Raw genomic sequence first — 69079 nt, 5'->3', positions numbered from 1 at the left:
CAGCTTCGTGCATTATGAAATTGACTAGCGTCATACATTTAGGTGGACCATTATATAACTCGGTGAATGCATTAGGAAAAGCTTGTCTGCTGAATATGCATGATCCATGTATTCTTTCTAATATATACTGGTGGATCTAATTTAACGTCAAATTTATGTTAGGTGTGTACTTCAAATTTTTCTTTGTGATAAATTGTCATCGTATACAAACATTTCTGGCAAATTTTTTAAAAATGTTTCATTTTGATGTGAAGAAAGGAAATTTAACCTTATTAAAAAAATATTATATTACCAAATTTTTAAAAAGTGAGTCACTCTTACGTTACTTGTGATTTTGTGTAAAGTGTAGACTGTTAGTTTGTGACGGTTCTCACTATTCGTTAATTCTTGTTAAAATAATAAAAATATGGAACAAAAAAAAAATCGAGTTAGTTCTTAAATAGCTTTGATCTTTATTAAATATCCCTCAAATTGAATTAATATCTATATGAATTAGTTGCAAAAATGTTACTGAAAGTAAGAACGATGTTATTTGTAGATTAAATACACGTATTAAATAATTAGAGATTTGGTATGGAAAAGCTATAATTTTGATTTGGAATTAATTATAAAATTCACTATGGAATGACTAGGAATATTGTTGAAAATTATATGCAAATAAGTTACGAATACTATTGAAAATTATACACAGATTAGTTATGAATACATATGTTTTAGTAGCATATATAGTTATGAATTGAAATGTTCTTAATTAACTACTTTGTCATTAAATTTATTATGATGTAAACGATATTTAATTCAATTAGATAGTTTTGCTGGTTCTTAGTTAATAACAACTTTCACTTGAAGACTTTTGTATATGTACTCTTCTGTACAACTTGCGCTGAAAGTAGATTAAATGATATTCACTTCTTCTTGGGAGAGATTACGTTTAATAAAATGTGGTAGTTTTTTTTTTTAAAAAAAAAAAACAAATTGGGTATAGATTAACAACAAATGGCTGTAAAATCATAAAATTAGTTGGTGAAGAGATATTCCAAAATAATAGCAAATTTTATTTAATTAAAAAAATGAAGACTGGATATCAAATTATTTTAAAATTAACTTTGATAGAAGTTATTTCGCTTAATAACTTTTTATAAATGTTGAATTTTATTAATTTAATTATTAAGTTAAAAGTTTTTTTAAAACAGATGAAATATAAAAAAAAAAACATACAAATTAAAAGTATTTAATAATTTATTAAATAGTTTTATTATATTTTTAAAATATAAATAAATATTAAATATCTGCACACGTTTGATTTATTTAAAACTCAACATACATAATTAATATAAATATATAGTTGAATTGAAAACAATGTTTATAAAGTTGTTAAAGTTTTTCTTTAAATAATTTCATCTCCGTTGAAAATTTAAACTTGCCGATTACATAATTAACACATACACTAAGGAAATAACTTTGACAAGCGAATATCTTGTTATTGACCTTGTTGATGAAAGAGTAAATAGGCTAAATGTCGCAACCGGGCGGTCACAACGGTACAGCGAAAAACGTTTTTAAATATATCAGGGAGTTGCTACCAAAATTTATTTTAAGAAAAACTTTGGAAAAACTTAAATATAATACGATCTTTGAAACTAAAAATGAGTTCGGGAGTCATTTACGTGTAGGGAAGGTATTAGCACCCTACAACATCCGTTTAAAAAAAGGTTACCTAAAATTAATTGTGCAAATTCATTCTAATTTTGAAAAATATTTATTTAACACCTAAACATTAATTATTTTATTTTAGAAGAAGAAATATTATTTATTGAAATATTATTTGGGTTATTTTAAAAATTATTTTGACTTGACGGGTTCGGTTCCCGCTCCTACGTATCTCCAGATGCAATGGAGAACTCAAAGTCATGTAGTTCTATCTAAAAATTATGAAATTAGTTGATTATAATCAAGTTTGATAAAATAAAATTTATTTTTAAATTAAAATTATTTCATAAGATTATAATGTTTAAGATACAAGATAACGCGGTTATACATGTACCCTACGAGAAACAATACAGAAGGTGAAGGAAAATCACACAACTATATATCGTTAAAAATATTTTATTCGTAAATGAAGTATTTGAATTTGAATTTTGATTATAATTAACGTTGAAAGAGAATTTAAGATATCGTAAGCTATACATAAATCTTTTATAATTTATTGAATAATCGAAGGTAATGTAAATTACACATCGATGATGTAAAAAAAAAATTATAAATAAGTAAAGAGATGTTTAGTTATTTAATTGATCGAAATTAGAAATATGACTTAAGAAATTTTAAAATATGAAATTAATCTTATTTAATGAAAGGAGTAAATATATATTTGAATTGATTAAAAAATATTTAATAAGAAATAAATAAAATTTTGTTTGATAAATTTATATTGTATAGAATCTAAAGAAACGTAGGTACACATAGGTTCTAACAATTTACGGTGCATGAAGGTAGAATAGCTACACATTAGCATTATAAATTATTTTATTAATAAAACAATTTAGATTTAAATTAGTTGATTGATTCGTAAGTAAGTTAGTAATTAGAAAGAAAATATACTTTGATTTATTATTAAAGTGGTTAACTAATTAATTTAAGACAATACATGATAAACTAATATTACATAAAGTCTTGGTAACGTAGGCACACATAGACTTTATCAATTTATAATACATGACAATAAAGAAGTTATACGTTATTATTATAAATTGATGCAATTATATTATTATTTAAATTATTGATTATACAACAAAAAGATAAAAATAAGAAACATAAGTTATTCATCAAAACAAATAGAAACAAGACATGTATATCAAATTACATTCTAAATCTACACAAAATAACAAAGAAGAATAATGGTACAATAATAATGAATAAATAATGAAATAGATTTTAAAAAAATCTAAAAATTATAAAAAGTAATTTGTTGTATTTATTTTTTATTTAATTTTTTTATGAAGAGAAACACCTTTTATAAGTGGAAATAGAAATCAAATAAAATATTAAAATAAATGCTAATATTATAAAAGTAACATAAAATAAAGTAAATTGAATTTAAAGGTATATATATAAAAAAAGATAATAGACTAATTTTACTGAAATAAGTTAAAACAAAAATAATAATCAAAATAAAAATATATATATATATATGTATATAAAAAATAAGCTAAAAAAAAAAGAGCCTAAAATGAATTTTTTTTTTTTTAAGTGTGAGCTATCGAGCCCAAAACCCAAATAAATAAAAAGCAATAACATATTTAACATAATATAATGATGGAAAAAAAAAGCGCCGAATATTGCAGTGGAATTCAATTTTGAATAGTGCAGTGGTACACGCACTCATTCCTCTCGACATTCAATGCGTCGAGAGGTCCTTTCAACTTTATTTTAATTATAATATATATAAAAGATAACCATGAGATATAAAACATTATGAAGCGGTTCGGAATGAATAGCTTTATGTTTATATCATTTAGTTCCTATTCCTAAGTTCATTTTTATAAGAGTCTACCAGAGTTTCGACTAGAGCAAGATAACTTTCGTATGCAAAGCAAAAAGAAAGAAGAAAAGAAGGAGAAAAATACCTTAAATACAGTTAGCAAACATTCTCGATCTAAACCAAAATGAAGAGAATGAGGTTAATGATTGGTTTCTTCTTTTATCTCTTTCTTCTCCTTGGTATATTTTCAAGAGTTTGTTGTTTCCTTTCTTAAAATTTTTTTTTTCTCTTTCTAAAATTTTTTTTGCTTTCTTCCTCCGAAAAAATTTCCCTCACCGCATCTCTTGCTTGAGATTTTATATTGGGTTCATTTAGAGTTTTTACAAAATGCCAAAAATCTGAGTTTTTTCCTTTTTCATGCTTAAATCAGTTTTTGATGCTGGGTATGAGCCTGTATACTACAGATTTCCGTTTCCGTGAGCCAAACTTGTTTTTTCCAAAAATTTTCATTTTTCTGTAAAACAATTTTATTTTATTTTTTAAATTTTTTTAAATTTTTTGAGGTAATCCTGGGAGATAAAAAAAATGGTATTCCCACTAAAGAAATGGTTGATTATAGTAATTAAAAGATGATATTGATTATATATAATGTAAACACATTAAATATATTTTACTAATAAAATTTTAAACGTTTGATTTTAAAATTTTAAAAGTGATTTTTATATAAAAAAAACTTATTTACATGTTTATTTTTTTATTATAATAAATATTTTTAATTAAACATTTCAAAATAATTAAAAATAAAAAACGACATATCCAACTTTAAATTATTTTTTTGTCGACAACTTTAAATTATTTTAAACAGTAAGTAATGCATTAAAAAGAAGCAAGTTTTGTTTTTACTAAAAAAACATAAAATTTCTTTGCTATTCACTTGCTTTGGACACGACCGGTGTAATATTGACAATATTTGTGGGTACATAGTACAGTAGGCCAGGCCTGTTATAATGGGCCAAGACTGTTTTAATTAAGGTCCCAACATCATTTTTAAAAGAAAATTAATTGAGGAACACTACAAAGTGTTGGATGGAGAAATATAGAAAACATTTAAAAATATTTATGTAAAATTAGTTTAAATAATTTTTTTTCTTAAGTGAATTTTACATCTTCTCTCTTAATTTTTTTTTCATACTTAATATTATTTTCTCAACTTCTATATTCAACGTTCTTTAACTTTTATATTTAACCGTCTCCCTTATCTGATACCCAACTTTCATCTTTTTTTCTTACCTTTCTTTTCACTCCACCCTATGTCTAACTTCTCTCTTCTTCTTTCCATTCTTATCCTACCTCATACCTATCTCTCACTCATTTTTCCATATCCAACTCTCTATCTTCCACTGTTTATATATTACTGCTTTCCTTATTTCTGTCTATCTTCAGTTCTTTCTTTTCCTACACCTAGCTTTCATCTCTTCAAATATACAAATTTTGCTTGTATCAAAATAATTTGCTTAAGTGAATCTACAAAATTTACTTAAACTAATTTTGCATGAAAATCTTTTATCATTTTCTATATTTTTGCTTAAGCAAGTTTATTTTCACTTAAGCAAAAATAAAACTGGACATTCAGTTCCTGTATTAACTGGAGTGAATCCGCATTCCAAAGTGTTTATAGAGGGGCATATTTTAGAGTTATATATTTTTATTAATCAATATTTATAGATTTTAAAATAGAAAAATTAAAATAAACAGATCAGTATATGTTTTGTTCAAGTTATACACTGATATATAACTGTATTTGAAGTATTATCCACTTTAATGCTCGTGGTCTCGCAATTTTATTTTTGAAAAGCGTTTTAATGGGTTCAAGGAGGTAGACATTTATAATTTATCTTTCAATATGAGCTTTGAGGTACGAAACAAAAGCCCCATATGAGTGTTTATTATCAATATTTTGTTCAACTTTCATTAGTTTACCGCATCTAAAGTATTTTTCGCTTTGACACTCATAAGCCACGACTTTAAATTTTCCTTTAAAAGACATATTGGTAGGTTAAAGAAGGTGAGTGTTTATAAATTTAGTATATTGTCATATATTATACTTTTAATCGATGTTCTTTTAATTTATTTTTTACTATTAAAATAATTATTACAACGATATCATATTTAACAACTTTGTCAAATAAATACATTATAAAACACCATATTTAAGTTAGCTAAAATACAAGTAATGAATGTATCCTGCTGATAATATGATTGGTTATTGCAATTAATAAATCATTACTTGTGCATATGAGTCCGAATACAAATATATGTCTTTATAATACAAATAAGGATTTGGATTACATAATGCCATATACAAATTTTATCCACTGTGATTCTAAATTTCGTGGGTGTTATAAGAATTTTCTTTCCATTTTAAATCATAGCATCCTATTTCGCTTCGCTACACACTAAAGAAAAATTATTCCAAATTTACAAATGAGGGTGCATTTTTTATTAATTTAAATTAAATTCTTTATAAATTTAATTACTCCTTTCAACTTAAGGATAAATACATTTTATCATTTTTATTAAGGATATATAATTTTTATTATATATATGGGTTCTAAACTTGAACGAAACCTTGTAATTAAATTGAGGAATGGGATTCTGAATGAAACGAGAGACAGTGCGCACAATGCACACATTCAGGAAAACGTACGAAGCGCGCAGCTGTAAATCTCTTGGATATGGTTTTTACTAAGCCCACGACAACAAAAGGAGACAAGGATCTAAGACCACCTCGTATTATGGAGTTTGGAGGCTTATCATTGTGACCACTTCCACCATAGCGATGACAAGTGCCAATTCTCTTTCTTCTGTCTCGGAATTCATGTGACTTTGGGCAGGGATGAGGGTTCCACGACTTTAATTGCCCCTGCATCTGCATGTATGCAGCTCCCGCAAGACAATTCAACCAAAGCAACTTGTACCAAAACTCTCTCCTGCAAGATTCTCACGTTGCATTAATTACGTATACCAAAATGCTTCGTGCACAACGTTTTATGTACGTTACTTTTACAGCAGTAAATTTGTTTATTAACGGCTAAATCATTAGTATTTAAGAGTGTCCACAACTAGGTTGATTAATGGGCTAATAGTCAATTTTAAAGCATAAAAAAAACATTGGCTTGTAACTTTTAATTAATTATATCAAAGATAAAATTTTAATAAAATAATACAGTACCAAAACTCTGTCCATTATTCAAAAAACTATACCTAATAAAGTTTGTCCACTAACAGTGGTTCCGTATGCGTGGATCTCAGTTAACCAATGGATTTGTAACTTTTCTTTCGTGCGTACAACCCCGTGGACCTTAACTTAATTATTTATTTTCATGCAGCTTATCTTTCTGATCTCTGTCTCGCTTATCGTTGCATATTGTTGGTTGGTCCATGACACCCAAATTTATTAGTCCAGCCTGTCTACAAACTAGTTTGGTAGTGTTGCAAAATTGGACGTACTTAGTGAGATATCTTCCTATGTACTATTTTCTTTAATATATTGTGTATCTGTGAGTGTGCACTATCCAGAAATAATGAACAAGGATTGGTAATCGTTTTCATGTTTTGTCCTTTTACGTAGGAAATGAGTGAATCAGCTCTAGCTATTATTGCACATTGTTGCCGATGTTTCGCCTGTTTCCGCGTCTGTATCTCAAGCAGTAACTAGAGTATGTCTTGTATGTCCTCATTTCCATTGAATTTAATTATGTTCGCTATACCCTGAATATAAAAACATATATATAACACTCGATGTACGTTTAGTTACTTTACGTGTCGGGGGTACAGTTTCAAACTCTCTTCGCAGACCTTTATTCTTTATTTATATTATGTTTAATTTTGTTACACTATAAATGTAAATTTTTTTACACTCTCACATAATTAGAATACATAAAAAATATAATTTTTATATTACTTATTTTAGAAAATAACAATTCTTATTGATATCAGTGATATGTTAACACTGTCATTATATTTAAATTAAACTCTTTGTATTAATGGTCTATACGATGATTTATGAGTTGGAAACTTTAGGAACAGTTTATACGCATGGTATTACATTGTTTTATACACAAACTGAAGGTTGAAATAACTACATGTTGTGAGGGAAATTCAACTACCGAACCATAGTATAAACAAGGTTTTGAGATTAAAAGTGCATATAACAAAGTTAAACGATATACCAAACTCTTGACTATTTTACTATGGCAAGTAGGGAGAAAGTATGCAACAGTGTGATCCGAACCCTCGCTACACATGCTCTATGTAAAACTTTATCTCGAGGCAAACAACAATTTCAACAAACGGCGCTTTCATGTTAGGAATCTGACAGCACATTCAAAAGTAAAGAAAGCACGGCATTATCAAACTTTTCTATGGCAGGGCACCTAATTAAGTAACAGGTAAGAAATTTTATTACTCTTGAACAGCAACAGTCTTCAGCAGCAGCTTTAGTTTTAAATGCTTATCATTTGAATTGAAAATGCTACTATATATGTGACCATCTGGGACTGAAAACGCCACTCATGTCGCCATTATAATAAAGATGAAATACACTAGAGCTGAAAAAGAAGGAGAAAAAAAAAACAGAATAAAACTTTAGCAAAGGGTAAGAATTCTTATTATTTTAAAAAGAAAACAAGCCATTGTGGTCCCGATTCCCTCTGTGAAGTTGCAATCACTCCCAGGTACAAAAACAGAGATCTCAAAATGGGTCCGAAAAATATCTTTGATAAAGAAGTTTGAGTCATTGGGACCTTTCAACGTTTCAAATATTTTACAATATCACCAAATTTTCACAATTCAAATGCTCACTAACTTGTGGTGAAAATTAAAGAACTTGACACATTGATGAAAGAAGAAAACATACCCAAAAAAAAAAAGCAAAGGAAGAATGGTGCATGCAGGGATATAATACCGGGATTTCGCTATTCTTGCTTGCGCTGACCTGAACTCAGTTAAGAAAGAAAGAACATAAACAATGTATATAGGTGTCTAGTGATAATATATAAAAGTACTACATTTTATTTTCCAATAAAATTAGTTGCTTCACTATTACTATTATTATTCCTTTGCCATAAGCTAAGAGACAGAACCACACTTAACTACAAAACAGACACAAAAAAATTCAACCCTACAATTCAAAGTTACGTTTTGTCTTTTTGTTTGCTCTCTTAGGAAATTAAAAAAAAAATAAAAAATCCCATCTTATCTTCCATGCTTCCTTTTCACATCCAGCAGATTTAATGAAGGCCGTACCAAATTCACGTTACAGTGATTTGTCCATTAACTATGGATCTAACTCCTTTCTTTTCATTCTGACTCCATCACTATCTTTTCCTATTATTGTGTTCTCCACTTCTCCAAATTTTCACAATTCAAACGCTCTTGGATGGACCAGAGGATTAAATGTTATCTTCTTCAGTTTTGGTACTTCAGCATTGGTGAAAATGAGAAAACTGGACCGTGCAATTGTTGCCATAATCGGTGACTTTCCTTCTCTTCAAGTCCTGCTTTTGTATCATAGTGGAAGCAACGTTGATTCCGTTGGTTTTTTCACTTTCCATGCTCAGAAAATGCTCGTCTAACACATTAACCGGTGTATCTGAACTTGAATTCACATTGAACACAGATTCGTACTCCTCTCTTACTATGTCTTGTATGACATTATAACCCTGCATCACACTTTCCTGCAGTAATGATCATGCCCTCTATTATCAATAATAATAACCACTCATTTATCCGAGACAATTTATTAGGCTTGCATAAAAGGAAAAAAATGAAATATAATGAAAAGAATGAAAGAATGTATACTTTATTAACATAGGAACAATTGGATATTGCTCTTAAGAAGCATGGATATTGGAAGGGAAACAACTCATGTGAAGCATAAAGAAGGGATGAAGCAGCAACTATTGATGGCTTGAAATCCAAAACCTTTATCTCTGAAAAACAAAATGAAAGAAATATTATTTAAGTATAATTCAAGATTAATTAGCAATCAAATTAACTCATTTTGGTCATGTTGTTCAAGTCAACTAGGCATTGACTATACCTCTTTGTGACTTCAATATAATCTCAGATGTTCTATCTTTCAGAACCTTCTTCAATGTTGGGTCTTTGAGGCCGAACAGATTGATGAAAAAAGGAATGAAAGAGAAGGGGGTGATCGAACGCATTCGCCACTGAAGAGTCCCCAAGACGAGGGCTTCCATTCTTTGTATTGTTTGTGTCTCAAAAATGACAGTATCACCATGGTTTAGAAGAGCCTAGCAATAAGTAACATGAACTTCAGTGAATATTGAACACCAAACTCTCATAAATCATATTACTAAGAAGACGAAACACCTTACTTGGACATCAGTGGCAGAGTACTCTGTTTTCAACATCTTGGCAGCTAGAGAAAAGCAAGAGATTGCAAGGAGCTTGTTCGCCCATGGCTTTGGTTGCTGTTACATATATCCAATATGAGTTAGATCTTGAGGAATCATAATCTAATTGATAATATTCAATCTTGGTTAATATTCTTCAGATAACAACACTACTAATCATAGTCATCATTAATCAAACAGCGTAAAGTAAAATTCATTACCAAAATTCCTTGGTTAGCTAGGAAGCGATCTAAATAGTTGATAGCTAGGTAAGGAAGAACTGGATCGAAGGTGCAGGACAACTGCACAGAACAAACCAATTCAACCCACGTTAATTCAGACACAAACATCATTATTTCTAAACAATAACGTCGAAGGTTTTTCTTACCTGCGAGATAAAAGAGACGACATCTCTTCTAACAGAAATGTCAAAGTCTGTGGCTTTAAGAGACTGACAGTAATTCGGAGGTGGGATGTGGTCAGATTCAATGAGAAAGAGGGAAGGGACAGCGTCACAGGGCAGGTCGTGGAAGTTTCCAAGAGGGTTTTCAAGGTCAAACTCCATGGACAAGTGTTTTGTGATGTTGTTCTTAGTGGTGTTGAGAAGCAAGAAGAAGTAGAAGCATTGTAAAAGAGACTGTGGTGTGTGATAAGGTAAAGCCACAGAGAGTTTTCAGCTATCTTCAAATGAAAGCTACGAAGGAGTTTCAGTTCTTTTGGTTTTTCTAGCTCTATACCCTCTCTTTATTAGTGTTTTTGCGTGCGCGCACACACATCTCTCTCTCCTCCTTCTCTGTCTCTGATTGGCAAATAAAATATGGGAAATAGGGTTGGTTTGGTCCCTCACCTGTGCAGTGCTCGGGGTTGCATGAAATGAGAAAATGGCGCTACGCTAGTAGCTTATGCTGTGCCACAACACAACACTTAGTTGAGAAGGGTTAATAACCAAAAGTTCTGGTCAGCTCTGTTTTCCAGGTAGCTTGAGACTAAAATTTACCCCTTCCCTTCGTTTTTACCAGAATTAAATAACTAATTTATTAAAATTTAAAAATATATGTCGTAAATATATAATATATTTTCAAAATATTTATAATACTAAATAATTAAATTTTATAATTTATAAATTTAGTAAATGAATATATTACTTCCGTTCTTATTTATAAAAAATAAATATTTAATTCATTAAAATATATAAAATAATTATTTCTTATAAATAATTTTAAAACCAGTGTTTACTTATATAGGTTAAATTCATGATTTTTATATTTTATTTTAGTAAATTTTATTATCATGTCATAAATTTTTACAAACAAATATTAAATAAATATTTTTAGTCAACGAAAATTTTCAATAATACTCACCATTTTGGTAGAAGGCGTGCCTTCTGTCAGAGTAATAGCTAGCAATATTAAATAAAATGAGATTGCCTTGTATAGCTCTCGTGATAAATCCAGTAACACTACCGTGTAATAGAATAATATTTTACGAGTGCGTTTAAAGATACAATTTTTTAACGTGTGTCTAATTAATAAATTTTTATTAAAAATTATAAAATTTAATATTTGAAATTTATTAATAAAAATTTACCTATTGTGTTTTAAAACACATGCTAAAAAACAGTTAAAGATATAATAAATTTGTTTTAAAAATTATAAAATGTTAATTATATATTTTTTATTGTAAATCTTCCAATTATTACAAGTAACGGAGCATTGCGTTTCTTGTGATGCGAGTGATCAGTATTTCGAAAATCGTCGAATCAGAATTTTGAACAGAAAAACAAGTCGAATTCTTATGATAGGGACACGTTGGGCTTCGGTTTGGCATAGTTTATACGTGGACCATCATCATTACTAAATTCCACTTCATCCGAAGCCAATGCCTCTATTTGTTGAGAGAGTGAAGTGAGGCATAGAATGTCAATTTTTACCATTTCGGAAAGTAAAGAGGGATCACAATTGCATTTATTTAGACTCAACAGAAATTTGTAGAAAATATTTATAATTGGTGAAAGAATTAGTTATTAAATGAATATGAATTTCAGTGTAATTATTTTTAAAAATTACTCAAAATGAGTATCGGTTTATATTTTACTATTTGTCTCATCTCGAATTCATGTATTTTGAAATATGTTAAAGTCAAAGTAAATTTAATAAAATTACACAATTTGATATTTTTATTGTTATTTTAATTTTACAAATTATATATAATCAGTATTAATGTATAGTTTTACAAATGCTAGTTGTGAAAGTTAGGATTAAAATTAATTTTACAATATTAAAAAAGTTAAATTAATTAATACTTATAAAGTAAAAAGACTAATTTGATGTATTATTCCCCTTTTCAACTTCAGACAGTTGTAGAATTGTATGACAACTTATATCATAATTAAGATTTAAAGAATAGCTCAATGCTAATCTGTATGATGCGATAAAGAAAAACTCGGTTCTAATTAATTGAAGAAAGGGATTGGTGTTGCTGATTTAATTATTGATTCTTAACTAAATTTTATGAAATTGAACAGACAAGATTAATTGAAGGAATTTAATGGAAAATTAAGGTTAAAAAGTATTATTCAAATCAAGCTTAAATTAACATCTACCTATTTACATAAACTAGAAGCCTATCATAAATATAAAACAAATTTCATTTTGTGCTGAAATTCCGAATGTAGCTATAGCATTTCGCATGACATAACTCTCCACTTTCCTCAAGCTGAACCTTCAATTTTGTAATTATACATGTCTCCAAACTTAGTTCACCAATTACATGTTAGAGCAAGGAGTGCCATATGTGCTTAGTTTGAAAATTTGCAATTTACATCATTTTGCTTTCATCATGAACTGTGTCATAATATAGCAGGATAGATAATGTTTGAAATCCTTCCTTGCACGTTTTGAACCACAAAGTGTGTGAAACTGAGAAAAAAATAGGTAAGCTATTGAAAGAGATCATGTTTCTTATCCTAGGTTCATAACAGGCATATGTACCCACACCATTAAATAACCATTAAATAGTCGGGTAGATTTCTATAAATAAGTGCAACTGCTACAGTGGCGTGATGCTTCTCTTACAGCTGTGCAAACTTTAAATTACAAACCCTATTTTAACCCAAACATGAAACACGGGACCATCCTGTAAGAGCCTTAACCTACTTGTCCAACGTATACGACGTACATGTCTCTTTATGTACCTACCACTCAGTGTAATGCATACTAACTTAATTACTCTAATCCATGCATCCACATACAAATTATATACCTCCACACACGGACACACACACCCACACATATTTGGTGGTCACTAACTATAAGCATAACTTGCACTCATTATGAGAAAGGACACAATGCAACTTTAAAAACTTTCCTGTTAAAAAGAAGTGTCAAATAATTTCTGATAAGTACTTTTGTGTGTGTGTGTGTTGTGTCTTACTATATCTTTCTATGCGCTATTTTTCAATAATCGTCCTACTATTTTAAAAACGTATTAAATAAAAATGTGTTTATTTCTTATTTTTAAAAAACATTAGAGTTACTTAATATTCTTTGCTTAGTAATTAGAGGTAAAAAATTAAAAAATTATTTGTGTGTTTAAACTCTAATTTTGTGGGGTCCGTATTGGTGCTTCTCCCTTTTCAACAGGTTGTGGAGAAAGGGGTTGAAAGCAAACATCAAGTCCCACTCTGAACCCTGGAGCGCGAAAACGATCATATAGTCTAGTCATTGTTAAAGGGGAAAATGGCACAACCTACTACGGTTCTCAAATCAATAGCACCAACTTTTGAAACAATGAAACCGATTCATTTAAAACTTTGCCCCATCGCTTTGGGGACCTGACCTGAAACCACATGGAGGCACGCAGTTCCTTTTATTCACCCTTTTGCAAGGGACAACAATATAATACAAAAATAAAACTAATAAAACTTTATTCCTAGCTAGATCTTCAGCAACAAGAGACAATATTGAAACATCCTTGCCATAACGAAAGTCACGAGGACTTCATCTGATGGTTGGGAATTAAAATCTTTAGCTCTTCACTTTTTGCCCTTGAGTTATCGATCTAAGCAAAACTAGGGGCTCCTGAATTGTAAGCATAGACACCTGTCTCTGGGTCTGCCTTATCACCCTTATATTGGTCAAAGGACGAATATATCATCAATTTTTTGTTAGTATGATCGGGGGACATGTGCCATTAAGATGCAGGAAAACTTAGTTAGGGAGACTTCGGGATCTTGACTAACTTAATTTATAGGAATAATCTAAATTATCACACAAGATAAATAATTTTATGTTAAGTAAATTAACGAAATTAAGGTATTATATTGTTTTTCCATAAATGCCGTTTTATTAATCTATGTAAAATAGAATAACTTATAAATAATATTAATAAAGGAGATTAGATACCGGTGCTCTAGTCAAGTTAAATTTGTTATCTAACATTTCACAAATTCATTGAGCTTAGTGCTACAGTGTATAAGCATAGCATATCTCTAATGACAAGTAATTCATGTGATCTTTTCTAATATCCGGCGCAGTGATTTAAAAAGATAGTAATATTACAAAAAAGATGTTTTCCTCTCATCCTTTGATTTTTGGAAAATTAATTGTATCATTAAAATAGTGTTTCTTGAAAAATATTGAGCTGTTATGTTGGTATATAAAAATATTGAGCAGCTATATTTAAATCAAATATTGGGAAATTAAATAATAATTAAAACAATCAAATATACTGGGGGTGGAAAAAATGTTTTTAACAAAAATAAATAATTATCTTTCTAATATAAATTAAATTAAACTTGCTTAAATGTTTTAACTTACTTTTAGAAAAAGTATTGAACACTTTTATTTTTAGTAAGGTAAATATTGTTTTCAACAAATTTTTATAATTTAACTTCTTCTTCTTGTGTGTTTGCGCGCACAAAAAAAAAACTCTAAATAATTGTATTATTTTAATATTGACCACAGAAAAAATCACTTTATTCTATCTATCATTTCTTTCATTTGATGAAAGTTATTTTAAGTTAAGTAATTATTTTATATTTAAATTATTGATAATATTCAGACCACGTGACATCTGAATATCGATGGCCTTAGACAAAAAGATATTATTTTTTATTTAAAATAATTTTATGTATAAAAAATTACTAGCTAAATTAACTTGAACTAAAGATCTCGATAAACATACAAATAAAATAAATTAAACTTATTACATAAGTTAAAATTATTTTATATATCTCAATTTTTTAGAAGCTTATCTAACTTATCTATACGAACATATAAACTTGTCATGATTTTTTTTTCGTCTTAAAGCAGTTTAACAATTGAGTTTTATAATTGATAAACTTCCATACATAAAAGCTAATATAAAAGGGAGCTTATGAGAAAATATTAATAATTAAAAGAGACCAAAATATATTAAAATATTATTTTTAATTACAAATAGAAAAAAATAATTAACCCATCACAGGAAAATTTATTATATCTTTCATAAATTTGTGAAGCTTTATGCACGCATGCACAATTTTTTTTAAAGAATGTGACATTGTTATAATTTTTAAATAATTTTGTTGATATACTTCTTTTGGATTAATTTTAAATAATTAAGAGTAAATATTTCTAATTAAAAATAAAAAATCACTAAAATTTAATTTTAAAGAGCTGTTTTAACATCTCGTTTTAAAATGAGAAAGAAAAAAGTTGCAGTTGTACACAAACCTATTATTTTATTCGTATTTAAAAAGTATGAGTAAAAATATACGTACAAAGAACTACTTAGCATCAATAAATCTCAATCAAATTAAGCATAGAAATACAGAGGAAAAGTAGGCAGGACCTCATTGTCCATGAAGGGTTCACTGGCTCTCCAAAGTTTTCTTAAAATTTGAAACTTTGCATGTTAAATGAAATAAAATACTTAGATTTTAATTTTGATTTGGCCATAACCATGTGTATAGCCTTTCCATTTGGTCCCTCCAACAAACTTGGCCTATCTCCACCACTCCAGATAAGTTTTAATTAATGTGATAAGATAATTGAGTTGTGAGACAAAAAGCTTTGGTACATTGCAAAATGCAAAATGGCTTTTCAAGTGTTTCATCACTTCGAAACCACTTTGAAGAACGTTCTATGTGTTTGGGGTTGCTTCAAGTTTGCTCTATCTCTCTGCTACAAATATACATATTTTTGCGGAGTACTCCTTTTGCTTTCCTTGTTGGGTGTTATCTTCTTTGACGAAAACCACAGATTCTCTTTCGCTGCCTTGATGCAAGAGAAAGTGTAAAGAGACCCATCATTTTTTTTCCTTGTTGAAAGACTAGTACTTGTTTCTTTTCTCTTTTCCTTTCTTTCACTGTCTTTGAATTATAAATACATGTTTAAGAGTAATCAATAAAAATTTTAATAATTTTAAAATTTTAATTCTTTATATTTAAAAATTATTTTAATTATTAAATAAAAATAAATATTTTTAAAATGATATTGATACATACTTTTTTATTTAGTGCTTACTTTATAAAGCAATTTTTTTTAAAAAAGTTAGTTAAAAGGTATTACAAAACTTTAAAAATATATACCTCTTTTGATATATTTAACAAATTTTTAATCAAATTATACAGATCAAAATAATTGTTAAAATTAGTTAATGAATTGTTTTTTTTAAATAATTATAATTTCAAGTTTAAGTTAATGAAAGTTAAATTTTATATTAGAATAATTATAAAAATAAAAAAAAATCTATAATCAAAACTAAATATGTGAAAAAATTAATAAATATTTCTAAAATTTTGTAAATAATCTTATATAAAAATTTATAATATTTAATATAATTTTTAAAAGTTTTTAGAGATACATTAAAAAATTATATATATATATATATATATATAGAGAGAGAGAGAGAGAGAGAGAGAGGTTGATAAATTTTGGAGAAGTGCTGTAATTTAACCGGGGAAAGATTGCATTTGCAAGCTTAAAACCAAAGTACTTTATTATCCTAAAAATGAAGCAGAAAACAAAAACAGACATGGGTAGTGAGAGAGCGCCGAGAGATGGAGAAGCGTATGATGAGTAGATGAGCGCATGTGGCACGCCATACCTCCCATGCAGATAACAGCATCATTCTATGCTTTGCGTTTGCAATAGACAAGGAAGTGGGGCCATTACCTATCTACTTGGGACAAACTATAAAATATACACAAGGAAGGGCATTGGCATCGTAATCTACCTGCGAGAGAAAGCATTATGTAGGCATAGGTTATGAGGTTTCATCATTTCATTTTCTTTCACCATTTTTCACTCAAAACTGTAGCCTAAAGTTAGGCAAGTTCCAGTAGTTTTGCGTTCTTGCCTCCCCTCACGTCAAGATGAAGTAAGAAAAGACCCACTCTTATTTTTGGTGTGCATTGCCTACTCGGTAATTGTATCCAGATATTATCTAAAGTGTAACTAATTAAATTCTTTTTTTATATTTAATTAAAGTGTAAATCAAAATTATAATTGATGATATAACGATTCTGAAAAATCTTATATTCAGCGTTGGATTAACCATCATTAATGTAAAATATATCTAACGAAAATTGTTATTAAATATAGAGTTAAAACAAGTGTTTGTATATTATAATACATCATTTGAAAAAGGTTTATATATTGATAATTTTTTTATAGATAAAAATTAACAAAGATAATCTTAGTATTTGAAAAATTGGCCGTTAATAAACAAGTTTTTATTATATAATTTATAAATTATTGTTTAGTTGCTTAGAATAGTGAGACTTAAATGAGTGTCTGCCTGCCTGTCAGGCACATAAAAATGAAAATCAGTCAAAAGTTGGTATGAAAGTTTTTTTATAAAACACCTAACTCTTTTATTTTTGTCAATTAAATACCAAAGTCTTAAAATCTATTCATATAATATTTGAAGTGGATTTAGACAAACGAGTCCACTTTCTGCGTGGTATTGTGAGTCTTACCCAAAGACTTTCCTTTTTGGTCAAACCCGAAGAGATTGTTTGATTATGGCCTAAAAGTCCTTTGGGCCCTCTCAGTATTCTTTTGTTCAAATTGCAGCAAAAACCATTAACTCCCAAGTACTTGAGATAAGGCCAGGAACCCAAATAGGGACTAAGTCCATGTCCAGGAGAAGAAGAAAAAGGCCTTAATCCTAAACAAGAAGAAATTTCAAGCGGGCCCGTAATGACCCAAAAACAGAAGAAAAGGTTGTTGATTGGCTAAAGAACTTGTGGCTATGTGGCACCTACGTGGCCTTGGCACCTTATCCAGCATTTGTTGTGTTGACAGTTGTGGTGGCCGTTCAACTGGACACCATCATTTACATCTCTCTATCCACTCATTCTCAAACTCACAATTTTCATCATCAACAAGTGTTTGTATAATCATGGCATCCTCAACTCTATCCCCTGCAACCCCTTCCCAGGTATTCAAAAACATGTTTTTAACTCTTTCTTTTCTCTATAATGCCTAGCTACTTTTGAGTTTTGAGTGAACTGTGTTTTGTCATTTCAGCTATGCTCCGGAAAGAGTGCGATTTTCTGTCCCTCACAGGCACTTGCTGTGAAACCAATAAGGACCCAAACGATGGGTAAGGCCAAGGGAATGAGAATTGCATGCCAAGCCACTAGCATTCCTGCTGATCGAGTCCCAGACATGGGGAAAAGACAGACCATGAATTTGCTTCTTCTTGGAGCTATTTCACTCCCTACTGCTGCAATGCTTGTTCCCTATGCCTCCTTCTTTGTCCCTCCTGGGTTGGTGTCTTCTTTCTCCCATTCTTCTTCTTCTCCATTCTTGTTTTGGGAATTGAACTAGTATTTTAACCTGTTTGTGAATTGGGTTTTGTTTAGAAGCTCGTGTGTAAGTATTAAACAACATTAATTCACTTGTTTTTTTCTTTTGGGGTAGGGTGGTGGCGGGAGTGAATTATTATTGTTGATCCTATATTGACTTGTTCAATTGTGGGAATTGGCTTATATTTTTAATCAAATCCAGTATAGGTTTAGGATCTTCTCTATTTTTAGTAGACCTCTTGTCCTTCGATGTTTTCATTTATATACTAACATTTCAATAAACAAAAGGATATAATCAGCTTTACCTTATAACAAGGGTTTCCTAACAGAAGCTGGAAATTTTATTTGTAATGATAAGAATATTTTAGATTAAAATCACTAAAATAAAAGTGACAATAAACATATGAGAGTGACACTAAACACTCCCATACTTCAGGCTAATTCTTATATCTTAATTTTGGTTATAACTATAATGATTTTTATAGTGAGAGGGAAAGAAACCATACATTTTTAAATTTGCACATTCCTAGTAGCATCGGGGGAGGAGTATCGAATTGATTGTTTCTTACTGTTAGGAAATTGGCCTTAATTCTGAAGTTTTGCTTCTTCGTCACATTAGCTTAAAGCTATGCTTTGCACACAAACTATCAGTATCGGTTGATTCAAAGGTGTACATAGAATGTATTAGAAAAAAGGTGTACATATAAAATTGCTACAAGGGCAATAAAATCTATCATATTGCTCATTTCCTACACCATTTACTTTTAGCATCCAAAAATTTGATAATTAACTGTTGACCTGCCAATGTGCTGTTTATTATGATTATTCAATTCCAGATTCTTCTTCTACCCATATCATTAACCTGAATAGGAAAAACATTTCAGGTCAGGTTCTACAACTGGTGGTACCGTTGCCAAGGATGCCGTGGGAAATGATGTAGTTGCAGAGGAATGGCTCAAGACTCATGGGCCCGGGGACCGGACTCTTGCACAAGGATTGAAGGTAAGTGTACATCTGTTTAGTGTTAGTGTTCTCATAGATATATTCAACAAGTTGCAAATGCTTTGCATTTAATATTGAAAGCAATAGCATCCTGGACTCGGCTTCAATAAGGCTTTGTTTTCCAATTCTTATACCAATTTTATTTTACTACACTAAACCATTTCATTCAGTGACGTATAAACAGAAATTTAAATTGTAATTCTAGCTGTAGAAACCTAAGGTTTGGCCTTGTAGAAGTGAAAATGATTTCCTTCTCATCTTCTAACCAAAATGATTACTTTTAGTTTTCATAGTTCCATAATTTGAATCCCACCCTCCTTTCTTACAGGGAGATCCTACCTACCTTGTGGTGGAGAAAGACCGAACACTTGCAACATATGCGATTAACGCCGTGTGCACCCACCTCGGCTGCGTTGTGCCGTGGAATCAAGCCGAGAACAAGTTCATTTGCCCTTGCCACGGATCTCAGTACAATGACCAGGGAAGAGTTGTGAGAGGACCTGCCCCATTGGTAAGCAAATTGGAAAACCTCGTCTTTTGAGAAATTTGTTTAGCTGCAGGTATTTTGACTTAGAAGGATTGTATGATTAGTTTCTTTACGACCCTATAGAGTTTAAATTTCAATCTTTGCTTCATTTATCTGTTGCTCGCATAGTAATGAATATTTTTATTCTTGTTGGGCAGTCTCTGGCATTGGCACATTGTGATATAGATGATGGGAAGGTAGTGTTTGTTCCTTGGGTTGAAACAGACTTCAGAACAGGTGATGCTCCATGGTGGGCTTAGACTTCCGAAAGCCGTCCTTCTACTGTCATATATATATATATTTAAATCTGAACTTCAAACAATCTGTTTTGTATCAATGCATAAACACTTAATGGATATTTTTTTAGTAGTAATCAAATTAATATTTTGTGAATCGAATTTGGTATAACATGAAAAGGAATCTGATCAGGTTACTTGTTTTCCTTGTAATTTTTCACTATCACCTTAGCTTTATTGCTTTTTTTTTTTCTTCATTTAATGCAAGAGATAGTATTGGCAAGCATACTAACCTTTCATTTTAATAATAAAGAGGGAGATTGTCGTATCCGCGTGGATTGATAAATAAATTGATAATTTTTATTATCTTAATTAAAATACTTACTAACAATCATTAACAATTATAAAGATGTTTGTAGATAATAATTTTGTGAAATTTAGATTATGAAATTGATTAAAATACAAAAATAAACATTAGGGTTTAAATTACAAGAATTTAAAATTGAGATTAAACTTCATCACTCATCTTCCTTTATATTTTAATGATAAAATATATAGAAAATATTTTATAGAAGCATATGTAATTTCTCAATATTTATATATATTAATTCTTCAAATAAAAGATTTTTAAAAGAATTTTTTGAATAATAATTTTTCATTTATTCAATAAATAATTTAGCATTAAAGACAAGAGTTAAAAAATAATCGATATATTAAAATATATTCTTAATATTACAACATATTTAGTGAATTTTATTTAATTCGATTTTAATTATTATTTTTCAATTAAATATTATATCTTAAATTAAAATATTACCAATTAAAATAAAAATAGAATCAATCATTAAAATAGAATGAAATTAACCACAAACTTTTATAGAAATGAATATATATATATACATATATATATATATATATATATATAATTTAATATTTTATAGTATCTATTACAACTAAAGAAAAAAAAAACAGTTTCTCAATATCTTTTTGTTTGATTTTTTTTAAAAAAAATTAATGAATTCTCGTTCAAACAAAAAAGTCTTACTTAAGTTAAAAAGATATTATCGTTCAAATATATTTTTTGCTAAAACAAAAGTTTTACTTGAGTGAAAATGGATAATAGTCATTACTTTTAATCTCATTTACCTTTCATTTTTATTAAATTCTTATAAATTAAGAAATTTAATAAAAAGAAATTAAGAAAAATTCAAAATTTGCTAAGTAAAAAAATTTAAAATTTAAATAAAATTTATATTATAATTTGTTGTTGACAAAAGGCTCTGGTCTCAAAGCTGTTGTAATTCAAAATTATGTATTGAGAGAACCACTTTGTCAAAGCACTCCATGAATGCTCTAAGTGTTTTTCTTTTTTTCTAACAAATGTTAACCAATGCTAGAGATGTTAAAGGATGGAGGCGGCTTGTAGCGAATTGTAAACTGAATCGCTTGGTAAACGTCGCAAACGAATCAATAAACGAGGAGGGTAATTTAGTAAACCAGCTGAGGGCTGGCCCTCGAAGTGAAGTAGAAAATATTATGCATAATAAAGCGTCATCCTCTGTGTACAAACCAACTTGGATTGTAAAGATATCTAAGTGTTCCCTGGGGTCAGATGTTCTATCATACTTCTCTAGTGTTAGACCTCTCCAGTTTTTGAGTAATTTGGCTTCCAGAATAAGCTGGATAAAAAGGCTTCAACTTGAAGTATTGTCCCGTTCAATAGGGTTTTATCTTGTTGGCATACTCTTGGTTTTTCCTGTAGGGCCGAGGACTCTCCCTGCTCTTGAGCAAAGGGCGAAGTTTGAGAAGGTATGTAAATTCTGATTTCCTCCCTCAAATTGGCATTCTTCTTTCTTAATAACGACAGCTCGATAGCACCTCTTTCTCTCAACCTTTACATTTTCATCATTTCAGGGATCGGTTAGTTAAGTGTAACATCCTCTTGCTATCGAGAGGTTCCTCTTTGCTGATTTTGTCATTCCTTGAGAATATCCTTCTTCTGCAAGATGGGATGATGTCCTCCTAGATACTGTGAATCTTCCTTTTTCTAGTGTAGGAGGTTTTGGGAGAACGAAATGTTGGAAGTAATATGAAGTGTGAAGAAGAAGTTTCACATTGAATGAGAATTGACAAATGAACATCTAAATTCACTTACATAATACATTTTATAAGATTTCGAATTTGATTTGGTGAAAATCCATTTGCTTGATTCTTGCTTGGTCTATTGTTAAAGATATCCTCAATGTTTCCAACTCCTTTCATAACCCAACAGTAATCCATAAAAATCCTAGAATTTGGAGGTGGGGGATGATGTGTTCTATCATGCACTATGCTAAGTTTGGTGAATTGATGCTTATTATTATTATTATTAGGTTTCCAATTTGAGAAATTTGTGTTTAATTATACTTAGACTTCATAATTTTATTAATTATATCAACAAATACTGAGACAAATTAAGTTTTTAACACTTACTCCAACTCACTCCATGTTAAACTTTAAAAGCACAATCTAAAAGTATATTTGATTACTGTTTTGAAAATAATTTTATATTATAAAAAATATATTCTAGTACAAATTTGTATTAAAATTTATTTTTAAAATTAAAAAACTGTTTTCAAAACAGTAATCAAACACACACTAATTCCTTTTTTTTTTGTCCTTTTTAACCTTACTTTTATTACCATTTGAGAGTTATAAAATAAAAATTATAACTTGATACTTTTAAATATATTTTGCTTCTCTGTACTTATTTATCTATTTATATATGATATAAAATTTCTTATGAAAATTGTTACATGATGTTTTAAATCTTTTTATTCTATTCAAATTATTTCAATCTGTTACCTCATTTTACTTTCTTTGGCTTGATTGTTCTACTAATTTTTATATTTTAATTTATATATAAGTTTAGCTTCTCTAATTTTAAGTATTTATATTTGTTTTTTTATAGTTTTTGAATTATTAAAATTAAATTTTCATTCTAAAATAAATTCAATAAGTAATAAAAATGTATGATTCATTGATTTATATAGATTAATAAAAAATATTAAAAGTTTAAATAAACATAAAAACAAAAACAAAAAAAGTGGCTTTGGATTGCACATTTTGGGCTTTTTTTTTTTTCTATTAATTACCATTGTTTAATAATTATTTTTATACACCTTCATTAATATAGTAGAATGCTTAAATCCAATCAATAATTAGTTTTATTTAGAATTGTTAAAATGCGACAATCAAGTTGGGCTGACTTGTTTAAGTTTGCTAAATGATAGAGTTTAAGATTTAAATATTAGGTTCTAATTAGTTTAAGAATTTTTGCCTTGACAAATTCATTTTTTTTTTATTATGATTGTCAAATTCCATTAACTCAGTATGAAATCGAAGTTCAAGCTGGACTTGAATTTTTATTTCAAAACTTGAATTAAAAATATACTTTTTTTACCTTAACTGATCAGACTCAAAGTAAGAAATGGACGACTCGGATATATATATTATATTAAAATAAAAAATAATTTGATATTTTTATGTTAATAAATTAAAAGCATTAAATGAAAAATATTAAAAAAATCTTATTCACTTTTATAGAAACTATTTATAATTTTAAATTATTTTAATAAATTATATGAATAAGATGATAAAGAGGTTTTTATTGAATAAGAACTCATTAAATAAATATTTAATAAAATTATTTGCCTAAATATTTAATTATTTTTTTCTGTGTCACTTTAAAATTTTGACTAAAGAACGAAAATGAGTTTAATGTTCTCGTTTTTTTAATTTAAATTACCATATGATTTATTGTTCGGTATTTTTTTTATCTTTTTATTAATTAATTATTTTTTATTTTAACTTAAGAATATGTTTAATAAAAAATATTATATTAAATATAAAAAATGAAAGATAAGAAAAAAAATCTTAAGAAAAATGATAGATAAATACAAATACCTTGCATGTTTGATGAGTTTATTTTGAAAGTACGGGGACCAATCCATTTGCCCATATAATTTCAAAAAATAAATAAATTATTTTAAGGGATAAAAATAATAATTTTGGGTCACTCGTCAACTGTCCTTTTTGTTATAAAATAGGAATAAAACAATTTATATGTATAAATCTATGATATATATGTTTATGAGTAGTTGATATATAATATTATTATTATTAATCACGGCGTAGACACGCTAGCACCAGCAAATCCGTTGGTAGATATAGAGATATATAGACGGAACGAAAGAGTAGCTGCCTCTCTGACGGCGGATTCAACGCAAATCGTGTGAACACACACAAATCACCAACGGTTGGATTCATATTGTGTGAAAGGACAATTTGTTATGATTATCCACGTAAGGATAATATACAAAGCACAACCGTAGAAACATATTTTTTGTTTATTATTAAAAATTTAAATAAAAATTATTAAGTAAAAAATAAAATTTACCCAATCCTTATAATTTTAATTGATAATAATAAAAAAAATTTGAAAGTGTGGCGCTATCAGTCATTTCACTTTTATCTGTTTCATCTTTGACTACAGCTTTCCACTAGCAACGCCAACGGCCACGCGATTAATAAATCTAAGATTCTGGTTCCCCCTTCCTTTCAGCCATTTTCCCCCTTCTTCTTCTCTGCTCCGCTTGGCCACCTTGCAGTAATATACTCCTAAATCCTAATATAGTAAGTTCTCCCTCACTTCAATATTTTCTTCTTCCTCCACTCAATTCAGTTTTGAATGCTATGCTGCGTCCCTTCATTTTTCCTTAACAAATGCATATTTATATTTTTGTGTTGTGAACATTCCAACAATATTAAGAATCATTTAACATTCTTTATTTTTTTTATCTCTCTTTTCGGGCTGTTACCTTGCATAAAGAATTTTTGTATGTTGGCTTATTCATCGATCATCGCTTAAGTTGGAACAGTAGCATTAGCTGTAAATTGCCAAATGCCAACGCTTGAGAAGATTATTTATTGTTAGTTTCAACGACTGCCCTGTGCAGAAATTATAATATACTGATGAATATTGAGAAATGGTGTGCGGTGGTCTTATTCTTAAACCTTAATGATCTCATAAAAGAAACACATGCTTTGACTTTAACTACTACAATTTGTAGATCAGTAGATGTTATTCCTTACAGTGTTGCTACTATTACAAAGGCTTCGTAATTTTGTTAAATAATATTTATTCAAATGAATAAGATTTTATTATTGGTTAAAAAACAGACATTATATTTTTTAACATCTTTAATATATTAAATACCCAATATTTTATTTTTAATTTTTTAATCATTATTGCAAAGATAAATTCCCAACTTTTATAAATGCAGGCAATTTTTTTTTTCTTTCGGGGGTGATTAGAATTATTTGAGTGGCACACGGCACGAAAAGGATTTAAAAAATAATAGAAGTGCCCAAGTGTGGCTTCGTATGGTTACAAATCGTTAAATAGATTATGTATAGTTGTACACATTGAAGCCTTCTATATGTTGCTCTGTTATCTACTTTCTTGTAGAATTTGATTAAAAAGAAGCATCCACCGTAAGCATGTTCAACAGTGAGCTTCCACGAGTTGAGGTTTGTGCCAGGATCTATTACTACTCTAGCTTAGAAAAATAAACTAAATTATACTTAAATTTTCATTTTTTTGGAATTGAATAGGGAAAATATGCTGCAGTTGTGGTCTGCTGGCTTCTTGGCATAGGATGTCTTTTGTCATGGAACAGTATGTTGACAATAGAAGATTACTACATGGAATTGTTTCCGGTAAGTCATGTATATTTTTCATGCACTTTTCTATTTGACCTCATTCAAATGGTGTGGTTGTTTGAGACCCTTTTTTCAATCTATTATCTTATTCTTAGATGTTGTAATTGCTTTATAATAGAATTCACTTGGTATAAAAATAGTCTTAATTTATTTTCTCCTTGTGCAGAAATACCACCCCTCTAGGGTGCTCACTCTTGTATATCAGCCATTTGCTGTTGGAACACTTGCAATACTGGCTTATAATGAGGCAAAACTCAATACAAGAATGAGGATTCTGTTTGGATATATTCTTTTTTTCATAAGCACTTTGTTGGTGTTAATTGTAAGTCCAATCTGCTTGTTTGTGAACACTGAATCCTGTAGGATGGTTTTGATTTTATTTTTCCTACCATTCAGTTGAATTTAGCAACATCTGGTAAAGGAGGACTTGGACTTTTCATTGGTATATGTGCAATTAGTGGTGCTTTTGGAGTTGCAGATGCTCATGCTCAAGCAGGATTGGTAGGAGACCTGTCCTACATGCAACCAGAATTCATTCAGGTCAGCATCAGTGACATAATCAGCATGAAATTATTAAGGATACATTCAGCTTATGAATTTATTCAATGTGTTTTTTGTTTTGTTGTAGTCTTTCCTTACTGGTTTGGCAGCATCCGGTGCATTAACCTCTGCTTTGAGGTTAATCACAAAGGCAGCATTTGAGAATTCTAAGGATGGTCTTCGCAAGGGAGCAAGTAGGTTCAACAACTTCTTGTTTGTTTTTCTTATTTCTAAATTGATTATGCTTATGTGGTTTATTGAAGATCAATAGTTGTTATACAATTGCTTCCTCTATCATTGCTTACGTTTCCCTCACTCCCAATACTATTTTGTTATTGATCACTTGCTATTCTGTACTGTCTTTGCAGTTCTATTCTTTGCCATATCAACATTTTTTGAGCTTCTTTGTGTTCTTCTCTATGCATATATTTTTCCTAAACTACCAATTGTGAAGTACTACCGCTCAAAGGCAGCATCAGAAGGATCCAAAACTGTTTCAGCTGACCTTGCAGCTGGTGGCATTCGGACACTACCTGGAGGAGTACTGTTTCTTTGGTCTCTTTTACTTTCCATTGATTCCCAAAACTTTTTCGTTGTTCAAGATTCAGCTCATGGGATAAGGATTTTTTTTCAGGACAGTGAATATACAAAGGAACCTGAGAGAAAAGGAAACAAGCAATTGTTATTGGAAAACATCGATTATGCACTTGATATGTCCCTAATCTATGTGTTAACACTCTCTATTTTCCCCGGTTTCCTGTCAGAAGATACTGGATCACATAGTTTGGGCACTTGGTATGTTCATTATAACACAACTTGTTTTCTTTCCATGTTCTAGCTTCTCTACATGCACAAGCTCATCCATCCAATTTCCTATTCCATTATGACTAGACACAAAACTATAGGCCAAGATATGTATTTTGTGATTATTAGATGCACCACTGTAATGTAACGGTTGATATGTCCAATAATTGTTTCAGGTATGCTCTCGTTTTAATTGCAATGTATAATGTGTGGGATCTGATAGGAAGATACATTCCAGTCTTGAAATTCTTGAAGTTGGAGTCCCGAAAGTTGATCACAGTAGCAATTCTTAGTCGTTTTTTACTTGTTCCAGCATTTTATTTCACTGCAAAGTATGGTGATCAAGGTTGGATGATAATGTTAACGTCCTTCTTGGGACTATCCAATGGTTACCTCACTGTGTGTGTTCTAACAGCTGCACCAAAAGGTTACAAGGTGAGTCTATTAAGTGATAAATATAGCCAGAAGACTTCAGTGTCTTAGTGTCTTAGAATTCAAGTTGAGAAACACATTAATTTTGTGTTTGACTTTTTGTAGGGTCCAGAACAAAATGCCTTGGGAAACCTATTGGTTTTGTTTCTTGTTGGAGGGATTTTTGCTGGGGTCACACTTGATTGGCTGTGGTTAATTGGTAAAGGGTGGTGAGATCTCACTTGGGCAGAGTAAAGGTTCTGAGGCAAAAGAATGAAGTGTTACATGGTTTAAAGAATGTTCTTTTGCTACTTCAAAATAATGAATGGTTAATTAATGAAAACTTGTGAACTTCAGCGTTTAAAATTGAATTTAAACTTTTAAAATAATAAATTTATATATTTTTTTGGAAAAATTTACTATTTTTAAACCTTTTAACTTGGTTCTAAAATTCCTAGTTAATTTTAGTTTATCGTTTGTTGTAATCTAACATTTGATAAAAAGTAGTTTTCTCATAGGGAGCCCCCGCATCCAACATCTGATGAAATGACATTCTCTCTGTTCTTTTGGCATATTTAAATTTGATCTACATTTTGGGCCGGATATATAGCCTCAAATCTATTTTTCGTCGATAAGTATAATTTCCAGCGTTTGCAAACCAATTCATTCCACAAAAAAAAAAAAAAGGAAAAATAAAACTTAATAAGTGAAATATAAGAAAATATCTCTTATTGTTAACTTATAAAAAAAATATGGAAGTTACAACAATATACCAATTTTTGGAATTGCCATTTTTGTTCTATCAAAGATGAATTGTTTTTTGGACCAAGAAAAATGATGAATTTTTTTCGTTTATGTTAATGATATCCATCATTGATTGCTTACAATTGATTTTTGAAAAGATAAAGTGAAAGTCAAAAAAATTTAGGACTTGTTTGTTCTGTTTTTTAATTTTTAAAAATTATATTTTAAAAAATTATTTTTTGAAAAACTAAAAAAAAAACTTATGTAGACTTTTTTATTTAAATAATACCTTTTTAAAAATAGAATTTTTTAAAACTAATTTTGTGTTTTTTTTAAGTCAACGACAATATTGTCTATGTATAAATGATAATAAATTATTATTATTATTTTAATATATTATCGTTCTAGTATATTTAATATTATACCAAAAATTACATATATTAAAATTATATATATATATATCAAAATGAAACGATAATAAATTATTATTTTAATATATTATCGTGATATATTATATAATAATCGTATTTTTTATTATTATTTTAAAAATCTATCTCTCAAACCATCTTATACTTATTTTTTATTTTAACAAGATAACCATAACTACTGTCTTGGGATGGAAACAGTGTGATTAGTTCGGCGAAAAAAATGGGATATTTGAAATCTGGATCAATTCTAATACGAATTGAGCAAATACTAGAATTTATAACATGAATTAAGGTGGGCCAATTAGCATTTAAATAACTTAGAAACAAATAGTACCGGTTATATCCCCAATCATCATGGTAATAATCCTAAGTAAAAACATGAAATAAGGTAATAGAAAAAATGTAACTTATTTCCTTCACCTGCACAATTTCGACGTTCGGGAATTTGAGGATAGATTTTTAAAATATGAGTATGGATAGTTGAGACGATAGGTTTTTAAAATAATAATAAAAATAAGTATTAATGATTTAAATTTGATCTAAATTTCAGCTCCCTCTCACTTATAAGGTCTATTATTAGATTAAAAACAAAAAGCCAGTTTCAATGTAAACAGTCACTCCAAATCGATGCCAATATATGCATAATGCATCACCGTTATAAAGACACACCATCCGATTCGGCCCGTTTGTACTGTGCATTTTGTTCCAATATTTATAGGTCGAAGTGTAAAAATTTGTGGGCAATTACTGCAATACACAACCTTTAAACCCAATTCTAGTTGGATAACATTTCCATTTGGGTTTTGTTCAGTTTATGTCTAATCCATTTGGTTTCACTAACTGGGCTTAAATGAATGCTTCTAGATACTATTTCTCTTATGTTCCGCCTTCACCTTCTTATGCATCTTGTATAAGCAACAATTGTTCATTGATTATATAAATTAGACCACTCTTACAGGATAACTCGAGTGGTGAGAGCTTGGAAGATGAATGCAAAATATCATATTTAGATTCCTGACACTTGAAAATTCCCCCATCCCCCTCTCCCCTAATGGCAAAAAATAAATTATATATATATAAAAGTTATTGACTGATAGAAATTTTTTTAAATTATTTTTAGAGAGGAAAAAAAAAGAATTTGAAAAATCAACAAAGATATATATAAAAAAAATGAATCGTTGATAATAAAATTTCAAATTAGAAAAACTAAAAAATATGAACCTAAAAAAATTTATAAAATTTGTTCCTCTTATTTAAAAAATTTCAAAAAAAATAATAATCATCACATAAGTCTTTTCTTATATCTCATTTCTTTCAAAATTTAACTCTCAAACAAAGTTTAAATCTATTATCATTTTAATAATAATAATTTATTTTTTAATATTTGTTTTACGTGGAATTTTGTTACAGTACTTTCAAAATATTAGCTAAAAAAAAAACTAAATAATTTTTTATTAAAAATCATATTAAATTTCATTAAAAAAATTAATAACTATGTATCTAAGATAAACTCTAAAAGCTGATGCATTTTTCATCTTTTAGATACGATTCATCACATCACATTCATTCCATTCCATGCATCTTTCACTTCTTTTTCTCAGTAAACGTGTACAGCTTGAAGGGACGGTAAGAAAATATTCTTCCCCAAAACAAAAGGAATGACGAACAAGACTAAACGAAGGGAAAAGGGACACATGAGAAAGGAATTGCAAAATCGAATTTCATTCCTGGGGGCACTTGCAGCATGTGCGGACAAAAAGGTTATTGTGGTCCAAAATTTACATTGGGAAAAGACAAAAAAGACTTGCTTACATGTTTTTGTCCAATAGCATCACGTGATACCCAACGGTTACACGTTCCTAAGGAACCGAGGCAAACACGCAGCAAAGAGTGCAACAAGTGGGACCCCCTTCACTTAGAAGCATAAAGAATCAGAATGATCACAAGCGCAGTCCAAAACAACGTCAACGGCGAAGATGAAGCCTGGCTAAGGCTCTTCTCGAACTGCAGCGAATTAACGGCCAAGGGCATGTTCTCCTGATCCGGACTACACTTCGATTCGTGAGGATGAGCACTGTACATTACTGCTCGCAACACCGCCGAAACGGTTGGTATGTACGCCGTTTTGTTCCTTCCTAAAAGCCACGTCAGCGCCATTAGCTGGCAGTCCCGGTTGAATATCTTCCTAGCCCTGTCACTCTCATCCTCCTTCTTGTGCCCTTTTATCTGTGTATTCAAAACAGCAAATTATCAAAAACCAAAATTGCCTTAGACCCAACTGTAGCCAATGTAAATGTAAAAGTTAATTTAATGCATAATCCCATTGCTACTTGCTAGACTAGACCTAGGTTCTACATGTACGCGCCCACCATAACTGGCAATGCCACACGCACATGGCAGTGTCATTTTCGCATGTCAATCCATTATTAAGAAGAATTGGTTGGCTTTGGAAAAAAAAAACACACTAGCATACTTCCGGCCAATTAATTAGACCCACATTGGTATATCCTTAACTTTAATTTCGATATTTTTAATGTAGTTCGAGCATGTGTCAAAAAGTTAAAAATTAAAATATTTATTATTTAATAAATGATTTTGTAAAATAATTTTAAATATTAAATATAATATACTTAATGTGCCTTACGCACTTTAGAAAAATGGTTTTAATTTTAACATTAGATGAAAATGGGTAACCTTTTGTAGGGCGCCAAGGCATTGGGTGCAACCAGCATAAGAAGCGTTACGGCAATTCTTCTCCAAGTTTCGAACAGCAGCGGTAGGGGTAGCGTTGTGAGCGCCAGAAGCGTTTCGAAACGCGGTGTCGTTAAACGCGTTAGGGCAACTGAGGGAGCTTAATTGGTGGAGCCTGATGCCGCAGAAACAGAGTATGGCGTCGCAGCTCGCGTTCGGCTGCGGGATTCGAATGCTCCGATTCCGAAGCGAGTCAAGGAGCGAGTTCACGCACTTCTGCGAATCGTCCGGCATCATGGGAAGGTCGGCGGAGGCTGGCGGCGCCTCAGCGGAGACTTGGAGAGCCGTTCGCGCGTGAGCCGCGAAGAGCCATGCGGCGAGGACGGGACAGCAGCGGCTTCGGTCGAGGGTGTTGGAGCAGGCGGTGTTGACTCCGCCGAAGAGTTCGTTGGAGAGGTCGAGGCGACAGATTTGGGTTTGGGTTGGGGTGGGATATGAAGGGACGGTGGAGTCGCTGGGTTGTAGGAGTTGCGGAACAGTGTTTGATATTGATGCAAAGAGAAGGACGAACGCGAGAATGGGAGTGAATGGTTGCATTTTGAGTGTGTTGAAGAAATGTTGAGGAAAGGGAAGAGATTGTGTGAGGAAAAAGAGATAAGAAAAATAGTATTTGAGGGAGGATAGTGAGATTAGGGCAGAAAGGGTAGGAGACTGGTTACTGGATATGGTGCAAAAGTGCTGAAGAAAAAGTATTTCATAGAACTTGGCAGCTTGTGTTGTCCTTTTCACTTTTTCGTTCTGCTTTTTTTTTCTTCTCTGTTACTGTTACTGTTCCTTTTTTTTTTTTTTTTCCTTTCTCATCATATTTTATTGAATTCTATTATTTTGGCAGGCGTGGGATTTACGATCTGATTAAGTGATTAACCAGTTTGCAGGCTAAGAATTTTAAAGTTAAAATTGTTTGTTAAAAAATTTAACTAATATATCATTTTGTGATTAAAGAAAAACTATCCTCGCTTCCCTTATCCTAACAATCTTTAAAGGAAATGACGTCATGTTAATCTCTAAACCCCAATTATTCTTTCATTTCTTTATTCATCTTCTTAGAGGTGGAGGAATCTTGAAGAAGTACTCTGGAGAGACTGGATTCTGATTTGTAAACAGTGGTGTTCGCACATTGGAATTTTTTTTTGATGTTTTAAAGTATATTTTTAAGATGTATAAAAGATAATTATATAATATTAAATTTGAAAGATTTAAATAAGGAGGCTCTTTTTTTTTTTTTTTGATAGGCAAATAAGGAGGCTCTTTATGTATAAAACGATGAATAGGTGGGTTTATCCTATCATCACGTTATCATTACAAGAACAGAATCTATTACATTGGTCAGAGAAATGATACACAGAAGAAGCCTCCCACTCCCTGGTCTCTTGAAATCATTTTGCAATGAAGGGACCGGAGTCGTAGGTTGGTGGGACACTCAAATTTTGTTTGGGTTAAAAATTCAGATGTACCCCACTTTGGATTTTCACCTTTTAACAGAGCAACTATGGCTCTACCTATCACGCAACTCCTTAGATATCTCCTATTACTTCTCATCCTTTTTTTGTATTTTCCTTTTAATTCTTAAATTCCAGATATGGTTGCAAGTACCCTCCCCTACACCGAAAAAAAAAAAGAAGGATTATATATAGATATACACGAAAAATTAAATTATTAGACTTGTTTTCATCGATATATACATTTTATCTAATTTAAATTTAAAACTTATATACTATCGATGTGCCATATTAATTATTTTTTATTATAATAAATATATAAAATTAATATTATTTATTTGAATTTTATTAAAAAAATTTATATAAATTATAAGTAGCTCAGTATTATTTAAACAAATTTTTAAATTTAAGTTTTTATGTGATTCAAGTCAAATTTAGATTAAATTATATGAAAAAAAATTATACTAATTGAATCGAATTTAAATTAAACTAGATAAAAAAAAAAATTCTACACCAACAGAATAAGTCTGAGGATTAATATTTCCTTTTCGGTTAATATACATATCAAAGAAGAGAAAAAAATGAGTAAGATATTATATTTCCGATATTGTAGATTTGCATCCTTTCTTTTCATTTCTTTGGCTGAGTTGCATCTTTCCTTTTGTTTATAACACTGAAACAATTATATTTTTATATACCGATTAAGTTTTTATATATTTAAAATTCTATTTTACAAGATAATTAGCTTTTTTTTTTGGATAGATGTAGGCGTAGTCTTTTTCCAGTATACTTTTTGGTCGTGACAACTCTTTTTTTTTTTTCATTGTTGCATATGAACAATGAACAAGTTCATTGGGCCTAACAATATTATTTCTACGGATAAAGGAAACATTTCCTACTGCTCCCACTTTTTCTTTTTTTCTGTTCACTGAATGCTAATTCCCAGATCCGTTTGAAAGACTTTAACTCTTTGACCAAAAAATAGTAAACTAGCATATCTATTTAACCAGGGATTAGTAAAAACATCATTAGTATATACTACTAGTGAGTTTTTCTTATATACTGTGAGTCTGTAAGGATATTTTTAAACTTTTTTTAAAATATTATAAAATTATTTTTAAATTTAACAATTTTTAAAAAATAAATATTTTAATCAGTAATAATAAATGTTATTATATTCAATAAGACTAAATTAAGAAAATAAAAATTTAAAATTTAAACTAAGATTAAATTTTAAAAATTAAATACTTAATATAGAAGAAATCATATGTCATAATGAAAAAAAGCTCTTCAAAATATTTTTTGTTTAAGAATGATAATTCATACTTTATATATAAAGGTTACAGGTAGATTAACATTATTACTTTATAAATTTTAACCTTAAATTATCTATTATGCAAATATTACACCAAAGCTTTTAATAATATCTTGGTGCATCCCACCTAAGAATGAAAATAAATTAAGTTAAGTTTCACAAAGTTTAAGACTTATTTATTTTTCAAAATTAAAGGAAGGGCGGTCCATTCAATGACATAAACCTTTTTTATAAACCTATATTTTTTAAAATAATTAAATTAACCTAAAAACTCATTTAATAATAGACTAATCAATATGTAATTTTAAAATATAATAGTACAAATTCAATATAATTATTAGCAGCATTTGCTTAAATAAACTAAGTTGTTAAGTTTTTTAATGGCTTAAAATATAACTTTTCTAATTATTTAAACATATAAAATATTTTTTTATAGTGTTGGTATTTCTTTTATAGGAACTAATCTAATTCAAGACACACAAGAATATTATATGTTTAGCAATCAATTAAGAAATTAATAATTGAAATATTATTAACTTTATAATTTATTTTACTAGGACATATTTTATTACAATCCTAATCATTAATTTTCAAATTAATGACATTACTGTACTCAAATTCCTTACTTTCCAAGTCAAGTTATATAAAATTGTAATACAACAGTGGTGTAGTGTTTATTTTCCCACAACGTTTTCATCAATTTCGATCCATCAGCTGATGATAATTCTACAACAGTTCCTTTCAAGTTCAGAAAGCATTCATCAATGTATGTGCTGCAACTTAGAGAAGATAATTGGGACCAATTAAGATTTTACAACTTTAAATCTTGTTAAAACGATGAAACATCTTATTATTTTTATTATTTTAATTTTTTGGTTATCTGCTTCATTTTGCCTCAACAAATAAATTTTGCCAACCTTTTTTTTTTTTTTTTTTCCTGCAACTATATATATGAATACCGCAATAATATTACTGTTCATTGATAGTTTTCATCTTTATTTATCTCTTTCTTCATGTTATATTATATACATATATATCACGTCTTTTTTTTTTTATCTATTTCTATCTCTTTCAAAGTACATAGATATTCTACGAAAAATTTACCAAACATTTTCTTTTTTCTAGCAATAAGACTCACCAGTTTGGATTATTCATTTATGAATTATCATTAATCAGTTATTTAGAAAAACTCTTTAAATTATTAAATACATTAATTATGAAAATTATTAATTTAATAATAACATTTGACTAATATTATAGAATTGCAATAGAGATTTTGTTTTGATGATTGGGCATAGTTACACCACTTATGTAAAGAGTGTGGAAAGATCCTATTCTCATCTCATGTGGTTATTATTATTTTTATTCATCACTTTTATAACGTGTGTGTAAAGCTGTAATCATTATATCTCGATGGTCATTCTCACATTATTTATATATTACCACCTTATTTTTAAAGGGTGTTGAAGAAAGATGAATCTCTCTCTGATCCATCGTATATAATTCTAGTCTTGATTCTCTCCTTAATTCAAGATAGAACAATGAGCATGTTATAATATGGATTTATGTAAAATTTTTCTAAAAAGATAATTAGGACATATTTTCGTAACCATCTTAACAGAGGCCTACACACGAGGAAGAAATGGATTTCTTTAAAAAGTTTTAAAGTCCCGTTTATGATTTGACCTATTTACAGCTCAGGTTGAAAAGTAAAGGCATTGCAGCTTACATAGTTCCCACCTTCGGTGTAAATATAATGGATACAACATTTTTAAAGTAAATTTGTTTGTAAAGTGAAACAAAATTACTATCGATTTAATTGAATGTACATAACAATATTAACTTATAAAAATATAAGAATAGATAATCTACAACTTTTTTCGCATTATAGAAAAATTTACTTTAAAGGAACTTTTTCCTAATACATTTGTTGTCCTCACGTTTTTTATTCCCTTTTCTTTTTTGTAGAAGACAATTTTTTTTTCCTCCTATCAAATTCCTCAGTTTTCCTACAAGGAACAGAGAGTAAATAATTTAGTTGAAAAATCCATATCGTATTGAATGTGTTACATCTTGCTAGAAAGAAAGTGCCAATGGAGCAACTCCCACAATTTCATTTCCTTCTTGTGTAATAATATGGAGAAAAAACAAAGAGAGTAAACCAATTTGTCATCGAAGAAAACGTTGCCATTCAATTACGCTCAAACAAAATTTAATAATAATGGAAACAAAGGTCAATTCAACTACTTCGTCTGCTTTTGAAAGGAGATGATGGGGTTAATGTGGTGAAGGTTTCTTTCACACCTTTCGGAGGAAAGCCACATCGAATCTAGCTTTTATGGTTCTCTAGTTTGTTGATTAAAGAATGTGATTATAAAGCAAAGCATGTCTAGGACTCAGGAGTATGGACAAGGGTGCACTTTTGGGCTCTACCGAGAAAGCACCATATTTCAATTTTCAAACAGCTCAAGTCTTATTGAGTGGTGGTAGAAGGAAGAGAAGTGAAATATATGAAGACGACTTTCTCAAACCTAACGTCTCTTGCTGTGGAAAATGCACCTTCGAATATACATAAGTTATAACCAGTTAGATATAAATTAAATAAAAAATTTAAATTAAGTACAAACGTTTTTCTACTTATATCAATGTGAGAAGATTTGACATATATAATTGAATACTAAACCATATAATAGAATCTAATAGCATTTCATGAGGTGCCCCTTCGAAGGTGATGTAAAGTTGGATCTGCGAGTCCTCATAAACTTAACCAAACAATTGGATCACTTACCTGATAGAATCGATTTTATTAGAATTGAAAAAATACGATGCTTGAAAACTGTATAAACAATATCGTGATCGTTTATTTTGTTTTCAGAATCGATTCGCGCTGCACGAACGGAAAAGCGAACGGGTTAAGTGTGTTTTATTGTACATTTGTAAAATTGAGTTTTTAAATATATTAGTTAACACAAAATTTTGTTCACATATTTAAACGTAATTTTAAAATATTTTATTGTAATCCAAATGCATACTTAGGTTAATTCCAAGTTGCGATTCTAAAACTAAAATTATGAAGATGATGTAATTCCACCGTATAAGATGCGTCAGAAGCCTTAAGCTGGGAAAACTTCTGTAGCCCACTTTTCCTTTTAAGTCCAAAGGAACTTTACATCAAGACACAAAAACAAGTGGGGCAGATTAACATCGTGTTTGAATGAACGTTAATTTGAATTTGTAAAACTATTTTTATTAAAAATTAGTTAATGTGACATAATTTAAGTTTATAACCTTTTTATTAAAATTTTTTATAATAATATTCAATATGATATTTTAATTAAAGTTAAATTTTTACGTAAAAATTATAATTTGAGTTTTTAAAAAAATAATTTTATTTAAGAATCATTAAATATATATATATTTTTTATAAAATCACATTATAATAAATCGACATAATTACATAAGAATTCAACTTGAAAATAAACATATTTAGTTTGGATAAATTTATATAAAAATACATAAAAAAATAGAAAGTAAAATAACTAAATTGATTAATTTATACAGTTTATGTTTTGAAAAAATTGATTAATTAAAAAAAAGCAAAAGTGAGAGTTAATTTTAACTTATAAAAAATATTTTATTTATTTATTTTAATCTATTATAAGTAATTATTGAAAGTTAATCTAAATCGAGTTTAACTTTATTATTTAGTGTCATGCTCTCGGCTATCTTTTTAGGGTCCAAGTAGAATTGGCAAAATGAGTCGATCTAATTGGAATAGGCCGAACACACCTCATAAAATGCAGAATTTGAGTTTTAAATATTGAGTCAAATTAAATTATAACCCTTTGAACTCGATCTGATTATGTTCAATGCAAATTAAATCTACAAAAATCTGCAAAAAAACAAGTTTTATTTGTTCTGAATATTATTTTTGTGAGCCTAAATTATATCGGAGATTTTTTAACCTGACCCATTATAGCTCACTATTCACCATGGGCAGTTCAAATGCGTTTAGTAACCCGTTTTGCTGTCTCTATTTCTAAGTCCCTGGTATTCTCTCAAAAAATGAGGAAAAATTCACCAATCTGCAAGCATTGAAATTAAGGTCTAGTCACATTGCAACCGATGGACATGGGACTCTATTGCTTCTTTTTCTTATTTTCAAGATAGAAGTTTGCTTTTTGGACTTGGGGGGAACGCGCACACACAAAAGACATAAGTCAATATATACAGATCAACTCTATCACAGTGTCATAAATGACGTGTTCCTCTGTTTCTAGAAAATTAATCCACACAAGGTATAATAATTCATCCATGCATCACAGGATTAATGCCTCCTCTTTTGCGGAAGATGCTTTCCGTGTTTGAAACCTTTCCAACAGCAACAACAGAGAAAATTACTTGTAACGCTTTTAATTTCAACTCTGTAAAGGTGATATTTCTATTGTGTGTAAGGAACAAATCCACCATCTCATCAAAATATGAAAGTAAACCAATTTGTACGAGAAGTAAAAGATACCGTATATAATGCAGTCGTCTAGGAAATGAGTTGTATATATCAAGCTATGGACACAAATGCGCCAACAATATCGTCTACTATATCTAAAGTACAAGGGGTTGAATTAATGAGGAGAGGTAGAGGTTCGTTTCCCACTTCATCGAGGAGACAAATCTTATATGTTTTTTTTTTTCATAGAAGTTGGCACGTAAAGACAAGGGAACACTTTTGAGATCCGAATATCGTCAAAAGGATAAACATTCAAATGAAAGTGTTTTAGTGGTGAACGTGTCTGGTTATTCAATTATTCAACTTTTTGTGTGGGCGGTGGAGGGTAGCAAACAAAGGGGAGGGAGAAGAGAACATGATAAGCCGAAAGATGATCAGTGGCTATCACGAGATCAGATAAAGCACGATGGAATTACTGTGTGTTTTGGTTTGTTCAATTATCATGTTCTAGAAATTCTGGTAATATACTCCTTCAAATATATTTTTTATTATAAATAAAATACACATGAATATTTTATCTGTAATTTAATAACTTTAGTACATAATTTTATAATTTTTAGTAAAACTTAATCAATAAATAAAAATATATTAAATAATGTGCTCAAGAATGTGTTCTTAAATGTTTAAGACTTCAAAGTTTCACATGCATTTAGCAATTTGGCATTTGACGGAAAACGAAATTAAGTGGAAATGAGAGCGTTCATCACAGATTCTTCAATCTCTGTCGACTATATAATTCTTTTCTTTGTTAATGCGTTCAACATTTTGTGAGTTGCTTTCTTTAAATTTAGAATAATAATAAATCTTCTGAGTAATCCTCCTTTTATTAAAATATATTTATTATATATATATATATATATATATATATATATATATATATATATATATACCTCTAATTTTTCATTTTGTATCAAGGTCCGATAATATTTAAGTAAATTTGCATGATTTAGTCTTTGACGACTAATTTATGCCAGGTGACTAATTTGAAAAAATAATTTAAGAGACATTTAGAAGATTTTGTTTGGACTTATTAAAGTAGTTTATGATATTCTTATAAAAAAATTTGGATTTATTATTTTCATAAATTTTATATGCCAGTTTATGAAAAAATATTCATTTAATAAAAGTTTTAGAATAAGCAATTAATTGAATTATTTATTTAAACACAGTTTTAGTGATTTTTATATGACTTAACAATTCAGTGCAGTATATATATTTGAACTGTTATGATATGAATAGTGTCCTATAATAATTCAGCATATACTATTGAACTTCCGATGTTTCGTAGATTGTCAAAACTCTTTATCAGTAATTAACAGCCGCTTCTACTAACCTTTAAAGTTCATTATTTAGTTGAATCTATTTTATAAGTAAAAGTAATCAACCTGTTAGCGCATTAAAATTTTATTTTTTTCTTTTGCAATTACAAATATTTGAACTTAAGGGTTAAGTTGATTAAAGCTGCAGCAACGTTGTCAATGTTTTATTTTCAATTCATTATTCCCCATGACCCTAAGAAATTTTGTAGCTAGAGGCCTAATTTAAATTAGTTTCTCAATAATTTTTTAGAAAAGATAAAAATAAAGTAAATCAATTTTTTTTATAAATTAAATTTAGCATGTGTTTCTCTGCGTTATAAAAAATATTATCATTTAACTTTTCAAATATGAGATACATAAATTAATTTAAATTTTTTTAAAAAATATTTGTTTATTTTTGCTATTATAGTTTATTCAGACTGCACCATATATAGTCAAACTAAACTAAACTTCACACAAAAATGTAACAATAGAAAGCATTCAAAAGAAAGATATTGGTAAAAGTTACAAAGACTTCGTGTCATCAACAAAAACAAATTGACAACTATAAAGCAAAAATGGAAACAACCCCATCGACTACAAAATTATGTATGACAAAAATATTTAAATAACAATTAGAATAATATTAAATGCAAATTAAGCAGCAGTTTACAAACGCCATCTCGTTCAGACACATATTTACAAGAAGTCATTAATGTCCAGACTCTCTGGAATTTCTAACTTGAATACATCGCTGCAATAGGTGTCCCTCTCTTCCTCCGTGTTGCTATTTACATACGTAGATGAAGAATTTAATGGGGTTGGGGTAGATAAAGGCGTAGAAAGAACTGATTCATAGCCCATGTTTTGGTTTGCATTATTTAAGTAATGTAACAATTCCGGGCTCTCTAGCAGATCAATTTGGTTTTGTTGAGCAAACAAATTCTCCCCAATATAGGAAGGAACCGAATTCTCTGGGGAACTTGATATGCCATTCAAGTTGTTGCTTTGAGTTGGTGTCTGAAACTGATTCATAAACTCTTGAGGCGCAACTTGGCTTTGTAGTTGACAATTCCCAGCATTGATTTGTTGTAGATTTTGTGAAACCATTTGTGATATGTTCTCATTCTTCAAAGATAACAAATTCACCAACGCTTGGGCACCCAATAAGCCTTGCATATTGAGAAGCGATGCGTTGCCTAACGCTGACCTTAAAATTGAGGACATGTCAAGTAGATCAAGGCGTGGAGCGTGCGTAACGGGGTCAATTCCCATTCTAAGTAGCCTCTTCCTAATGTGGGTGTTCCAATAGTTCTTTATTTCATTGTCGGTTCTTCCTGGCAGCCTTGCTGCTATAGCCGACCACCTAAATAATATGCATAAACAACATCGGTTATTATCTGTTTTAGCATTATAATATAACATAAGCATAACATTCTCCAATTTATAATAAAAGAGAAAATCAAACACGTACTTGTTTCCTAAGACACTGTGCAGCTGAATGATGGTCTCTTCTTCTTCAAAGGAGAACCTTCCTCTCTTGATATCCGGCCTTAGGTAATTAGTCCATCGAAGGCGGCAACTCTTGCCACATCTTTGTAGGCCTGAAAGTAAAACCAACCAATATACGTTAATAAGATTTTTCTAAATTTTACATTATTGATAAAATTTATATATAGTAAATTTGTATTAAAAATTATAAAATTCATTATAATTTGTTGTCTTGATATATCATAATTTTGAAAATGAAAAGATTTAAAAAATTGTAGTTAATATAGCCAATAATCAGTGAGCATACACAAATAAAACATATAATGAGTTGGGGAAGAGTATATAGAGAAGAGAAAATTACCAGCATTCTTGGGGAGGGTTCGCCAATTTCCTTGTCCATGGGTTTGAATGTAGTTGATGAGCATGAGATCCTCCTCGGGGGTCCATGGACCTTTCTTGAGTCCATTCTTGTCACAGCAAGGTGCTCTTCCCATTTTGGAAGCAAAAGATGAGTAGTAAAGTGATGAGGTGAATGGTTTCAAAAAGGGTAGCCGCAAAGTGCACTAAAACACGAAAGATAGAAAGAGGAAAGTGAAGTTTTGTTGGTTCTAACGCAAAGCTAGTCGACCTCTGCTTTTATAGCAGAAAAAAAAAAGAATAAGAAAGTGGGGCTGTTTGTTTGAAGTCAAAAGGATTTGGTGCCGCCCTTCTGCAAAGTATTTATCAACCATTTATACACATGACAGTAATCATACGCATATGTATTATTCTCAATGCGTACATACAGTATACTGAATAATCATTAAACTATTACTACACAATTAATACGCTTTTTCTGATATCGTTTTAAGGGTGATATTATTTTCATAACTATTGTCCATAATAAAACTATCTATACGGTCTTTTTTTTCCACTTTTGTCTGGATATCTAAACATAATTAAAATGATTTTCTTATTATTGTTGTTGTAATTACATAAACCTTTACTATATTTTAAAAATAAATGTTTATAAAAAAAGTAAGAAGATGAATTATTTTAAAAGTTATCTCATTCAAAATTTTCAAAAGTTAAAATGTATAAATTAATTTAAAACTATAAAAAAAATTAATTCATTTTATTTTTTATTTTTATAAATATTTATTAAAAATGATTGAAATTAACCTTTTTTATATTTTATTAGCCATATATAAAAAGGTTGCATACATCCAATATAAACGTAGCAGCTAAAATTTTCTTTATTTATAAGTCATGTGTTCTTTGATTTTGCTTCCTTTAAATGAAAAATTAGGGCTTCAACCCTAATTATACCTAAAGTGTAACAATAATTTGAATATAAATTTTTTTCCTAATTAGTAGACTTAATAAATAGAAGGAAAAAAATATATAATTTCAACGGTACGTAAAGCCCTACTGCAATCCTCTAACTGTTTTAGATTACGCAAGTTTTCGTTTTTTGCGCATGTATTGTTGATAATGCTACAAAATAACAACAATTAAATTTTATTTTATTAATTAATTAGAATATACGATAAATGGATTTTTTAAATTAATTATTATAAAATTTTAATATTTTTTAATGATATGATAATCTATAAATGATAGTATAAAAGTTTTTGCAATGTAAATAACTTCCAATCAAATTGTAAATTTATTCGCTCTCCAACTTTTTAATTCTTATTTCTATTTTTAATTTCTAATTTCTTATAAACTTAATCGATCCTGCAGTGTGCATGCTGCCATAATAGGCTAATTTGAGAGACTTTCGAATTGTGTCGTTAGGAGCTCCACGTCATCTAGTACTTTCTTTTTAGTTAGTGAGTTAGACCACATCAGTGCTTTGTTTAATCATTTCAAACTTAATCACCGCAAAATCAAAGAAGTATAGGTTAGTTTTACAGGAATTAACATGAAATTTTATCATTGAAATTATCGTAATTTCTAAATAAATATTATATAGTGATGATAAATCAATCGCTTCTTTTAAGTATTTAATATGGGGTATATAAGAAAATTTAAAATATTAATCGGAGAAGATTGACATTAAAAAAATAATAGCGACAATAAATATTTCTTTAAATTTGATGTACAGTTTGTCTAATTTAAAGTTAAATAAAATTAATTTCAATATAGTAAATATAATTAAAGCATGTGTCTAAATTAATATTAATCATACATTTTATATTAAAACGTGATTTACAGTAAGAAAAATAAAATTGAAAAATAGGCAAGTAATATGAGGGTAAATTAGTTTTTTCTATTACTATTTAGTTATGAGTTGATAAATCTTTAAAAGCATTATGCTCTTAAAAAATATAATTGAAAATTTTAAATAATTATAGGATGATAATCCAAAAATAAGTTGCAATGATATTATTCCCAAATAAATTCAACAATTTAAAATACTTCTTAATATCGTAATTCCCTTACATATATGTACTTTTTAAGATTACAAATATTGATTAACAGATAAAATGTAATTATGAACGACGAATTAAATAAAAAATTGAGATTGTATGTTCTTATAGTTTCATAAAGCACATGAGAGGAATTATCCATCAAGATTTTGATTACAAATTAATTCGCGAAGAAATGGAGTTTCCGGTGTTTAATTCGTCCAGATGTACGCAAATGCTGCATACGTATTTTCGCACATTTAGACACTAACAAGTAATACCCATGTAGGAATCATAACACGTAACATTAGGTAGAATGAAAATTGTTTTTTACACGCCACGTTTTTATCTCATTCTTTTACATTAATTAGTTGAGAACATAACGTTGTTTATAATCAATGCATGTCTTCCTTGAATATAGGAAAGGTTCATTTACAAAAGTGAAAAAGATAGAAAGGGGGCTGACTTTTTCATTGTAAAATTGTGATGGGATCATAATGAGAAAATGATCATTGATTGAACTTGAGTTTGTTTGACCTTAGATTTAGATGTATTCTGGAGAATGGAGGGACGGTAAGGTTGTTCAGTTCCCTTATCAGCATTTGGAGAAAATATGTTCTACTCTTTCATCATATTACTTTACTTGCCTGTTTACTTTCATTCTGGGGCTCTCGTGCCAATTTTGGATAAGATTAATTAAAATAAATTTAGTTTAGGGTAATTAGTTGTTGGTATTCTTTTAATTTAATTTAAATCATATAGTAATTTTTAATTTATTAAAATTAAAAGGTAAATATACTTTTCTTAATGTATGCTTAAAAGAATTCATTTACTAACGTGTTGATCTAAGAACAAAAGGTTCAGATCTCTTAATCATGTATCTCAAGAAATTAATCTCTCAATTATTGAATAAAAAGATATTATGAAAAAAAACTCATTTTATAGGATTTTTTTTCTTAAATTTTCTTGGTCAAATTATGTGTTATATGGGACGTTTTGGCTACCATTAACAAGGTTCAAACTTAAACACCTTATGATAAGTTGGCTGTGCATTGAAAAGGCTTCTTTTTTTTTTTTTATTGACAAGTACATCATTCATTAAACACGTGTAAAAGTTAATTTAGATAAAATTTGCAATAAAAACATATGAGAGAATAAAATAAAAAAAAACAAAATTTATTTATATATTTTAATTATTAGAGAAGTTTTTATTTTTTATAAATATTTATAAATTTAATAAAACTTGGCATTATTGGATTAGAAAATTTTTAATAGCAAAATTTTACAAATTATATTATTTTTTAAATTTATTTAAGCTACATAAAACTTACATTCATTTTAAGGCCATTATATTATTTTTGAAAAATGTAATATTTTTACGAAAATATTATACAAAAATTAATATACATCAAAATTGATTATTTTTGTGTTTGGTTGTTCCGTTAAGCCTAACAAATTAAGTGTTTATTGTTTAGTATTGCCTTCAAAATTTAAAACTCTTACAAACAGATTAGTGTTGATGATGAGGCAACCACTACACTTTCAATCGGTCAACCCCAAATTCTTGGACACATGTCCACTTATGAGCGGCCAATTTTTCTTGGCAGGGAACTTTTTAATGATCGTATATGACAGGTGTCCATTTGTGTTCCACGAGTGAGGTCAATGATAGCATACGCTCTTGACATTTGTGGTTTGCAACATGTTGCTTCATCCATTTTAGCATTCGTGGCCTCATATTCAAATGCCATTGAAAATCAGGTTGCAAAATTCATCGACTTTCCATCTAACAACTTGAGATTTATAAGTCAAATGCCATTTTAGTTCATTCTTTCATCTTAGTTTTTCACTTTTTCTACCTAGAAAATATTAATATATATCACTTGGGGATCTCACACGATTGTTGTTCCTATTTTGCAAGTTACAACCTGCGGAAAGAGGAAAACTTCATAATGATGTCACTTTAATGTTGCTTGCTATTTGTGAAATACTTGTACTTTCACTGTAGACATGGTGGCCCATTTGTCTCGTGCAGAGAAAATAAGCCATTTGCTCATTTGATTTATCTGTTTTATGATTTTGAAGAATGGCCAATATAAGATCATACAAAATTTAAGCTCTTATATATATATATATATATATAATTTTTTAAAAGAATATAAAAAATTGCTAATTTAGTAAGGAATCGAACCCGGTTAAGTTAAAACTCCATGTCAATAATTGTTTTTTAACCAAACTTTTTTGGTATAAAGTTGATACAAAAAGTTGTTATCTCTGCTTGTTTGATGTCTAGAAGACATATTCATATTTTATTTTGAGGTCAGTTGCATTCAACAAATATAAGAAACGATGGATGCTTGAGTTGCATTCTCTAAACAATAAAATATGAATGATTTGTGTTTTAAAAGCTAAGTATATATGCATGGCTTCCCTTTGCGTTTCATAAATGTCCATCGATCGGATCTAGATCTATACACTGCATGATCCGAATCTTAGTGTTGTGGGAGGGCTGGATAACAATCATGCGTCACCATATCTTTTTATATATACGTTTTTAATTTACGGCTTTAATTTATTTTAATGAACATGCATGTCACACTGCAAGGCAGAGAAAAGTATTTTAATTAACATATCAGAGGCATAGCCACATAGATGATCACATGACAACTGCTTTTGGTCATTATTTTGCTCTAAATGAATGCTTGGTGACGACTGCCTTACCTTGAACAGTAATCTGACATCTCTTAATTAGTTGAATAACATATATGTATGGTTTTCAAAATTAAACTCCAACAAACTTTGAATCTATATATATATATATATTTGGTATCGTGTTGGTAAGGTGTGCGGTGCATGGCAGAGCTACACGTAGAAGAAGATCACACTGGTCTATAGAGCTTCAAGATTACATTCTTTGTTTTTGGTGGAAGCTCCAAGATTACACGATGACGCGCATATGTCTATCATTTGGGAATTATTTGGAACCTAATTGACGAAAAATTTAAGTGTTGGCGCTTCAAGATAGACACACGTATTATCGTTGCCTAAGAGCCTAACATAAACAATATTTATAGTTAAAGAACCGGAATATTATTTGTGTTTTCATGACATTACATTGATTTTTTTTAAAGTAAAATATCATATTCAAGTATTGTGTATGAAAAGAATATTAATAAATTTAATCCCACTATATTATTTGAATTTTTCTTATTCAAATAAAAGAGTATTTCTAAAAAAGATGCCTCTGCATGATTTTACACATAAAAAATAACATTAAAATATTTGTTTTACATAATTATTTAGGAGACGAGTTCCCCTAATATTTTATCATCATTAATTTGTTCATTAAGAAATTTTCATACTTGTGTTTTAAACGGCCTTGCTTAATAAATTAGCTTGGGCCAATCTTGGGTTAGTACAAAAGTAAGCCAGTGGGCCAGCCTGGCAGTGGCGAGCAGCAACATGTGAGTGTGTGTTACGGCTTTTTAGAATTGCACGCTACTGTATTCCATATTGGGCCAGACAGATTAGGCCCACACCTTTGTTAAGAGGAATTTAATGGGCCGATGTTCCCTATACATACATGTCACATATAAGTATCGGAATGCGTTACAATAAGAAGACACATATATATACTATTGGAATGGTTAACAACTCAATGGTTAAATAGATCTGGTTCCTATAGTTTTATCTAATTTTAGTCAAGATAAATATTTGATTTTTAATAAAGAAAGCCTTTAAAATTTATATGTGTGAAAAATTAGATGAGAAAATTATGATAAAGTTCAAGTATACTATCAATTTTTGACAGTTTGATTCATTTTAAAATAGACTGTAAATGATAATATACCACATTACTAATAGAATAAATGACAATACACTAAGGACTAAATAATAAATATTTTAATTTAAAATATTAAATTGGTAAAAACCTATAAAAAAAAATAAACCATTATTTAAACCAAAAAGCTCATCAAATTCTCGATTGGACATGTTATTGCGTCATGAAAAAACTTTTAAGATAAATGAAACCAACAGTTATACACTTAGGTTTAATTTGAAAAAATTTTTAAAGAAGCACTTGTAAGAAAATGAAATAAAGAAAAAATAAATAATTTTTTATAATTTAAATTCACTTATGCATCTTAAATTTAAAGACAAAAATAAAAGATCTTTTCACAAAATAAAATATTATAGTTCAATTTTAACTTATTAAAAAAATAATTTAGTTTGCTTTCTTGCTTTTATCTCCTATAAATACTTATTTAAAAATCATTACAAACTGAACCTCTAAAGTTTTGAATCTAGGGTCACGATCTTCTCAAGCTTGGGAAAGTTAAGTAGGATTTAGTCGCCAAGGCATTTTACAGTGTGCAGGTTCGTGGTTTTCACAAAATATTAAAAAGCTTTTTAATTCATTAGATGTACGCAACTCATTTAAAATAAGTGGCAACTTAAGGATTATATTGAACGTTTAAACACAAATGAGCAATCCCGCGGAAGGGGTATGATATAATAAATTATGTTTATGGAATCTAATTGACCAACCAAACAATATTATTCACTTCAGAAAAACTTAAAAATCATCCATTGGAAATGAAAACAAGATAGATTATCAAATTTTACCACACATGGATCTGAATATCCATATTACAGTTGGGCAAATTAAAATCAACGACCAAGACTTAATAACACAAAATTAATTTCTGGATAGACCCAGGCTTTGATTTTTATTGAAATCCCACAAACAGATTTAGGATTTTGAAGCTTGAAGTCCTTGTTGAATTACAGAAATTAAATATCCAAATTCCATGTCCCTAAATACCAATCCAACCTCAAGTCCTCCTTCCTCATCTCCACTTTCAGCAAGAGACATACCCTTGAAGGAATGTAACATCTCAACTTTGATAGGTCTTCCAAATCCAAAATCAGTCTCATAAACAGTGAACTTAGGTGACCCTGTAACTAACAACGTACTTCCCAACACAAACATCTTTGTAAACGATCCCTTCCAATTTTCTGCATCTCTAAATGGTTTATTTTTCATATCAGTCACTGCTCTTTCAATGACCTTAACTGCGTTCACAAAACCACATTCTCCCTTAAGCTCTTTTCTCTTTAGCATTGCATTACATAGAGTTAAGCAGTTTCCAAAGTATGTTTCTGGCACAGGGTACTCAAGGCGACCTCTACAATCAGCTGCGAAACGAAAGTACTCCTCTTTTAACTCTTCTTCATCGTCATTTCTACATCTTGTTTTAACCAAGCTAGCCCACACAAAAGCACAAGCCACCACAAATTTTGACAGATACTGTGGCGTGTTAAATGCATCGTTTTTCTCCCACTGATTCAACACCCACTTTTTCAGCCCTTCTATTTCTTCTTTTCTAAACACAATAGTCGCTTTGACATAATCTTGATAACCACTAGAAAGTTCAGAAGTTGGACCGACGAGTTTGTCCTTCCATGTTGACCTCTCTTCAAAATACTCTCTTAAGAATATAGCCTCGAGTTCTCTAGGGTCCTTTAACACTTCTCTATCAAAACATGGGGGTGACTTCAAGTCAACGACACCGCTTCGACAAATGGAAGACCAAGACTTCATGAAATGACTGCAAGAACTATCATCCATGACGTGGCAGTATGTGATGGCTATGCAAAGGCCATGGTTGGGGAAAACCGTGGCTTGCAAAGCCACTAGTGGGAAAATGAACGTGTCATCTTGAGTGTTTGTGCATGTTAACTTGGGAACCAAGTGATCCAAATCTTTGAGATTTTTGGGGTGGTTGGAGGAGAGATGGTTGAAATCTGCTTCGGATTCGATGATGGTGAAGGTGATAGAGTCATCATCGGTGCAACGAATGAAGGGTTTGTGGGGTGGTGGTGGACAGAGGAGATTTCCGGCCAGAGGGAAGAAGTGTTGAAGTGTTTGTGAGAGAGAGGTTTTGAGAGTGGGGAGTGTAGTTTTGCAAAAATGGTGCGTGGAGTAGGGAAAGTGATAAAAGAATTGGCGTCTCACGTAAATAGGACCTACCAAATGCAAATCAAGGAATGAAAGGGGAAAAGAGGTGGTGGTTTTATCTCTAGAATCAATGGGTTTTGCTGGACCAACCTCAAAACTTTCAACTAGTTTGTGTGCTCCAAACACTGCCATCAATGTATTCGATGACATATCAGAAAAATCACAGAACAGTTTTTCAATAAGCTTATGTGCTTCAAGCTCATTCAAGAGACGTAACGAATATAAATTATGTCCTCTCAGCTTTGTGGTTGAAAGATTCAAAGTTGAAAAACGTATATTCAGCAACAAGTACGAAGAGCAGTCAAACGTATATATTACCTAGCGTCTAAATAATAAATTTATTTAATAATAAATTATTATATTTATTATATTTAAATAAGTTAAAGAATAATCAAATTTTTCAATAGAAACAACACGCGATCAAAATTAAATAAGTCAAAATTTAAAAATAAAATAATAATATTATAGTAATATATTTTTTATATTTTTAATTTTATTATTATTAATATTCAATTATTTAATTATTATATTAATATATATTATAATTATTTTATTTATAATAAATAAAAATTAATTAAATAAAAATTATATTTTATTTAAAATTTAAAATATTAAAATAATAAAAATAAAAAATAAAAAATTCAATATTAATATATATATATATATATATAATAAAATCATATAGCAAATAATATAAATAATATAATTTTAAATAAATTATATATAATAATATTTTTTTTAACTTGACATATTTTTCTATTAATATAAACTTTTTAAGTACTATACTCGTAAAAAAATTTTAAAGTACCACAACATACATCTAAATTCTAATGGCTATAAACATCAAATAAAAATATTAATATAGAATTATAATGCTTATATTAATAATATAAAGTTTATTAGACAAATATTATATTAAAGGAGACTCATTCAACATCATGATATATTTTACTGAATGATAAATAGTGAATGATAAAAGAAATAAAAAGCATTGCTAAATTCTTGTTTTCTAAGTTTTCAATTTGGTATTCGACGCTTAAAAAATAGACTTAAACCTCAGTTTCACAGATCAAGACTGCAGAGTTGAAGTCATGGGACAACAAGTAGTAGGATATAAAGGAGGCAATAAAGTATTTAATTCGCATTATTAACAATCTTTCATAAGAAGGGATTTGAATACCTCCACTTTATCTTTAAAAAAAAAACTTTTAAAATAATATATAATACACACGCACAGAAATTTCCAAATACTACGAGAACATGTCAAAACGTGGATATTCAACCGTTAATTCCTCCCTAATTTGAATGTTTATGATTGTCGTTTATGTGAAGTTACCTCTCCTTAACATTATCTTTTTCCAAAAGTGGCTAATGTAAGCATGAAAAGTATGTTTAATGTAGCTTTTAGAACGCAAAGTAAATATTAGATACAGGCTCGTGAACTTCTTTATTCGGTTTCCTAGAACGAAAGGCAACTTTATTTCTAAGCAAGTTGTTTTCACAGGACCGATTTGCTCTCAAACAGAACTCAAAACACATTGGTGTTTATTATTATCTAAATATGCACAGATTCTGACATGTAATTAATAAAATGATGTTAGAGGCTTTGGACATGTCCTTAACTAGGTAATTATATTTGTAAGTATATTTTAACCTTAAAATCTCATTTAATTTTGATGAAATTTCGAGACTCAATTTCCATAAATTTTTATTTGAAGAAGAGAATGATGTTAAAGATTTTTCTAAATACTAGTTCTACGCAAGGGGCGGGAAGAAACTAGGAAATTCATGGAAAATGAATGACTAAGTCCAAGTCATCATGTTTGTCAGCTAATGCTGGGGTCTCGTTTATGTTGCTGTGCAGTCTGCAGCACTAGCTAAGGCAAGTTCGTAGGAAACTTGTCATTGTATTGAACACAAATGTAATCTCCATATTTTGCGATACCATCTCCTCTTAAAAATTTTATTCCCAAAGAAAAAAGAAAAAACACACACACACACACAATTATTACAGGATTTGGATTTTCTGGTCTTGATAAAATAACGGGAGAGATAGAAGATAGATAAGACATCTAATATAATCAATAAATCTTATAATTATAAGAGATCATTCAATATTTGCCTCCATCAAAGAGAACGGTCTTATTATAATAAGGAAAAAAATCTGTTTTATACAAAATCTTTGACAACATAATATAAATACTTTTTTCTTTCTCTCTTATCACATACATGCTCGTGCGAAAATTTCAGTAGTTAATTTTAAATACATTAAAGTTCGTAACAAATTATTCTTATTTAATAACATTTTTTATAATAAATAATTACATTCTGATTATATAAATAATGTCAACATTTATCTGGATTTTTATAATAATAATAATAATAACGACAACAATTCTTTTTTTTCTTTTAACTTTATGTTAAAAGTAAAAAATAAAAATATACTCAATTATTTTTTTCTAAATAATAAAAATATCTAACTCAAAAGAAAAATTTAAAAATGATAGTGATCTACTCTTATCTTTAATCTTATAGGAAAATAAATAAATACAAATTCTCTTATAAATTAAAAACAATTTATGCTTCTTTATTTTTAAGAAAATTTTTTATTTAACTTCTTTAAAATTTGAGAAAATAATTTTTTTATCAAAAAAATTTATTATTTTTTATACTATTTTTTCCCCTAAAAAACTTCTCTAGAACTTGACTTAAATTAGACCTTAATTTTTTAAGAAAAAAGAAATAATAAAATAGAATAAAGTGAAATTTTGAGCTGTTAATTCAAGATCACTCAAAATCTTAGTTGGTAAGCTTATATTTTTCTTTATCATGCTGCGAGAATAAAATGGATGCATTATTATCTTTGGTAGAATAAAAAATGAATCTTCCCTGTATAAGATAAAAAGAGACGTGCAATATAAAAAAAAATCAATAAATATCTTTTCTTAATTTTAATCTAATTAAAAATTGATTATATCCCCATTTTCTTGAGATCAACATTATATGGTTGGAAGAAATTCATAAAGGCGGAGGGCTGTCTAAGCTCTCTGATAAAAGTGGTTGATCAAGGTGACTCGTGATGCTCCAGTGATTTTTAATAGATGTATTATTATTATTATTATTATTATTATTATATCGAATGTTTATTTCATATATGTAAGTATTATTAATTAAGGTGAAGTTATCGATTTAGCACTTGATTTTATAATAAAGCCGATCATTGTTATGCATTCGAGATGATCCTTTGCAGAGGTAGACAAGCGGCTTTAACAGGCGTGAAATTTATGATTGCAGCAAGTCTAAGCAGAGTGACAACAGTGAAATAATTTAAAGGGAATTGGATATTCACTCTGAATTAGGCTCGATGCAATGTAAAAGAACAAAAAAAAAATAACACAAGAAGGAACAAAAATGAATTAACCAATTCAAGATAATCAAGTCGCTACCTATAAGGAGGAATAACCAATTTAGAAGGGACCTAAAAAGACAAACTCAAAAAATGGTGTCACCGAGTTAATTTTCTTTTTAATTTCATATATTGTTCCTTAAATTTTTATCTCTGAGTGTGTGGTACTACTGATTAATACTCTAGGGTATGTTTATTTATCGGTCTCTTTTATTTTAATATTTTGTTGTCTGTTTTAGATTTTGAATTTTTTTATGTTTATATCTATATATTATTTTTTGGTTTAATTTTAATTAAAATTTTAGTATATAAATTTACTTTAAAATAAAAAAATTAAACATAACATCTTATTAATTTTGTATTTTAGATATTTAAATTGTGATAACTTAGTAATTATAATTTTTTATAATTTTATAACTTAGTTTTTAATAATTTTTATATTTTATTATTAATTTTTTAATTATACTTTTTTAGTTGACAAGACTTAATAATTAATTTTCTATATGAGGTGTTCATCGATGTGAATATATTCAACCACATAATATATAAGTTATTATTTTGGCATTTAATACTAAAAATATTTATAAAATATGAAATAAATTTATAACAAAAAATTATTTTATTAGTATTAATGAAATAGTTATTTAGTTCTTGTAGAAAAAATTAAAGAAACTATTTATTTAATATTTATGTTTGTCGAGAAAATAAATACCAAATATACTATTGTAATTTGTAGGAGTATTTTGTACTTGATTACATTTTTCTAAATAATTATTTATTCATTTTAGATTTTAATGGATGTTCAAATCCTAATGTTGAGAATAAAAGCGTTAGTGTACGGTCTTTATTATGTCAATATTTTTAATTTATCCTTTTAGTAAAAAAATTCTTTGCCCAATTTTTCTTATGCTCACAAAATTATAATAATTAAATATCGGAACTATATTATCCTTCTCAACAGGAATATATAACAGTTGTATTATATCATCTAGTTTTAATTGAAGGCTTTGTTAATCTCAATCTTAGAATTGAGTTTAATCATGTATAAATATAAAAATTTATGAAAAAAATACATATTTAATAGTTCCAAGAGTATAATAAATTATTTTTTTAGTATTTTTTTTAATTTAATTAGTAAGCACTGATCCATATATCCTTATTTCTAGAAAAATCAACAATGAGTTTTTGACACAACCCCCATTATTGCAAGTGCAGCTACTGCACTATATTATTCTTATTCCTTCAAGAGACTGTGAATTGCTTTTTTCCACCCCAACAATTTTTTAATAGACATAGTTTGATTTTTGTCTAAGCCACAAATATGTATACCCTTAGCATTTTGAAGCTTCAAGTCCTTGTTCAATGATAAAATTGAAATATTCAAATTCTCCACTCCTAAATACCAAACCAACCTCAAGCCCTCCTTCCTTGTCTCCACTTTCAGAAAGAGACATACACTTGAAGGGATGTACCATATCCACTTTGGTTGGTCTTCCAAATCCAAAATCAGTCTTGTAAACATTGAACTTGGGCGACCCATTAACTAGCACCGTGCTTTCCAATGCATACATCTTTCTAAACGTTGCCCTCCAATTTTCTGCACCTTCAAAGGGTTTATTTGTAACACTAGATACTGCACTTTCAATGGCCTTGACCGCGTTCACAAAACCACCACCTCCCTTTAGCTCCTTTTTCTTTAGCTCTGCATGACACATCATTAAGCAGTTTCCAAAGTATGTTTCTGGCACAGGGTACTCAAAGCGATCTCTGCAATCTGCCGCAAAACCAAAATGGAATTGCTCCTCTTTCGTCACTTCTTTTTCGTCATTTTGATATCTTGCATTAACCAAGCTAGCCCACACGAAAGCACACGTCACAACAAATTTTGATATATATTTTGGCGCTTTAAATTCGTCATTTTCCGTCCATTGATTCAGTACCCATCTTTTTAAGCCCTCAATATCATCTCTTCCAAAAACAATCGTTGCCTTAACATAATCCTCATCATCACACGCACGTTTAGGATTTTGACCAATAATGAGTTTGTCCTTCCACGTTGACCTCTCTTCAAAATAGTCTCTTAAGAAAATAGCCTCGAGTCCCCTGGGGTCCTTCAACACTTCCCTATCAAAGCACGGTGGCGACTTCTCCACAATTGTGAGGTCAACGCCGCCGCTTCGACAAATGGAAGACCAAGACTTCATGAAATGACTACAACACCTATCATCCATCACGTGGCAATATGTGATTGCCATGCAAAGGCCATGGTTGGGAAAAATCGTGACTTGCAAGGCTACTAAAGGAAATATGAACGTGTCTTCTTCATGGATAGTTGTGCATGTCAACTTGGGAACCAAGTGATCCAACTCTTTGAGATTTTTGGGCTGGTTGGACGAAAGATGGTTGAAATCCGCTTTGGACTCGATGATGGTTAAGGTGACAAAGTCATCATCGGTGCAACGAATGAAGGGTTTGTGGGGTGGTGGCGGACACATAAGATTTCCAGCGAGAGGGAAGAAACGTTGAAGAGCGAGGGAGAGAGAGCGTTTGAGAGTAGGGAGATTAGTTTCGAAGAAATGATGTGTGGAATGGGGAAAGGGATAGAAGAATTGGCGTCTAACATGAATAGGACCTGCCCAAGGTAAGTCAAGGAATGTGAGGGAAAGAGATGTGGTTCTGCGTATAGCTGGACCAACCTGAGATTTTTCAACAAGCTTATGTGCCATTTGTGCTATGATGTTTGAGTCAGTTGAAGGAAACTATCCCAGAGAAGAAAGCATATTCAAGGGACGTATGATGCATGAATATATCCTATCCCCTATTATTTTCGTGGTTGAAGGGTTCAAAGTCGAAACTACGTTCCTGGAACTCACCCATTTGACAAATAATTCTGACGAAAGGTATCTTACATCATATTCCATTTGACTTGTTTGAGAAATGATTAAAATGTTAAAACAATTTAAGAACAGTATGAAATTTTATTAGCAAATAAGATTCCAATTTCCATGTGAATTTACATGTATTGTATCAGGAATTTGAATCTTTTAGTCTCTACAAATTTCGCTAAAAGAATGTTTGGTCAAAGTCAAATATTAAAATAGAAATAACTATAGGTTCTAACTTTTGAATTTTGTCTTAGACATGCAGTTATAAATGTACTTATTTATAATTACACACTTTACACTACTATATGGAGGCTTAACAATCCCTTTCATCACAAATCAAGAAATTGGATAACTTATTAACTACACTGAATAAAAAGATCGTTTTAAAAGTATAATTACCAAGAAAGCCGAGAAATTTCAAAATCAATGAGATCGTATGCGGGACCTGCATATTCATCCTTTAATTTCCGGGAGATTTTAATATCCTCCCTTTATTTGGAAAAAATAAATACAATATTTTTCAATAAGTAAAAAGAAATTAACTTTGAACCGTTGATATTTATAAATATAAAATGAATGGATAAGATTAATTGGTAAAAAGTTTAAAAATCAAAAAGAACCGGTGACTACATTGTGTAATAAAATGTTAATGAAGGCTAAATAAGTAAATCGTTACTCTTCTTTTATCTCTTTCCTCTTCATTTCTATGACAACTCCTCCATTTTCATCTCTCTTGTTTCTTCTCAATCTCCTTCATTCCCAGAAATTTTTTTTCATCTAAACTTTGAAATTTGTTGGATAAAATTAACTAAGATGAAATTTCTCCTCTGTGACTTCCTTCATAATTTCCTCTGAATTACATGCATTGGCTTATCAATCTGAATTCCAATGAGACATGGCTGGAAGAACATGAAACGTGGTTGGAAAAAGTCACTTCTACATCAGTTGAATTAGATGACGGAAACAATAATTCTTTACAAAGTATATTTAAAAAATTAAAACGTAAGTTTTACATGGGTTTTCTCAGGTGTAAATAAATACTTCTCCTTTATCTCTTTTCTCTTCATCTCCATGACAACTCCATTTTCATCTCTCTTATTTCTTCTCAATCTTCTTCATTTCCAAATTTTTTTTTTCATCTAAACTTTGAAATTTGTTAGATAAAATTAACTAAGATGAAATTTCTCCTATGTGACTTCCTTCATATTTTTCTTTGAAACTCCTCCATTTTCATCTCTCTTATTTCTTCTCAACCTCCTTCATTTCCAGATTTTTTTTTCAATCTAAACTTTAAAATTTGTTGGATAAAATTAACTAAGATGAGATTTCTCCTCTATGACTTCCTTCATAATTTTCTCTGAATTACATGCACTGACCTATCAATCTAGATTCTAATGAGACATGGCTGGAAGAACATGAAACGTGATTGGAAAAAGTCACTTCTATATCAGTGAGTTGGATGACCGAAGCAATAATTCTTTACAAAATATATTTAAAAAATTAAAACGTAATTTCTACATGGGTTTTCTCATATAACTGATGTAAAAATTAGCGACATAAACCCAACACAACCGATGTAAATACAGTCCATGCAAAAAATGTATAAAGTGGTTGCTTAATAACATCAGACTTGCCACAGACCCGATGCAAATTGAATCCATGCGCAAATATAAAAGGTGTTCACCTAATTATATTGATTTTATAACACAACCGATGCAAATGTAAAGGCTGCACAAACTATTGTTCATCTTTTAACTCTCGAACCCTTGCAGAAATTATCCAATATTCATTGTTTTTTCACTGTCTCTGACCTGCACAACCAATTTCATTGTAGTAATACAGTTACCCCTACTTTTTATATTAAATCTCCACAACCTGATGTTCTTTTTATCATAACTTTATACATACTTAATATTTAAAATTTCATGTTTTTAACATTGTAAGCGCTCCACACCTACCTGTTGTTCTGTAAATATAATTTTTAACATAACGCTGAAGAGAACAAGATGACCAACACCAAGAAGAAGAAGAGGAACAAAATACGAAGAAAAAAATAAAAATACAAAATTACCAATGTATCCTTTTAAAAATCTAACTTAAATAATCGGTATCATGTAATTCATTCTTAACTATTCGATTAAAATCAATGGTCCATAATACATGATAGCTTTTGTAAAAGATTTCTTTTTTTTACTTTTTACAAAAGAAAGGAAGATATTAGAACCCGCCCTTAATTCCTCCATGTTTTGAATGTTTATTATCGTTGATACCAAGTTAAATCTCCTTAACAAGCAATATTTTCTCTTTCCAAAGCTGATGCTAAAGAAAGCGTAAAAAAACGTGTAATGGTAACTTTTAGTGTCTTTTCGAGGTCTTTTGGAAAAGCGAGTTTGGAATGAGAGAAAACAAAAAGAAAATTTTATATTTAAAATAAATATATTTAAAATTAATATTTATTTAAAATAAAATATATAGATTGATATAAATTTAATATATTAATTATGTATTTATTATTTTTTGAAAGCGACTTGTGGTATGATTTTGAAAAACTCAATTGTGTATATAACTTAAATTAATAACTTTTTAATATATATTGTTAATTCTTTTTAAAATGTAATAGGTTAGAATATTTTTTATTTATATTTTATTTTTAAAAAATTTATATATTTATTATTATAAATAACATATAATTATTTTAATTTAAAACTAAAAAATATTTTTTTTCTTTTCTCTTTCAAAATCTCCTCTCAAATGTACTGTAATAAAATTTTATGCTTGTGAACATTTTTTTTGCTTTTAATTGGCAATTTTTTTTTGCTATAATTGGCAAATTTTCCCTACTTGATTTCCGATTAACTGTTATTTTTTTATATGACCGACTTACTATGAAACACAACGTGGAAGCACATTGGTCTTTTTCATTATCTAAAATGATGCACACGCATTTTGAATTTTGACGTGTAAAAAACAAAACGATGGAATGATATATTTTGTAGAATACAAACAAGTTCTTGGCAAGGGGTGGGAAGAAACTAGGAAATTTCTCCAAGGTATATGACTCGGTCCAAGTGATCGTGGTGGGGTCTCATTCTTTCTTTGATCCACTAGCTAAGGCAAGATTTTTCCCTGCATAAAAAAATTAGAGAAATATTATGTATTGTTTAATATGCTTTTTAAATATATTTTTATTATTATTTAATTTTTTTTTAAAATTTACGAGTCTTACTTTTAATTTAATAATTTTTTATAAATTTTATTTAATAACCAAAAATATGTTTAAAGGTAATGTTGTTAATACTTCGCAAAAGATTAAATTTTGTTAGAGTTTTTATAAATACTTTTTGAATAAATTATATAAATCAATAAAAAAATAAAATTTAATTGATTTGTTTAATTTTTAAAAAATATAATAACATAATACATTTACCTTCGTTTAATATCACTAAGTCTAATCTTATTATTAAACTTTATTTTTATTAATTTTAATTTAGACCTCTACCAACTTTATTTATTACAAGAAAATAAAAAAATAATAAATATTTTAGAAAAATATAAGATATCTTGAGATAACAATTATACTTAATTATATTCTTTTGTCTCTATACCTTAATTTGTACGTAGTTTTGGTCCCTTGAGTTTTAATTATTTACCTTTAATTTTTCTACTATTTTAATTGTTTAAATTAAGTTCTTCACTCTAAAATTGTGTTCAATACAAAAGAGACTTTTATTATATTATATTTATTTATTATTTAAACATTTTATTAATAATTTATACAAATTAATAATATATCACACTTTTATTATATCTTTGTTAATTATTAGATAAATTTTTTTAGAGAAATAATTTAAAAAATTAGAATACTAAACGTTAGCCATTAAAATAAGAACTAATTTTCACACACAAATTAAAATATATAAAAGTGTAATTATTAAAAAATTTAAATCTTCTAAAATATTTTTATAAATATTTTTTTAATGTCCAACAAATAAAAAAATACTTATATAAAATATTTTTTTTATTAAAAATTGTAAAGTATCACATAATCTTATGCATTACATTGATGATATTAGATATACTATGATTTTAATAAAATTATTGTTTATTAAATTTATATTATATATATATATATATATATTTAAAACTACATGAAAAAATATTCATTTTATAATTTGTAATAATTAAATTGGTTAAGAACTTTCACAAATACATTCCGTGTATTAGAAGGTGTCACCGTTTTGAATTCATCACTCCTGGTTCCTGATATAACTGCCCAAAAATGATTAATAAGGTCTTAAAATAGGCATCAAGCCAATAAATTAAGATTCATTGCTTAACCAAATTTAAATTTAGAGTAACTAATACTACAGGATCCTTGCACTTCCCACGAAGTTCCTTAGAGGAAAAATCAACAACTTATTTTGTTGACACAACCTCAAGTCATATTTATTATATATGACTTATTTCAAAAATTTTAACTAAAAAGTATAAAATATATTTATAATATTCAACTATTATTTTTATAATAAAAAATTTAAAGAGTAAAGTTGGCACTCATACCTATTTTGTTTTAATGAAATAAACAGTCTTACATAGGTAGCATGGCTTCTCTCCACATGCAGTAAGTAGCATTTAGCAAAAATGACTTTATATTCAATTTTAATTTGGTTTATAAAATAAAAAATAATTAAAATTAAATAAAATAGTTGAATAGATCAGCTGCGAGCTACAGATAACGATTTTGTACCGCTAAGCCTTTATTGAAACTTTAGGATTTACCTTACTGTTCCGATAACACAATTAAAAAAATAATTTCTGGTGTTCTTGCAACTGCTAAGAAATGGTCGTATACTGCTACTTTTTAGTTAAAAAATTGAAGTAAATCATATGCAGTAAATATGACCTACCCCGTTTTTCTAAAAATATTTAAAAGTTACGTTAATCTTATAATTTTGATACTTAATTAAACTACTGCTCTCTCTCTCTCTCTCTCTCTCTCTCTATATATATATATATATATATATATAAAGTCGAGATGTGACGAAGGGGCATGTAGATAGACGTAACTATCAGTAGAAGACTGAAAAGATAAGGATTCCCATCAGTGTTCAGTGTTTTGTTGGTAAATTAATTGTTCTTTCAGGATCGTAGATGAGTAAATTAATGTCATTTAATTCCAGAACAGCGAACCCCATGCGATGATTGATGAAAAACGATTGCTTGCTCCGGAGAAGATTGGGGAGCATCATTTTTTATCCCACGTGCGATTTAGGGCTTTTTTATTTAAATATTGTAAAATAAAAAATAATTTATTAAAATAGTGTATTTTTCAAACAATTTTCGTGTCTGGAGTTGGGGCGCACACGTATCACCAAAAAGACTGGCAAAACTTATTATTTTAATATTATAAAACAAGTTTCGTCAAACAAAGGGCGAAAGTTGAACAACGTAGGAGCATTAGAGAGCGGTTTATTAGGAACCGCTCTCAGAAGTCTATGAAAGAGAGCGGTTCTTCGCTCTCAGAAGTTCTACTAAGATAGCGGTTTCACAAGAACCGCTCTCAGAAGTCCTCTTAGAGAGCGATTCAAATAAACCGCTCTCTAATCTCGCAACAGTTTCACCAAAACCGACGCGAAGCTAACTGTGTTTCGCCAAATACAGAGCGAAACTTGTAAAAATAAATTCATCAATTACAATCAACGGTCATGGGAATTTCGCAACTGCTGTGGCGAAAGTTATTTCGCCCAGCCCTGTCTTCTTTTCTTCCTCCATTCTCCTTCATTTTCACATTTGATTTTTCTGCTTCCCTTTCCGTCACTGGCCCTCGTATAGAGTTTGTTCTTTTTGCTTTATTTGTAGTAAAAATTCTGAAGTTTTAAAGCATTTATCTGAGGTAATAATAATAATTATTATTATTATATTTATCATTAATTTATGTTCTATATATTTTTAAAAATATGTAAAAAGTTGACAAAATTGACTTTTTAAATTTTTTTTTATAATATGCAGGGGGTGTAGTACAGTAAAAAATAGTGGTAAATATTTATTAAGGTTAGTAAAATTTTGATACTCATTTATCAATTTGTGTAGTATAGAAATATAGAATTTGTTATTATGTAATTATTGTAGACTTAAAAAAATAGTATATGATAAATAAAATTGAAAACAAAATTATAGGTAAATAATGTCATAATAGTGATAATATTAAATAAAAAATGATATAAAATGTTTGTATTAATACATAATTGAAAATAAAATTTATATAATATGTTTGAATAATATAATTAGTCATGTTATATTAGTTATATATTTATAAGAATAGAAAGAAATTATGAAATCAGTTAAATCACACTCGTATATTAATATGTTTTTTTTGTATAGATGGCATCATTTTCAGGACAGAGTCGGGTTATTAATCCTGGTCCAGAAGATTCATCACTTCTTCGGTTTCAGAGTATTCATGTTTCTGAGCATGTTTGGGATGGACGTAATCACCCGACGTTGAGGGTCAGGAAAAGTCAAAATATTTCTGGTGGACTAGAGGGTGTTCTTGAAGAAATTATTCCTCATCTGGAGTTAGCAGGGTTTATTGGAGTGGCTAACTTATCCCAGTTTCTCCTAGATGTGGGGTTGATTACTGCATTAGTGGAGAGGTGGAGGCCTGAGACGCATACCTTCCACATGTCCCCTGAAGAGTGTACTATTACTCTTCAAGATGTTGCAATCCTGTTAGGATTACGTATAATTAGGAGACCAGTTATAGCACCTACTGGAGGTGATTGGGCGCAGATTGTGGAAGACAGCTTAGGTATCAGACTAGGACCTGAGCATTTTGTAGGGAGTTTCTTGAAGATAAGCTGGTTAGACATCCACTTTACTCATATTAGTATGCATAATCACAGTCCTATGCAGATTACTCGATTTGCTAGGGCATATATATTGAGGCTTATTAGAGGGTTCATTCTTGCTGATCACTCTAGCAGTAGGGTATCTATTAGATACTTACCTTTACTTGAAGATTTTGAGTTGACCGGTCAATATAGTTGGGGCTCAGCAGTTCTAGGTTATTTGTACCGAGAGCTATGCATGGCCACTAACATTGATCATGTTGCTATTGGAAGACTTGCTGCGTTGGTTGTGATGTGGGCTTGGGATAGATTTCCTGATATAGCACCTAGTAAACCCCCCTATACACGTCTCAATCTTCCGTATGGTGTCAGGTAAGTTTTTATTGTTATTGTTATTGTCTGTCTATGCATACATTCTATATAATGTTATTTATCGATCATGTAATATTTTTATTAAACATTATTTGCAGATGGTTGTCACAAGGAATGAGGAAAGGAAGGAAAGATGTACAGTACTACAGATATCTCTTTGATCGTGTATGACGTGATGAGGTAATATAGCCTAATTTATGGTGAAATAGGTAAATAAAATTAGATAACATTAATGGTGTTTATCGTATTTTTATTCTTTCATGTAGATTATATTGGTGCTATACAACATGGAACTTATCAACATGCTTCCACCCATCTGTAGAGACGGTATAGATTTATGGAGGGCGGTTGTGCCACTTATATGTTTTCAAGTTTGTGAGTGGCATCAACCTGACCGAGTGATGCGTCAGTTTGGTATGGTTCAGCATATACCAAGGGCTCCTTATCAGCCTGACCAGCTTCATGACCTTACCCATAGAGGAAAGACTGGAGAAAATTGGTCAGCAAAATTCGGTGCTATTTTAGATATTTGGGAGAGTAGACGCTTGTGGGTTATGGCTAATGAGATGCAGTATGGATTACTCAGTTCTAATTCAGAATACATGCGATGGTATATTACTCACACTCGTCGTTGAATGACCAGGGATGTAGCCATATCAGCTCTGTCGGTATGTTGTTATTTTATTTAATTATTGAGACAATTTTGTATATACAAATATGTTAAACTCATTTCATTTTCAGGGTGATGCAATGGAGAGATTGCATTACTTAAGTACTGATGGACAAGATGATTTTACCTTTGAAGAGTTGAAGGACTTGTCTGAGACTCTCCTATCACTAAAAAAGGAGCATGATCGCATATTAGAACCTGTTTCATGTTCAAATCCTCCAGTGCAGAATGGCAATCCACAACATCCAGACTTACACGTAGATCAGCCACAACAACGAAGAGAAGGAAAGGGTTTGGGACGTCGACGACGACAAGTGTACGCAGCAGAGTGGTCCGTTCCAGCCATCGCACAGCGCCCTGATGGTATTTTCCCCATACCATCACAGTTCTCTTTCCAGACATCCAATGTACACAATGCCCCCACTTATTTCCATTCATCACAGGGAAGACACCATTCATCACAGCCCCCATCATCACCATTCACAGGAGTAGAAGATTATAGTCCACGACCTGATTTCTTTATGACACCTCCTCATGATCACCAATCTCTTTTGACTCCAGGTGCCCCATACATGGAAGCTGACCCTATACCATCCTTTATGCCTCCGATGGATTTAGGGATTGATCTGAATGCTGAGTTTGGGGCTGTTGCCGATGTTGGACTGATTCGGCGAAATCCACATCGAGGAGCTCGAGATAGACAGAGACAATGCATCTTGACTCCAGAGGTTCATGATCATCATGCACACATGGCAGACCAGCCATGAGATGTAAAACTGTTGTATGTTTAAAACTTTTCACAACTAATGTATGTGGCGAAAATAACATTCGCATTAATATTTCATCACATCCTTCATCTTTACAATTACATCATTTTTGCTTTTACATATTACACTCAGTTTTGTTGACGACAATGACGTCGATTATGACCAACTTCGTTACAATGTGAACACCTTTGTCTAGTTTGTGATTCAACCCAGTCCATTTCATTCCTAATACGAGTTGACTTAGGTCGTCCCTTAGCTCTAGCTCTTTCAATGTCAGGCACCAACTTCCATTCACTGTTTGTATGAATGTTGCATTCATTACCAAGGGGGCGCCACTGTGGAGAGTATGCACTGACAACATATTCTATTGAATAAACTGGGTCAACATATTGCCAAAAATTAAGACTTACAGCTATATAGGCCGCTATGACATGCGAACAAGGCGATATTTAATTAACTCTAAATGTCCGTATGTGGCTTTAACCAGTGCAGTTATGGGTATATTTCTAGCACCTTTAAACACCTTATTCACAACTTCTGAAAGATTTGTGGTCATGTGACCATAACGTTGCTCATCGTCATCATAACATAATGCTCATTTCTCTTTTGATATGCAATCAATCCACCTTTGTATATCTTCAGATTCATTACGAAATCTACTTAACTTTTGCTCAAATATTACCTTGGATGGTGTATAACCTACACATAAAACATTATTTTTAAACCAGTGGATTAAATTTGGCTAAACATTTAATTAACTCTAACATATATCTAAATTAAATAAATTATAATCACATACCTAATTTTATGAGGTCTTTCTTCAAGGCGATATTTTTAAATCGGTGATTAAAGTTGCTGGCAATATGACGAATGCAGTATACATGATATGCATTTGGAGGTTGCCACCCAATGTGTGGATTTGAGACAGCTCCTTTGATACTTTGATGCCTATCTGATATCAAACAAATTCCAGACTTATCAGTAACATGCAAACGAATCAATGCCAAGAACCATTCCCATGCTGACAAGGTTTCTCCTTCAACAATTGCAAAAGCTATTGGAAGGACACAATTGTTTCCATCTTGAGTTGTTGCAATAAGCAACGTATGACGATACTTACCATATAAGAACATCCCATCCACTTGCAATAAAGGTTTGCAGAATTTAAAAGCTTCATGACATTGTTTAAATGACCAGAACACTCGTTCAAATACTCTATATCTGTTATCCACTTGATGAGAAGCCACATACTCCTTCGTTTCAACTTTATAAACAGATCCAGGAGCATGTAATTGCATGTATTCTAACCAATGTGGCAAGGTAGCGTATGATTCATCCCAGTCACCAAATACTTTGACAACAGCTTTTTGCTTCGCCATCCAAGCTTTTTTATATGAAATTTTGTATCCAAACTGAGCGCAGATTCTCTCTTGTATCAATGAAATATGTATTGACGGCTCTTCATTCACCATTCCTACATAAGAATCAATTGGTCTAATTAATAACAATGTAATTGTAAAAAAAATAAATAACATATATAAAATATGTCTTACCAAGAATGCATGAAGAAATTAAATCAGAATCTAACTTTTGATGATCTTGAGAAATTCTAACATTAACACATGTATGTGAACCACCCCACCTCGTTATTTTCCACTTGTTTGAATTTTTCAACAATGAAACTCTCACTCTCCATGGACAACCAGAAGTATGGTTTAAGCATTTAACATACAAACATGTTGGTTTCGACTCAGCCACAAAATAACTTTGATGAATCTTCATTGCGTAATGTTTTAATGCATTTTTCATATCTTCTTTACTGTCAAATAACAACCCAACGAATAAAGAATCTCCTTCAACTTCTGAATTGACATCTTCACAATGTTCTTTATTCATTTCTTGATCAGGATATTCCCAATTAATATACTTATACTGTGGAGTAACATTCCAAAAAGGAATCACAGTATCTCCTGCATTATATTTTGCAAAATTATTTACCATTAATATTTACATATTAAACTAAAAACAAATAATTTTTTACAATATTGCACATTACCTCCTGTACTTTCGTTTACTTGTGTATTTAAGTTTGAATGAAACTCGCCTTCAGCATCAGTAGAGGAAGAACTGTCTAATGAAATATCTGCTTCATCATCTTTATCAGTGTCACTCTCATAATCTGAATCTTCATTATCTTCATCAACATCATTTCTAACTCCTTAATGGAAAATTTTTTACACTTTCAATACAAAATATGACATATATTAATAAAAACATTTACATAATTTATAATTTTACCTTCGACACGATCACAACTCACAACAGTGTTATCATTTTGTTGTGAAATTGATAAATTTAAATTGATCATCTGCAATGGCACTGATGAACTTTCACCAACAGCAATGTCTACATATAACTCAATAACATTTCTACTAGATTGTTGTTCAAATGCACTTATCATGCAATCAATATCTTCATCATTACATATATCTAAAGCTGTATATTGTCTACTATTTTCATCAATCAAAAAATGAGAAATTAATCTACAAATTACTTGATTATTATTAAGATTAAGTTTCAAATGAATTTTTCTTTTCAAGGCTTCAAAACTTATTCCTCGCTGTATCTGAATCACTCTCTTACTTCCATCAAAGCTCACTCCTTCATTTCCTTCATATATTCTACCATTCCAATATATAATAGTAACAATTCTACTCATCCTGCATTTTTACAAATAAACTTTATTTAATATTTAATTTTAAATAATATAAAAATATAAATAATACCAAAATTGAATAAATAAAACTAACCTTTCTCCTTCCTCCTTCCTCCTTCCTGTTTTTCGATTGCAAAATGAGCCTCGGATGAGAGGGGGCAAGGGTGGGAATAAATAATACCAGGTTTCGCCAAAAGATCTGCGTTAAAAACGTTTTCGCAGGAAAAATGGCGAAAGAGGACTAATTACCACTTTTGAGAGCGGTTATTCTTGAACCGCTCTCTTATGAGAACTTCTGAGAGCAGTTCTTTTTGAACCGCTCTCCAAGATTGACTTCTGAGAGCGGTTCAGTTTGAACCGCTCTCTTAGATGAGATTTCTGAGAACGGTTCAGTTTGAAGAACGGTTCAGTTTGAACCGCTCTCTTAGAGGGACATTAGAGAGCGGTTCCTAATGAACCACTCTCTTAGATGGGATTCAGAGAGTGGTTCAAACTGAACCGCTCTCTAATGTGTCTACTTTTTCATGTTTCGCTGGGTGAATGGCAAAATTACTTTCAACTTTCGCCTTTCGTTTGGCGAAACTTGTTTTATAATATTAAAATAATAAGTTTCGCCAGCCGTTTTGGCGATATGTATGCGCTCCAACCCTAGACAGGGAAATTGTTTGAAAAATACACTATTTTAATAAATTATTTTTTATTTTACAATATTTAAATAAAAAAGCCTGGGATTTAATTACACAAATATATAATACTAATTATGAACCAATTACAAAATCACTTAATTACAGTAGATATTGTGATTCATGAACCAATTACAAAATCACTTAATTACAGTAGATATTGTGATTCATGTGTAGATAATTTATGTGAAATGTGATTTTTTTATGATAAAAAAATTAAGATTTTTTTTTCTAATTACATCTTTTTAATCCTAGAGTTTTAATGAGATAAATCTAAAAAGTAATAAAATATATTTTTGTAACAGTAAAAATAACTTTGTCACTGTATTTATTAATTTTAAATATTTTTTATCATGAATTTAGTT

General features: G+C 29.6%; 7 protein-coding genes across 10 annotated transcripts; 3 read left to right on the top strand and 4 right to left on the bottom strand.

The window, feature by feature from the left end:
• Positions 1 to 8915: 8915 nt before the first annotated feature.
• Positions 8916 to 10795, bottom strand: LOC113856152 (putative cyclin-D6-1). Of its 2 annotated transcripts, XM_027487845.1 has the most exons (6): positions 10289 to 10795; positions 10122 to 10202; positions 9883 to 9978; positions 9585 to 9798; positions 9344 to 9474; positions 8916 to 9219 (listed from the first exon to the last, which is right to left on the bottom strand). In XM_027487845.1, exons 1-6 carry the CDS (start codon positions 10463 to 10465, stop codon positions 8965 to 8967), a joined length of 954 nt encoding a protein of 317 aa, XP_027343646.1. In that variant the 5' UTR covers positions 10466 to 10795; the 3' UTR covers positions 8916 to 8964. The 2 variants fall into 2 exon arrangements, with proteins under 2 accessions (XP_027343646.1, XP_027343647.1); XM_027487846.1 differs by lacking the exon at positions 10122 to 10202.
• Positions 10796 to 18189: 7394 nt separating this feature from the next.
• LOC113854039 (cytochrome b6-f complex iron-sulfur subunit, chloroplastic) lies at positions 18190 to 20787 on the top strand. 2 transcript variants are annotated; one of them, XM_027484856.1, is made up of 5 exons: positions 18190 to 18327; positions 18417 to 18658; positions 19582 to 19699; positions 20028 to 20210; positions 20384 to 20787. In XM_027484856.1, the coding sequence occupies exons 1-5, from the start codon at positions 18289 to 18291 to the stop codon at positions 20483 to 20485; spliced, it is 684 nt and encodes a 227-aa protein (XP_027340657.1). In that variant the 5' UTR covers positions 18190 to 18288; the 3' UTR covers positions 20486 to 20787. The 2 variants fall into 2 exon arrangements, with proteins under 2 accessions (XP_027340657.1, XP_027340658.1); XM_027484857.1 differs by having other exon boundaries at positions 18207 to 18364; positions 18399 to 18658; positions 20384 to 20679.
• Positions 20788 to 25017: 4230 nt separating this feature from the next.
• LOC113855258 (equilibrative nucleotide transporter 3-like) lies at positions 25018 to 28578 on the top strand. Of its 2 annotated transcripts, none has more exons than XM_027486817.1 (9): positions 25018 to 26032; positions 26117 to 26221; positions 26391 to 26546; positions 26621 to 26764; positions 26853 to 26958; positions 27133 to 27305; positions 27399 to 27559; positions 27745 to 28003; positions 28106 to 28578. In XM_027486817.1, exons 1-9 carry the CDS (start codon positions 26003 to 26005, stop codon positions 28211 to 28213), a joined length of 1242 nt encoding a protein of 413 aa, XP_027342618.1. In that variant the 5' UTR covers positions 25018 to 26002; the 3' UTR covers positions 28214 to 28578. The 2 variants fall into 2 exon arrangements, with proteins under 2 accessions (XP_027342618.1, XP_027342619.1); XM_027486818.1 differs by having other exon boundaries at positions 25906 to 26032; positions 27133 to 27310; positions 27404 to 27559; positions 28106 to 28224.
• A 2484-nt stretch (positions 28579 to 31062) lies between these two features.
• Positions 31063 to 32439, bottom strand: LOC113855906 (uncharacterized GPI-anchored protein At4g28100-like). The gene is made up of 2 exons (XM_027487537.1): positions 31846 to 32439; positions 31063 to 31377 (listed from the first exon to the last, which is right to left on the bottom strand). The coding sequence occupies exons 1-2, from the start codon at positions 32437 to 32439 to the stop codon at positions 31063 to 31065; spliced, it is 909 nt and encodes a 302-aa protein (XP_027343338.1).
• Positions 32440 to 41160: 8721 nt separating this feature from the next.
• Positions 41161 to 42446, bottom strand: LOC113853685 (transcription factor MYB102-like). Its single transcript, XM_027484203.1, has 3 exons — positions 42314 to 42446; positions 41936 to 42065; positions 41161 to 41827 (listed from the first exon to the last, which is right to left on the bottom strand). The coding sequence occupies exons 1-3, from the start codon at positions 42444 to 42446 to the stop codon at positions 41161 to 41163; spliced, it is 930 nt and encodes a 309-aa protein (XP_027340004.1).
• Positions 42447 to 49098: 6652 nt separating this feature from the next.
• LOC113855905 lies at positions 49099 to 56499 on the bottom strand. Its single transcript, XM_027487536.1, has 2 exons — positions 55110 to 56499; positions 49099 to 50492 (listed from the first exon to the last, which is right to left on the bottom strand). Exons 1-2 carry the CDS (start codon positions 56497 to 56499, stop codon positions 49099 to 49101), a joined length of 2784 nt encoding a protein of 927 aa, XP_027343337.1.
• Positions 56500 to 63039: 6540 nt separating this feature from the next.
• Positions 63040 to 64513, top strand: LOC113855904 (serine/threonine-protein phosphatase 7 long form homolog). The gene is made up of 3 exons (XM_027487535.1): positions 63040 to 63878; positions 63977 to 64043; positions 64145 to 64513. Exons 1-3 carry the CDS (start codon positions 63040 to 63042, stop codon positions 64511 to 64513), a joined length of 1275 nt encoding a protein of 424 aa, XP_027343336.1.
• The last annotated feature ends 4566 nt before the right edge of the window (positions 64514 to 69079 follow it).

This window comes from Abrus precatorius, unplaced genomic scaffold (genome assembly GCF_003935025.1).
Source record: "Abrus precatorius isolate BTA unplaced genomic scaffold, Abrus_2018 Scaffold11, whole genome shotgun sequence".
Lineage (NCBI taxonomy): Eukaryota > Viridiplantae > Streptophyta > Magnoliopsida > Fabales > Fabaceae > Abrus > Abrus precatorius.
This window is presented reverse-complemented; position numbering and strand designations above follow the sequence as displayed.

What these genes read in the sequence shown, in the direction of transcription:
- LOC113856152 (XM_027487845.1), bottom strand. Translation starts at nt 10,465, where the DNA reads ATGGAGTTTGACCTTGAAAACCCTCTTGGAAACTTCCACGACCTGCCC. An exon ending in TCGTCTCTTTTATCTCGCAG is followed by an intron (nt 10,203 to 10,288) that starts GTAAGAAAAACC and finishes TGTTCTGTGCAG; the next exon opens with TTGTCCTGCACCTTCGATCC. An exon ending in ACTCTGCCACTGATGTCCAA is followed by an intron (nt 9,799 to 9,882) that starts GTAAGGTGTTTC and finishes ACTTATTGCTAG; the next exon opens with GCTCTTCTAAACCATGGTGA.
- LOC113854039 (XM_027484856.1), top strand. Translation starts at nt 18,289, where the DNA reads ATGGCATCCTCAACTCTATCCCCTGCAACCCCTTCCCAG. An exon ending in CCCCTGCAACCCCTTCCCAG is followed by an intron (nt 18,328 to 18,416) that starts GTATTCAAAAAC and finishes TTGTCATTTCAG; the next exon opens with CTATGCTCCGGAAAGAGTGC. An exon ending in CTCTTGCACAAGGATTGAAG is followed by an intron (nt 19,700 to 20,027) that starts GTAAGTGTACAT and finishes CCTTTCTTACAG; the next exon opens with GGAGATCCTACCTACCTTGT.
- LOC113855905 (XM_027487536.1), bottom strand. Translation starts at nt 56,499, where the DNA reads ATGGCACATAAGCTTGTTGAAAAATCTCAGGTTGGTCCAGCTATACGC. An exon ending in AGGACTTGAAGCTTCAAAAT is followed by an intron (nt 50,493 to 55,109) that starts GCTAAGGGTATA and finishes CATTGATGGCAG; the next exon opens with TGTTTGGAGCACACAAACTA.
- LOC113855906 (XM_027487537.1), bottom strand. Translation starts at nt 32,439, where the DNA reads ATGCAACCATTCACTCCCATTCTCGCGTTCGTCCTTCTCTTTGCATCA. An exon ending in GCCTTGGCGCCCTACAAAAG is followed by an intron (nt 31,378 to 31,845) that starts GTTACCCATTTT and finishes TTGAATACACAG; the next exon opens with ATAAAAGGGCACAAGAAGGA.
- LOC113855904 (XM_027487535.1), top strand. Translation starts at nt 63,040, where the DNA reads ATGGCATCATTTTCAGGACAGAGTCGGGTTATTAATCCTGGTCCAGAA. An exon ending in AATCTTCCGTATGGTGTCAG is followed by an intron (nt 63,879 to 63,976) that starts GTAAGTTTTTAT and finishes CATTATTTGCAG; the next exon opens with ATGGTTGTCACAAGGAATGA. An exon ending in ACAGATATCTCTTTGATCGT is followed by an intron (nt 64,044 to 64,144) that starts GTATGACGTGAT and finishes TCTTTCATGTAG; the next exon opens with ATTATATTGGTGCTATACAA.
- LOC113853685 (XM_027484203.1), bottom strand. Translation starts at nt 42,446, where the DNA reads ATGGGAAGAGCACCTTGCTGTGACAAGAATGGACTCAAGAAAGGTCCA. An exon ending in AACCCTCCCCAAGAATGCTG is followed by an intron (nt 42,066 to 42,313) that starts GTAATTTTCTCT and finishes TTTTACTTTCAG; the next exon opens with GCCTACAAAGATGTGGCAAG. An exon ending in CACAGTGTCTTAGGAAACAA is followed by an intron (nt 41,828 to 41,935) that starts GTACGTGTTTGA and finishes CATATTATTTAG; the next exon opens with GTGGTCGGCTATAGCAGCAA.
- LOC113855258 (XM_027486817.1), top strand. Translation starts at nt 26,003, where the DNA reads ATGTTCAACAGTGAGCTTCCACGAGTTGAG. An exon ending in GTGAGCTTCCACGAGTTGAG is followed by an intron (nt 26,033 to 26,116) that starts GTTTGTGCCAGG and finishes GGAATTGAATAG; the next exon opens with GGAAAATATGCTGCAGTTGT. An exon ending in TTCGGACACTACCTGGAGGA is followed by an intron (nt 27,306 to 27,398) that starts GTACTGTTTCTT and finishes ATTTTTTTTCAG; the next exon opens with GACAGTGAATATACAAAGGA.